Here is a 72,089-nt window from a genome sequence, read left to right as displayed (position 1 = left end):
AATTGCATGTGGTTCCAAACAAGATGTTTATTTCGCGTAAGACTTTTGGAATGGACGATTGTGATGTTCTAATTTGAGTGCGTAGGATAGACTTACAAGTATGATTGATGCTTTCATCTGGGCTCGTCCATTAAACGACCGTCCATTAGCAAACTTCCGTCATCTGCCCAATGCCCCAGTTTCAATCGGCCTGATGTGTTCATTTACAATTCCGCTTATTAGTACCAATGCTGCGAATTCATCTTATGCATCTGTGAGTATTAATTAACATAAACAAGGTAAATGAATTACCTAAATCTGCAGATGTTGGGTATTCCAATTATCTAAATTTTGTTGACGAACGTCTGCTGGGCACGCTATTTCTCATTAAAGCTTTTAAGTAGTATGATAAGTAGATTAATTTTAACGCCATGCTATGTGAAATTGTAATTAGTGGATCAGGATCAATATTATTTGAAAATTAGAAGTTATCTTCGTACACTCTAAGAGATTTCCGGTAAATTTATCGTCATTTTAGGAGTGAGAAAATTAAAAAATGTGGTCGCTAAATCGATTCACCGACAAATGTATTAATAATGTAATTATAACCGACATTAGTATTGTCTTTACAGCTTCAGGCTTTAAAATGTTAGTATCTAATTACTGAATTACGGAAATAAGATAAACAGGCAAAATCTCAACAGTCTTGTGGTAATCGCAGACCCAGTACTACTGTAATACACTGTAGCTTGAAAATATTGCTTCAAAATATACAAGTGTCAATTATTTATATTCTCATTTTAACATTTGTTTGTTTGTTGAGTATGATACGAATCTTTTTCTTCTTTTTCATTTTAAATACCTCATTTAGCATATTTACAGATTTATGACTCTCCAGAACAAACCGAATATTTGGATTGTTTCGCAATTATTTACAGATTTAAAATTGATATTTCAAATTCTTGATTTTAGGAATAATTAAGAACAGTTTCATTTGAAAATGAGCATTTTTGTTCAACTATAGAAAAATAATCAAAACAACATTTATCAAACCAATTCTGCATACTTACCAAGACCATTTCGATAAATTTGTTCGGTTTTCTCTGTTCAATATGACCGAATTTAAACATATTTGATATTATCTTTTCGAAAATCAAGATGTGTGGAATGATTATATATGAGACTTAGGCCAACCCCGACGTGAGTGAGTATACTGATATATGCCCTTTAGTTCATGAAATTGAAAATGCATGTGAAGTAGTCGTTGTTTCGGTATAATAAAGTCATAATTGGGGTATGAATACATTCTTTTTTAACAGTATTTTCTCTTTAGGGAGCTGAAGAACTCTAATTATGCACACATAAACAAATTCTCTGCCACAACGCTTGAATGTAAAAAATGCCAGTCCAAGGCTTCGAAAAAATTGAGATCCATGCATTTGCTAACATGCTATTCCAAGGAGGTATAATTTGATGTGGGTTTTAATGTTCATTTTAAGGTGCAAAATAAAAACTTTGTCATCTGCTTTGGGAATCAAGTATTTGGGGTTTAATTTCGGATTATTAAATGTTTCATTCCATTTGAATATAATTTCAGGTAGTACCTTATTTATCTGATCTACAAAGTTTGGTAATACTGGAAAATTCTGCATCCATCAGTTGCACACAGATTTTTTCCACTGTCTCGAACTGACATGAAATATCCAAAAGAGAAAATGAAAATAAGAAAGTTAATACAAAGTTGAGATACTGTATTGAATGCTAGTACATATAATCATGATTTTGATAATTTCCCAATTAAATATTTCCAGATATTTCCAACTTGCAAAAGCATTGGGTTTGTTTGACGGAATGCTATAAAATGTTAGATCTTATTTGGAAATCAAATGATATTTCCAAATTTAGGCCTTTAACCCTTTGTACATTACATTTCAGATAACTTGAAGATATGGGGAGGAAAATGCGACGATTTTGTAAAAGAAAATGAATAATGCAATACGTTCAGCACGGTCAACACTAACCCAGAAACACTCCCGACTAATCACTCCTTGCATATCAATGGCTGTCGAGAGACTTGTTTGAAGGGGCCGTGTGAAGGGCCCCTTGCGAGCAAAAACTTCTATAACGGGATGTTTTTGTCTACCTCGCATTTCTAATTTTTCACTGTGCAATTTCCGATACCAATTCAGCTAATCTAGCGAAATTAGGCATGGGAACTTAGCAGTTCTATGGGATTCAATAATGGCCATTCGATTTTATTTGGCAAATCTAGCATATTTTTTGCTTTAGGTAGATATATTTTAAAGAATTCGTATATGATCAGATGCGACTGATGGTTGTATCATGAATTACACTATAAAAACATTTCGTCTATGAATGCGATAATTGAGATTTACCCAATAATAAACAAATATTTAAAGTTTCATCCCCTGTATTGAGATTCTTATAGTTAATATCTTCGTATAATATGTCTTCGTGTATTTACGTCCTTTCTAAATATATAATATTTACATAGCCAGTAAAATCTTATTTTCGTAATATCGATGAAAATACTACGTAACATGAAAGCGCTATTCGTTGTTCGGTCATGGGCATTAGAAAAAGGTTTCTAATAACAAAAGGGAATTTATTCAACTATGCCAACAGATGTTGCAATTCAGATGTTATTGAGAAATCATCATAATACTGACTTTGCCACCCATGATTGAATAGTCATCTGCTCAAAAATGCCACTGGCGACACACATCTTAAATGTTGTGCGTGGTTGAAGAGTAACAGGGATCACCGCCTAATTTTACAGCAGCATAGATGAATACATCCATCTCTTTTTATAAATTGACTATTATTCAGAAGTTTCCATTGAAACACTGATTTTATTACAAATTAATTTTGTTCCAAATTATTTAAAATTTAGTGTATCAGTTGTGGCAACTTAACGGACGTTTATATCGTATGAAAAAATAAACTTTTCATATAGAATACTGAATTATATCCAACTAAACCAGGGTGAATATACTTTTTAAGAACACTATTTCTCATTGAAAAATATTTCTGTTAAAGTTTAAACAAATGGTTCGATTATAGAAAGAAATGTTTCCAATCCAGTGTGCAATCTGTAACAGCCATAAATTGATTCTCACTTCTAGATGTTTTACAAAAAGTACATAACGCCAGAAATAATTGCTCTTCTTGTAATACAAACCAACCACATTGCACATACATTTCCTATAATTTCCACATTCTTGTAAAACAAAAATAAATATTTTTTTGATAAAATTGTGGTTGCGTTCTGGAACAAGTATGTATGCCACATAAATTGAGATTACATATATTATATTACTGAATGCAATGGCTTTTCTTCTCGTAATTCAATTTTCTCGCTCGCAACCGACATTTATAGAACGTGAGCACTACGAAAATAGCATCCGTATAGCAAATCTACTTTAAATTTTACCAATTAACGAACAAGTGTTTTGATAAAAAGGATGAAGATGATTTTGAAGTATCAGAAATAATTGTTTCGCAGAAAAATGTCTTTACATTTCTGTAATAATGTATTCGCTCGTTCTACGAACTAAAAATCTAGGGGTACTAACCGCCTGCTTAGATGCACGAAGGTTTTAAAATGTTTATATGCAGCAGTTGCAAAGAACTATTGTTTAAAAAGATTATCATTCTCCGCTCTTCGTTGTTTCCAGGCCCGGAACTAATTACGTAGCTTAGACATCGATGGTGCAATATACACAACATGGAAGTCTGACTAATTTACGGATTTCAAACTCACAAACAACACAAACTGTTAATCAAAACCGTTCTATACAAACACAATAACTACGGCCTATAAAAAACAACTTGTGGCTTAATGAAGAAAGAAATATATTTGTCCGATGAAACGTCTTAAATTCATCAAACAACTCAATTAACTGATCGATTAAACATGAAAAAACCTTGAATGTAAATTGACAAATTCCTACAGAACTTTTCTATTTGTGTACTTAATCAGGTGACTCAGTTGTAACGTGAACCGAACTATTTGAGCCCGTAAAACAGAAGTGTAAAAAAGTTCCGGTAAAAATATTTTATCACGCTCAATTTCAAATAGAATGTTAATGATAGAGCGAACATTCGTCATTTTTTATGCCTAGAACGCTTCATTGTTATTTGCCACATAGGTAATTCAAATATTTAAATATCGGTCGATATTGTATAAAATTCAACCACATGACGGAGAAATACAAACACCTAACTGCTGAATTCGAGGCCGTTTCCTACGCAATTGCGATAAGAAACCAGCAAAATCGTTTCTAATTCAAAGCTTATATCGATACCGATGACTTACTCATGTTCGGTGTAAATTGAAATGACATGTTTCAAAAAGGTTTAACTTGGTTTAAACGACTATTTGCTTTATTACGTCGTCTCACAATACGTTCCATAGACGGATGGTAGCTTTTGTATTTTGACTACATGAAAAATAAAAATTACATTTGTTCCATATTTATTTTAGAATTATTTTCGATTGTTAGTCAGTTACGTACATATTACGCACGTTACGTTCAGCACGCACGATATTTTTCACATTTCCAAAAGTCTGTTGTGGAAACACACATCCGTTCACGCAGTCATTAATAATCAATCAACTGCGAGTTCATGCATTATCCTTATATCGAATGCCCCCTATGAGGCACAATATAAATATCTCGACACTTCTGTATTTGTGGTAAAATCAATGTTAAATTGTACCCTTCTGATTACCCTACGTGGATTCGCAGTTTCGAATGCCACGGGGTGATAATTATGTACGAGAGAATCTTAGCCGCCGCGTGGTGATTTACGTAACAGCTGTTCGGTTACGGCTTCCTCTACCATCAAGTCCATGCATCTGAAAACAAATAACTGGCTAATTAATCCCATACCCGACATGGACTGGTAACCGGACGAAAGCCGTGGTTCGCCATATGATTGATTGAGTCATCTATCATCGACTTTCCTCTCCCCTGGCTAACTGTGTATATCCTATCCGGGATAAACATCTAAATCATATCCTATTACATGTTGTTTACCAGCACTAAGCATCGTTTAACACTAGTACGCATAGCATAAATATACATGAAGTATCTTTGCACTTATTGTGGATCTACTTACTATACGTGATATAGGCGTATATGACTTAAATATATCATTGGTATTACATGTAGAGCTGTATGCCTTCGCACCCAAATTCTGTAATATGAAAACCAATTGAGCGCCGCACTTCAATTACCACTTCGTTGCATTTTGTAAATTTATTTATACAATTCAGTCAATTGCTTTACATCCAATTGGATAAAATTAATTTTCTTTCACATTATGAAATGCGAATCGTGTACGCTATGTCGCCATGTATCGGTTCAACAAGTCATTATCCGACAGGGAACGTAAAATGGGACTTCCTTTAAACTTTCAAATGACACGAAAGTAAATAAAACGGAGGTGCCTGATAACCCCTATTGATTGCATCACTACATTTGAAAGACAAATATTAGATTTTAAAGCAGTGGCACGCCCTATATTGTGATTTTGCATCCATGACAACGAATAAAATACCACTATTTCAACATAGCGGACGTACCAAAATGTTCAATACCGTGTACATTTCCAGGCTAGAACCTATTTCACCCTATATTATGATTTTACATCCGTGACAACAAATAAAATAACACCATTTCAACACACCGGACGAACCAAAATTGCCAATACGGTGTACTTTTCCAGGCAAGAACCGATTTGGGACCCATTTTATAGCCTTTATTGTCGGCTCGTGCTTGACCGTTCATGCATATTGATTTAATCTGTACAAATGCAGAGCAATTGGTTTGTGGCATTAATCATCGCCTTGATATTTGCTCTTTAGTTGCGCTATCATTTGGCATTGTCACGGAATCAAACGATTTTAAACCATGAAAATGTTTTATATATGTGGAAACAGAAGCAGAACACATTCTTTGGTTTTATTACTTGCCGAGCGAAACATGTCTAGACTTTTCAATTTATATTCCTATAGTAACAGAGTTCTACTAGATACCTAAAAGCAAACAAAAATAAACTTATAGCGCAATAAATAATTTGAAGTCTATTGTTCAAATACACATTGAAGTTCCTTCCCTACACTTGAACCCAATTTTAATAAGGTTTAGTTAAACCCCGATCGATGGAGTATTTTTATTGCTCGTCTGGTATAGACTGATATGTGCCGATTTTTATTTTTGATGGCCTGTAATATAAATTTTAATAAAAATAAAATGTAGAGCTATGAAATTAACGTATGAGGGTAATGTTGAGACTTTATTTATCGGAATGCTCTGGGCTATTTCAAACGATTCGCCATGGAAGAGAATGTGGCAGGCTTCATGCATAAATTGAGATTGAAAGTAGAACAGCATCAAACTTGTTCGTGAGCAGTCAAGATCATAAAATTTACAAATGGTTTCCTGGAGTCAAATCTGTGAATATGAGTTCGCCATTTTGTATTATTCTCTGTGAATTAAACACTTCTAAATTTCACGACTTATGTTTCTAGTTTCATGTTTTATGTTTCTAGACTTATTAAGAATGATGATGTGCCCAAATTTAGCGTTATTTCCTACGTGTACTGTCAGTCAAAAAGATCGTAGATGCTACGACAGTCTGTTAGATGAGAGTCAAATTAGAACCTATTGCTTATTCAATCGAATTGGTTACACACTGTATCAGGGGTTGAGCTTTGGATATATACAAGACTTCTGGTGGCTTACGTGTTGGAGTCAAGATATCTTATATATGAACATGGAAAATCCGTCCAAGTACCAAGTATCCTACTACTATTTAACATTGGTATTTTTATGGCAAAATTGTATAGTATAAGCATAAATAATATCCCACCAAGCGTCATAGGCATAAATATTTCGGGCTCGAAGCGAATTAACTCGCTGGTAAATTGTAAATGAGACGGGATTGATAATTAATAAACAACATATATGAGTTGATCATGCAAATCGTTTAGGACATTATGGATAATCAATCTCGACGTTGCAGTATCTATAACGAACACCAAAATTTTGCAATCGACTTCTCTCGATTTCGAAAACATTTTTTCGCCAAACGTCAATGCGCGAAGTATAAAAGATGCCCACATTTTACGATCAGTGAACATTCGCCCACGTTGCCGTCGCGTTGCTTCGCTTTTGGGATACGATGGTAGTAGCGATGGTTACTGTTGGAACAAACAACATCCAATACAACTACACTACATGGCAAGTAGTAGAAGAATATTTACCCAAACAGTTACTCATGGATTATAGAGAAACATTCAAATGTTTTGATCCGAGGAAAACTGGTGTTCTTCGTATTGAGGTGCGTACTTCAATTGCACTTAGTAATTTTCATTCACTAAGTTATGAATGTTTGGCATTTGACCCGTTTATGAAGCTAATATAATTTTTTCATATATTTTATTCACAGGACGTTGTTCTAATACTCAGAGAGATTGGATATAAAGTTACCGTCCGCGATCTTGATCACGTTCTTCGAAACATCATTGGTGCCGACTGCCGAAAAACAGTCAGTGTTGTAGATTTTCAAGAATTCATCGCTCTCATGTCAGTTGTTGTCACGGTGAGTGTTACTACTACAGTTCTGTGTGAAAGGAACTTGGAAATATAATTTTGCTTAACAGATAAAGTAAAGGAAAGGTTTTTTTCGATTTCACATCATGTTTTATAAATATTTATTTACATCACAGAACTGCATTGCCGAAGATGAAATGCATCTCGTATTTCGACAGTTCGATGTGGATGGAGACGGATACATTACGGCCGATGAACTTCGGAACATGCTTTCCCGACTCGGAGATGACATAACAGATGATGAATTATTGGTAGGTATTCAAAAAGTGGAATAATGTTCAAACCTTTGAAATTTAAGTTGCATCACATTAAGAAATGAAATCTCCTAATTAGTGCTTTTTGCTTCTGTGTATGATTTTTACTTTCTCATTAACAAAGTTACTTAAGAATATAAAGTAAGTTATTTTGATTCGTTCAAATGTATCTCATTTCAAATATTTATTCTTTTAACAGAAAATGATTAAAGCAGCTGATATGGATGGAGATGGAAAAGTGAGCTACCAGGAGTTTGTTCGTGTAATGACTAATTCTGGTGGCAGCTCCTCTGATTCTTATAAGTGTAACTCTCCCACGCAAAGCACTGAAAGGTTGTCAGAAAAAGATGAAAACATGGAGAATGTATTCGAGGATTTACCTGATTTACAGAAAGAACCAACTCGTTGTTGTTCCGCACAAAACGACCAACCGACTTCAACTCAATATCAACAATTCGAGTTTCGCCATGTGAAGCACAGAAGATCGTGGTTTTCGAGACTTTCTCTAAGTAAAAAATCCACAAACGATAAAAAGAAACTAGAAGGCCGACTCAGTTGTCCAGCGTTTTTAAACTCCCCTGCTACCGAAATGTTTAGCGGTGAAAGGCGCGTTGAAATGGAGAAAACTCTGAGCTCTTCTCATGGTGGTTCTTCCTTTCGTTTGAGCGGATTTCGGAGAAAAAACAAAAAGTTGTCTCGCTAATATTTATTATTGCTATTTTACAATGGAATCAAATTGCTTTTACACTGTGTTTTATACTTATTTATTCCGCTCAGCGGGAAACAAATGGCTGCTTTTTATATTGTACAAAGTATTTTAGATTCAGTTGAACGTTCTCCAAGAATGAATATTCTACAACAAGCAATGATAAATGTCAAAAATCTAATTCAGAGGCATGGACGATTCATTTTTAATAAATAATATAAAAGCCTATTTTTTCAATATTTATTGTTCGCCATTTCACAATGACCTTATCATATTCCCTCATCTTTCATTATTACGATCTCACGCTTCCTCTTTTTTATACTTTATTTATAATATTGTTTGTTTGTTTTTTAATAAATCTTACAAAATATGCTTTTATCAGAGTTCAACAATTGTTCCTTGCCAATAGTTAACTTTAAGATAACGGATTTTCAACTCGCAAAAACGCTTATTTTAGTTTGTATATCATACTAAAATACTCATCTGGGTCGAATTAATGGATCTGTATTTCGATTTGCTCCGCTTTGTTCTTATTATAATTGACTGTTTGCACGCAATACAGGCAGTTTTAGAAATTTGGACACAATTTTCATATTTACTCTGGTTGAAATGATAGCCGATCTGACAAATTAATCGGTTCAAATACCTGGAAGATGGGGTAATGATGCAAATCGAAAAAACACACTGCGACGAAGGGAAGTCCAGTTAGTAATAAGAATGTCATATGGTCCCAATCGCCATTTGATGAGCGATTACGTCCCTGTCGTCTAATTGCTCCAAGGATTCGAGCAAGAACATTTAAATATACCAAACTTATTAATAGTTCGTTTTCGCTTTAACTGAAGATTTGCGATAAAGATTCTATTGTTACACATGAACACTGTAATGCTTTGAGTATTGGAGCGGGAAAGAGTAAAACCTCGACTAAATGACTTTCTGCGATGAAAATTTTGTTTATTTTTTAATAAAATCATACAAAAATGGTTTTATTTGAGTTCAATCATTTTTTGCTTGTCGAAAGTGAAGTTCAAGATGGCGGATTTTCATTTCCGCCGAGCTCGTAAAAAGTAGTCTTACTATACGTCCCGGTTTACCCGGGACAGTCCCGACTTTGGGGTATGGAAGTCATAATTCTTTTTTATGCAAGATCAATGCAAAATTCATTTTTTGTTGATGGAGGCAGTCACGTCACTAGTTCCGCGAGAGAGAAAGAGAGACTACTATATTGTTATGTCATAATTAGTATATATATATATATATATATATATATGTTTAATAAGTCAATTTAGCATCTAACGTTAGCCGTACTGCCGCTAAATTATTCAAAACGCCGAAAAGAAAAATATTACTAATATTCATATGAGCTGAATGTTACTAAGTCTCAGAATCGAACCAAGGTTTGTCCAATTCGCATTGTCCCATTTTTTGTTTCATATATATGGTAAACCTTAACCTAGTAAAAAGGATTAATTATATCATACTAAAATATTCAGCTCGGTCGAATTAATCGACCAGTGTTTCGTTTTTATTCACTTTGTTCGTAAATATATTTGACTGTCTGTATGCAATACAGGCAGTTTTAGCAATTAGGATACAATTTTTCATATTTACTCCGTTGAAATGACAGCCGATAAGACGACCTAATTATATATCAGTCCAGGTCATTATGGAAATTGATAAATATTAATCGATACAGATGCCTGTAAGGTGGTAGTAATCATAACGAATTGGCATTTGAGGTAAACACACTGCGACGAACAGAAGTCCAGTTAGTAATAAGAATGGCATATGCCATATGGTACCAATCGCCATTTGAAGAGCAATTACTTTCATACAATTACTCTAAGGATTCGATATAACAAAACCAATTTATAGCACGTTTTTTGCTTCATTTAATATTTGCGTTAAAGATTTTATTGTTACAAATGAACACTCCAAAACTGTAATCCTCAAGTTCGGGAAATAGTAGCACAACCTGATTGAATCTCTGCGATAAAAGTTTTGCATTGGCGACAGATTATACTACTTGCTTACACCAAGTGATGCACAAATTGCATAAGTAATAGTACTGTCGGTATGAGTACATGACGCGTTACTCAAAACTACATAAAAAAAACCTGCTTCTCAGGTAACCAAATCAAGGAGTGCTTGTTTCTCCAAAGCGACATCTTGTGTTCATATCTCTTGTTTTTCGGGGTGCCATAACAAATTGTTTCATTGCTTGCTAATTGTTTGTAAGTTTTGCTACATTATTTCAATTAATTGGACATTAGAGTGCAATGATAAACAAATCTTGACAATCGTAATCTTAATGCACTTCTCGTGTACCACGCTAGCTAAGTTCATTTCTGACATGATGTAGCTTTATAACACCTTTTTCTTTACGACTTACGTCACAATCCGTACTTATCGAAGAATAATGAAGTTTATTGTTGGAAGTTTTAGGTGTTTTAAAAAATTTCCTACTATTGCTGAAAAACATTTTTTATTTAATATAGACGCACGCTCACTTTTGTGCTACTATGTATTCTGCCCGTCTCCATTTGAATAGGCCAGGGCATTACAGAGACACCTTAGTCTTTATAATTTTTTTAATTTTAAAACCCTTTTGCTCATACTGTTATTTATTTTGTGGCGGTATACCAGCAGGGCCGTTCACGGGAACGGGATTTCCATGAAAATCTCCTGTCTTTTCCATGGGAAACGTACCATGGTATGAAACAAACATAAACTCCTAGGAGAGGGATGGGACAAAAAACGATGTCCCATGGACAAGACTGGCGATGCCCATATCCCTGTTTTATAGTAAGCAATGGTACAAACAAATTCGACAAATCTTACATTATTGTACATGTGTTATAAAATGTTACATCGTATATTTTTCTATATCAAGTCAAATCTTTCAAGTCTTTCAATTGACCCTTGGTCCATATTCCAATACTTCTTCATTAAGCTTATGTTATAATTACATTTATACGAAGACTACAGAAATTTCTGCCTAATAAATTGTAAGAATTGCCTTGACTGAATAATTGCATTGTGAAAACAAATTCCGATTTGTTTAGATTTAGATGATCCTACTCGTGCCTTTCACTGTACTATTATGTGTATATTAGATTAAATTTACCCCATATTTGCATGTTTACAATGCAGTTCATTTCAAGTTTATTCTTTCAAAAATTGTCTGAATCATTGGTATCTTTGAATACCTGCGTCCTAACCCATTTCGTTTTGAACATTTATATATTGTGCATCGTTTTATTCCGTACAAATTCAATACGTGCCAAATTTTCTTAGCTGAATGACGAATAGCATATTTTGCTAAAACAGTAATTTAAATTACCTAAAAAATAGGTAAAGCATGAACATGTATATAGTGAACAAGCAAGAGAGGTATTGTTGAATTTACCACCGAACTTGTTTATCTCATTGTTCGTAATTAAATTGTATCTGGTGGCATCAGACTCTGATGACCTCAAAACAGGGGTAGGCAACCTTTTGTCGCTCGCGGGCCAAAATTAAGGGTTGCAAGTCATTGGCGGGCCGCACATGTGGATGATACTATTTATAATAAGAATCAAGCAGTGATACATCTCTCGATTAGAATATAGATTTATTTCCTCATTGATTTGCATCTCAAAAAATTTCATTTGAATTTTTTCGACGCCATTGAACCCTTTCCACTCAACATCAACTTTTTTTGCGTTTTGTTGCCATTTGTCTAATTATAATGAAATTATAGGCTAATTGAACGAGTAATTGTGAAATATATACTTGTTAGGTTATAATATAATTTAGTCTACACATGTCTTACAATAAATTCCGATACGTAAAGAATATGATCGACAAAACAGCTGCTTTGTTACTATAATTCAGTGAAGCGTCGCTGGCCGGATCCGGCCCGCGCGCCGTAGGTTGCCGACCCCTGCGTTAAAAGATCGTATTGTTGCCTTGCAGTTATATACCGAAAGCATTTGTTTATTGGACAAGTTAGTGGACACATCGATCGTTCAATAATATGTTGTTGTTCTTGTTAATTGTCTTTTTCCTCGTCATTATTAAATCGCTTTTCTCTTCGAATACTGAACCAATTGCTTGAAAATTTCCAGTGGGTGAAGATTGATTTTTTTTCCAGAAAGCTATTACTTTTATTTCTTCCTAAATTTTTTACTGTAGTAAATTGAATCAGTTGGCATTCCTTTCTACGTTGAAACGGAATCGTCACAGGACCTTGAAAGTCCGTGTACCAGTCTATCTATCTCACAAACGAGGAGCCTCTGACACGACGCATGTGTCACAAATTGCGGCTTTTTCTTGAAGCTCTCGAATGCTACGGTAGTAAAAAAAATTTTCGGTAGATCGGATTATTTTTTTTCCAAAGGAATTCATTGGTGACGTTTTTAGATTGCGTTTTATTTTTAGTTTTTTGCGCGGTGTGGCTTTGCCGATATGGTTGCATAAACTGTTTTGTAAAGTGAGGCTTGCACTGTTATAATTGTTATAATTAATGTCTTTGAATGTGGGGACTTTTCTTGGCATTAGTAAACTGTGCCGTGCTGGGTGAGTCACCGTATCATAGCCATGTAACTGTTACACTGTTCAGCTTCGTTCAGGATATCCTATGATTTTTGGTGAAATGGGTATTAAATATTTCGTTTTGTCTTACGTGTCCGTATATTTGAGCATAGCTCTTTTGTTATTTATTTATATGTATATGCATAAATTTAGTTTTATTGGTTTGAAAATGAAATAAACTGTATCTTATCTATCTTCAGGGTACATCAGCTCCCAAACCTATCCTGTTTGCAATAATGAGGGGAATTCATCTCACCTCATGGAGGTACTTAAAATATGGTTAGTTCACGGCTGCTTCGCTACGATTGAGTGCTACTGCACTGCGTTAGCGTTTTGCTAGTCGTTTTGCTTAGGGAAACGTCTTCGGTCTGTTATTTATGTGTAGTTTTGAGGGATTTTATAAACAGAAATAAGTATAAAGATGTCCTGAGCACTCACATGGTCATGCCGGGATTATTTTAGGATATAATAGAGAACCATGACGTCATGCCTGCTTCCACACCAAGAAGGATAACTTCGAGGAGCATTGGCAGAGGAATTGCAGTGAGAGTGTGGTACTTTTGAAGTTTCTAGCATTACGGTACAACTCTCTGTGGGGCCTACAATAGCGTTAGTACCATAATTTCGAACTAATCCAGTCTGTTTGTAATTATAGCCAGGGCTGGATTAACCACTGAGCAAAATAAGCACGTGCTTGGGGCACCAAGGAAATGGAGGCAGCACTGAAATTCTCAACATTGCTTTAGTTTTTAATGAAATAATTCGAGTCCGAATTCCTCAAGTATCATTTTAAACACTCTATAAATGTCCGTAGGTATGGGAACTGTTTTGAAAAAAGTCACATGAACAAATCATAACTTGGTACACCATTAGTAATGAATACTGGAAATTACACATTATTATTTGGATATTTTCGTTCATACTGTCTTGTGTAGTTTATTGTTTAATAATTTGAAAGACACATATGAGGCTCCAAAGTCTTAAGTGATCGGTATAGGTCAGGAAGTTTGGACTGAGGCAAGGAAGTAGGCTAGATCAAATCTAAAGTTTACACTAAAATTTTAATAGTATGAAATACCATAAACCCAGAGTCGGAATTAGTATGAAATATGAAGAAACCGAGTGGGCAATCTCAAACTAAAACATTAAGGCAAAAACATTCAGATTATCCAAACCAAGAGTGCTGCACAGACTGATTTCTTCGCAAATTTAACAAGATCGAAACAAAAGATCATGGTATGCTTGTACTGGAAGGCGATTTCAACACCGGCACAGAAATAACAGATTTTCCATATTTTAATAATTTGAAGTAGTCAAAAGGCGAGAAAATTTTGAAACAATACATTGAGGACGCTAATCGTATTGACCCATACAATGATAAGTCTCAAAATAAACCCGTATCCACAATTAAACGCCAGAAACAAGCTTGACGCCGTATTGACAGGATCTACGGAAAACTTAGATTTCCGGGTCAAATCGTTCCAAAACGATCTAATTCTGATATCCGATCACACCCTGTTTCTTGCCATTGAGATGAACCACTAACGGAAACTACAGTAGGGAAAAGGCGCATGGTGGAATAATACTGCCTACTATATAGAAGTCCAGTTTTTATACAAATCATTAGAAACCGATACATTATATATACATGTATGCTCACATTATAAACTAACTATTCGAACTACAAAAAGCCAGAGCGCACATAATTTCTTGAGTTTTATTGAATAGTAAGAAACGTTGAGAAATTTTAAAATAAGCAAAGAGAAATGTATAAAAAAAGATTGGAAAAAAGAACGTGCGATAAACTTCAAATTTGATATTTTTGTGAAATTGTTCTCCAATAAAAATTCATTCCGAAGTAGCTGCAGCAAAAGACGTGAAGCGCGTGATGGACGGATTGCGAATGAAAATTGTACAAAACTATTATGTAAAAAGCAATTAATGCAAGGTTTAAATGTGTTTGTTGTACATTGTGATACGAAATGATCTGTTCCGTTTCATCGCGAATCTATTAACATTGGGTGACGACGAAATCGCATTTATACTGATTTAATTTGTTCAGCGTATGTGAAGTTTTACTAAAACATTTTCTTTTCAAGTGCCTGATTTCAGGTATGTGGGAAGGCAGGATTTTCATATTTATCCCAGGACAAAGTAAATTCGATAGGAAGACTTTTAAATATGGCGATCCACGGCCTCTTGTCTGGTTATCTGTTAATGTCGTGTATAATTGAGTACCTGAAATGATTGACTGTATATTGCTAAAGAGCATGGCTCTTTGTATTATGCAAAAATATCGACTTCCAAAAAATATGCTGTATTTGGTAAACAACGTATATGCCGTAAAGACGAAAATTATAGTCAAAAAATCATGATAGCGAAATATGACAACAACCCTCAGTGCAAAAAAACACAATCTCAGACACTTTCGATATTTGACACGTACTCACCAGTCGCAATCGATTTTGTTTTTCATCAAAAAGATGTAAATTCAATCATAAAAGATATGTTTATTTAGCTTATCTTTTAAAGTTGTCAGAAGCATTGGGAAATAGGCGTAGGCCTATACGAAGTGCCTGAAACAGTGCCTGATTTTTCGATTTTGTACTTAGGAGTGCCATATTTTACGTTCAAACAAGTAATTATACCGGTGACTTATTAAATTGGAAAGTCTGATTTACATATTCAAACATAAATATATATTTTTGTTCTGTACGATACCGAAATGCACACATTTATTTAACATGGCAGGGCTGCCCCTGGTGGTGACAAATATTGGGTAAGCTGGAACATTTTTCTTAGAGATACAGTTTTGGTAGATTTGGGGTTAGGTTTCAGTTTTAAGTAAATATAATTCTGTATGATAAACTAAAATCTGGTACATGACTTTGCGAATATACCGGTAATACTGATTACTGAATAGCGCCATAAAACCATGGCAAGGGACGCCGCGGTTCGATCGTGTCTGGAGCTGCCATGAAGTGGTAAGGACTGTGACTCACCACTTGGGCCATTTTGGCAGGATGTATTGTGGTGTATCAATCATTTACACATCATTTTCTAATCGTCATTTTTGTTTTTTATGTAATCATGGTACATTTATGATTCTAATAATAACTTGAAAATTTTATAATCTCAACTAACTGTATAACATGTAGTCTAATTGGATATCCTACTAGCGGTACGGTACAGTACCGGTACCCGGTACTACCTAGGTAAAGCTAGCGGCCACTTCCAGCGGACAGTTACCAATTTTTCCAAATTTGAACCCGCCATTTTCCACGACAGTTGTCGCGAATTCACTCAATTGCGCCTACAATGATGCAAAAAATTAGGCGATTCTCCCTTTTAGAAACTGACGACAGACCTGAAACATAATAAAAAGCAAAAATGATTGAAACAACACATTTTTTCCTCGATAAAATGAATTATTGCTCAGAAACTCATTTATCGACAAAATCTAAAATTTAACTGAGTTGCAGCGTAATTTATGCAAGAAATAATTTTTTCTCATCCAATTCATTAATACAGTGAATTTGATGAAGATATATAAAACATATATTAAATTTTAAAACAATTCCACTATGCGGAAAGTTGGGAATACCCCCCAATTAAAGGAAAATTTTTAAGAAATTGTCAATATAACTCAGTTAAAGCGTAATTTATGCAGGAAATAATATATTCTCATCCAATTCATTAATACAGTGTATTTGGTGGACAAATATAAAATACATATCAAAATTTTAAAAAAATCCACCGTGCGGAAAGTTGAAAAATTCCCCCCAGTTTAAGAAAAAAATATAGAAAATCTCCAATTTAACTCAGTCAAAGCGTAATTTAGGTAAGAAGGAATTTTTTCTCATCCAATTCATTAATGCAATGTGTTTGGTGGACAAATATAAAATAGATATCAAAATTTAAAAAAAATCCACCGTGCGGAAAGTAGGGAAATTCCCCTCAATTCAATGAAAATATTTAAGAAATCGTCTATCCAACTCAGTTAAAGCATAATTTATGCAAGAAAGAATATTTTCTCATCCAATTCAATAATACAATGTATTTGGTGGACAGATATAAAATACATATTGAAATTTAAAAAAAATCCACCGTGCGGAAAGTAGGGAAATTCCCCCCAATTTGATGAAAATATTTGAGAAATCGTCTATTTAACTCAGTTAAAGCGTAATATATCCAAGAAAGAATATTTTCTCATCCAATTCATCAATACGGTGTACTTGGTGGACAAATATAAAATATATATTAAAATTTGAAAAAAAATCCACCGTGCGGAAAGTAGGAAAATTCCCCTCAATTGAAGAAAAAAATATAAGAAATTGTCAATTTGACTCAGTTAAAGCGTAATTTAGGTAAGAAGGAATTTTTTCTCATTCAATTCATTAATGCAGTGGGTTTGGTGGACAAATATAAAATAGATATCGGAATTTAAAAAAAATCCACCGTGCGGAAAACAGGGAAATTCCCCTCAATTTAATGAAAATATTTAGGAAATCGTCTATCCAACTCAGTTAAAGCATAATTTATGCAAGAAAGAATATTTTCTCATCCAATTCATTGATACAATGTATTTGGTGGACAGATATAAAATACATATTAAAATTAAAAAAAAATCCTCCGTGCGGAAAGTAGGGAAATTCCCCCCAATTTAATGGAAATATTTAGGAAATCGTCTATCCAACTCAGTTAAAAAATAATTTATGCAAGAAAGAATATTTTCTCATCCAATTCATTAATACAGTGTATTTGGTGGACGAATATAAAATACATATTAAATTTGAAAAAAATCCACCGTGCGGAAAGTAGGGAAATTCCCCCCAATTTGATGAAAATATTTGAGAAATCGTCTATCTAACTCAGTTAAAAAATAATTTATGCAAAAAATAATTTTTTCTCATCCAATTTATAATACGATGTATTTGATGGACGAATATAAAATATATATTAAAATTTAAAAAAAATCCACCGTGCGGAAAGTAGGGAAATTACCCTCAATTTAATGAAAATATTTAAGAAATCGTCTATCCAACTCAGTTAAAAAATAATTTATCCAAGAAAGAATATTTTCTCATCCAATTCATTAATACGGTGTATTTGGTGGACAAATATAAAATACATATTAAAATTAAAAAAAAATCCACCTTGCGGAAAGTAGGGAAATTCCCCTCAATTGAAGAAAAAAATATAGGAAATTGTCAATTTGAATCAGTTAAAGCGTAATTTAGGTAAGAAGGAATTTTTTCTCATCCAATTCATTAATGCAGTGTGTTTAGATATAAAATACATATTAAAATTTAAAAAAAAATCCACCGTGCGGAAAGTAGGGAAATTCCCCTCAATTGAAGAAAAAAATATAAGAAATCGTCAATTTGACTCAGTTAAAGCGTAATTTAGGTAAGAAGGAGTTTTTTCTCATCCAATTCATTAATGCAGTGTTTTCGGTGGACAAATAAAAAATACATATTAAAATTTAAAAAAAATCCACCATGCGGAAAGTAGGGAAATTCCCCTCAATTTAATGGAAATATTTAAGAAATCGTCTATCCAACTCAGTTAAAAAATAATTTATGCAAGAAAAAATATTTTCTCATCCAATTCATTATTGCAGTGTATTTGGTGAACGAATATAAAATACATATTAAAATTAAAAAAAAATCCTCCGTGCGGAAAGTAGGGAAATTCCCCCCAATTTAATGGAAATATTTAGGAAATCGTCTATCCAACTCAGTTAAAAAATAATTTATGCAAGAAAGAATATTTTCTCATCCAATTCATTAATACAGTGTATTTGGTGGACGAATATAAAATACATATTAAATTTGAAAAAAATCCACCGTGCGGAAAGTAGGGAAATTCCCCCCAATTTGATGAAAATATTTGAGAAATCGTCTATCTAACTCAGTTAATTAAAAAATAATTTATGCAAAAAATAATTTTTTCTCATCCAATTTATAATACGATGTATTTGATGGACGAATATAAAATATATATTAAAATTTAAAAAAAATCCACCGTGCGGAAAGTAGGGAAATTACCCTCAATTTAATGAAAATATTTAAGAAATCGTCTATCCAACTCAGTTAAAAAATAATTTATCCAAGAAAGAATATTTTCTCATCCAATTCATTAATACGGTGTATTTGGTGGACAAATATAAAATACATATTAAAATTAAAAAAAAATCCACCTTGCGGAAAGTAGGGAAATTCCCCTCAATTGAAGAAAAAAATATAGGAAATTGTCAATTTGAATCAGTTAAAGCGTAATTTAGGTAAGAAGGAATTTTTCTCATCCAATTCATTAATGCAGTGTGTTTAGATATAAAATACATATTAAAATTTAAAAAAAAATCCACCTTGCGGAAAGTAGGGAAATTCCCCTCAATTGAAGAAAAAAATATAAGAAATCGTCAATTTGACTCAGTTAAAGCGTAATTTAGGTAAGAAGGAGTTTTTTCTCATCCAATTCATTAATGCAGTGTTTTCGGTGGACAAATAAAAAATACATATTAAAATTTAAAAAAAATCCACCATGCGGAAAGTAGGGAAATTCCCCTCAATTTAATGGAAATATTTAAGAAATCGTCTATCCAACTCAGTTAAAAAATAATTTATGCAAGAAAAAATATTTTCTCATCCAATTCATTATTGCAGTGTATTTGGTGAACGAATATAAAATACATATTGAAATTTAAAAAAAATCCACCGTGCGGAAAGTAGGGAAATTCCCCCCAATTTGATGAAAATATTTGAGAAATCGTCTATTTAACTCAGTTGAAGCGTAATTTATTCAAGAAAGAATATTTTCACATCCAATTCATTAATACGGTGTATTTGGTGGACAAATATAAAATACATATTAAAAGTTAAAAAAAATCCACCTTGCGGAAAGTAGGGAAATTCCCCTCAATTTAATGAAAATATTTAAGAAATCGTCTATCCAACTCAGTTAAAAAATAATTTATGCAAGAAAGAATATTTTCTCATCCAATTCATTAATGCAGTGTGTTTAGATATAAAATAGATATCAAAATTTTAAAAAAATCCACCAAGCGGAAAGTAGGGAAATTCCCCTCAATTCAATGGAAATATTTAAGAAATCGTCTATCCAACTCTATTAAAAAATAATTTATGCAAGAAAGAATATTTTCTCATCCAATTCATTAATGCAGTGTATTTGGTGGACAAATATAAAATACATATTAAAATTTAAAAGAAATCCACCGTGCGGAAAGTAGGGAAATTCCCCTCAATTGAAGAAAAAAATATAAGAAATCGTCAATTTGACTCAGTTAAAGCGTAATTTAGGTAAGAAGGAGTTTTTTCTCATCCAATTCATTAATGCAGTGTTTTCGGTGGACAAATATAAAATACATATTAAAATTTAAAAAAAATCCACCGTGCGGAAAGTAGGGAAATTCCCCTCAATTTAATGAAAATATTTAAGAAATCGTCTATTTAACTCAGTTAAAGCGTAATTTATCCAAGAAAGAATATTTTCTCATCCAGTTCATTAATACAGTGTATTTGATGGTGATATATAAAACGAATATTAAATTTTAAAAATATTCCACCGTGCGGAAAGTTGGGAAATTCCCCTAACTTATGTTAAAATCAACGGAATCGTAAATTTATATAAATTAAAGCGAAATCTTGTCATATTTATTGATCATTCCCATTCTCCTACATAACTAGATATTATTTTTGAAGTTTTATCATGTTCTTATTTCATTTTATTGGTTTACACTTCAACCTTGTAACACCCCCTCTCACTCCATATAGTTCCGGTGAACGTGCAGCCTTAACCCAGTACATCAGCAGCCTAAATCAGAATAGTATTGTCAACCTTAACAGATGAGGTGGCGTCATCAAGATTAGTAACGATTTGACACTTATGGCGCTTCATTTTTTATGTCGAATATGTATGTCGCCGAACCGTTTAATGCTGTTGTTAAAAAATATCTCAGAATTTGAAAGACTGTGAAACTGTATTAAAGAGCTAAAGGAAGTATGGCACACCGTACTAAGATGTTGGAAGAAACGACGATACGATCGATAGCAGCCGCTACGATCACTGTAAACGTATGAAGAAACTTTCAATTCCCAAATGAAGTTTTCACATGAATCAATCAACAAATCGTTTTTTATTCGCCAATCACAAAAAAATGGAAGCAAAAAATATCACGAAAAACTTGTATACGGTAGAAACTCTACGTACGAAAGGCTCTGGATACGAAAAATCCAACAATTCTTTTCCGAAAACTTGCATAGTGATATTTGTTCATTTTAGATTAATTTAATGCAGGGATGTTCAATACAAACCTAATATTTGAATATTGCGACCTTCGAATATCGTTTTTTGGTGTTTTTGAGAATACCGAATATGACGCACATTTCCTAGCGCCGTCAAACTTTCGATTTAAAAAAAATATATTCACAGCCATTCTATTTTTTATCGCAATTGAAATCAGCCGTGCGCGTCGTTGCACTAAATTATGGCCAGCATGAAAGAAATTCAAAAAGCGCAATTACAATTATTACACAATATTCACAATTATTATCGTCTATTCCAATAAATCTGAAAGCAAATTGTGTCCCAATTAATTGTTTTCACCCTCAATTTCGATAGTGACCGAACATAACGGGAATTTTTTTCATTTCTTGCAATTAAGAGTTTATAAAATGACCTTTAAATGTTATTTAATATCTAACGCGGATTTTATCATTATCCCGACGTCGTTGATGACAATATCGTTCACTTTAAGTTGGCGATATCAATAAGCAAAATTAAACTAATAACACCAGACATGAAAGATTAGTGCCGACTCAAATCAAGTAAAAACCGACTTAAAAAATAAAACAAGTTTTCTGGTCTTAATTCTCCATCAGTGGCGGACGGTAATTTGGGAATCAATCATTTGATTATGACGATGGTAAACAAAGGTACATAAGCATACCGTTCTTAGTTTTTATTCGTTATTACTATGTTCTTCCTTCTTTCCGTATGTTCTTTGTTTATTTATTATGCTGTAATCTAATTCTAACATGTAGTTGTTGGATTTTAAGCATTAAAATAATTTATACGAAAATGATGTCCGAGTTTTACGTGGACATAAAACGGATTAGGGCATTTACAGGTAAAACGCCTTATGTAATACGACGGGTCTTCGGAACGAATTAATTTCGTGGGTAGCGCTTCTACTGTATATTCATGGCTCTGTACTCAATGGACAGGTTAACGGGAAATGGCCATTTGATCTACTTGTTAGTGTCAAGTGGCAACCCTTTGAAACTTATTTTTACATCAAATGCGTTTTAATGCCAACCGGCCTCGTATGCTGGACATTTCCAAAGTACGTCCAATATCTCCGCAATATCTCCGTTGTAGCATCCAGCATGAAACCAGCGTGGACACACATCACAGCCAATCTTTAAAAAAAGTCAAAATAACATGAATATAAAATTATATATTGCATATTTATTGAACACCTATTAGGTTACTTACCCATTCTGCTTCTCCCGTCTCCCCACAAAAACTGCAGTACGTCTCCACGCAGTCTGTCAAAAATGTATTTTTTAACTGCGTAATGTTTAGATAATTATCTAAATATCAAATATTCATTTCGTCATACCGGAATTCTGAATCACCCAACTGGCAATTTTCGCCCTTTCATCGATTGGTGAAACAACATGGATGCTTTTAGTTTCCAGCATCATCCAAGCGAACTGCAATCGAATATATGCCAAAGAACCAATAGACAAAATAAGTTGTTTCAAAATAACGCAAAATAGTGTGAAGAAAATCATGAGAATGTTGTTTGGTATATGAAAATAAATTAATCAATTCTTATGGAACAATTTCTTGTGAATAAATTGACAAAGAACATATACTGATGTATGGATAATTAAATTTGTATGACTTCCTATATACCTTTATCACGTAAATTCCACAACGTGATCCATCCCTCTGAATGGGATGTTCAGTAACCGTTGGTGTCCAGTTTTCGCATTCTTTTCGTAAATTCATCCAGTTTCTGTGTGTTGTAACGTGTGTAAATTCAGTTTTACTAATATACTTTTCATGTAACTTCATTTTTAAAAGTCAATACTTTTCATTCAATTTCAATGTCATTCACAATTGTCAATGTCATTCCAATTGTAAATACAGTTTGTTACTGGTACAATGTGATTATGTAGTTCATATATTATTTGTAAGAACAGGACACGTTTTTACGAAAACAGCCGAATACTTTCAACAAGAGAAATAGAATATTAAAAATAAAGGACTGGATAACTGTAAAGAAGATACTTTTAAAAAATCCACTCCAGGATTTGAAAGCGATCTGGCAACAGTGAAGTAAAGGTTTATTGAGTTTCTACTTTAGCTTGTAGTTGAAATAGCTAACAATAAGATGTATTTCAGGAATTGAACTCACTTATAATTTTTACATGCGTGAGTGGTCTCTTCAATTGAACTTCCATACGGATTCAGAAAGTAGAAATTATTTCTCGTTGTGTCAATGAATTGCAAAGATATTTTGTTCGAATCAAAATGAAGAATCAAATACAAAAAGGCAATATGTAATTTTGCCACAACAATTTCTTATTTATTGAATATTATTAAAATTTCAAAACAAAACTTCATCCTCAGCAAAAGAACCCAGTGATTTCCATTTATCCTGCACGCAGAAACAATCACGCTATAGTTTCCTAAATTTAACTGTAAAACAAATGAGATGATATAAGTATGATATTAAAGTGTTGTAGGAAAGATGAATACGGACTTTTTAGATAAAAAAACAATGTCGATTTTTCCAACCCTAATTTTGTTTATACCAATGGTTTTCGATCATAGTTCCGCAAGTATATTCCAGCAGTTTTACATTCAAATCCGAGGTGTTCGGCGTCAAATTGTTTTTTTCATATTTTTGTAACAAAAGTAATCATGAAATCAACTTATACATATCAATTACGCCGGGGTTCTCGAGCCTCGGATATATTTATTGGTTGTTTCCTATCCGCCTGGAAAATTAAAAACATCAAATATTGAAAGATTGACTTACATCAGTCATTAGATGGTGATGCATGCTGGTATGTTGGTGAAAAACACAACCAGCAATATAACTATCCATAACGTAAACATCACGGCGATTCTTTGTCATCAGTTGAAAGGAGTAAATAATAGTCTGAAAGTATGTGCCGATCAAAAAATTTGAGAACAGTTACAAACGAATTATAAAAATTATTTAATTGCTTGTGATTGAATAAATTATACTTTTATATCCCATTTGGAATCATGTATAGGTAGGATTGTTATTGAGTTGTCTGTCGGGAACAGTAGCAGTGAGACGGTCATTTATTCCCTGCGCTCCCAAAAGCGTACAATCTAGATTCTAAATCTGAACCTATCCTGGTACCCCTTTTATATTCAGGTTGTGCGTCATCTTTGTGTCCATATTTCGAGAGTACCGAATTTCTCTACTTTCCGCATGGTGGATTTTTTTTAAATTTTAATATGTATTTTATATTTGTCCACCAAACACACTGCATTAATGAATTGGATGAGAAAAAATTCCTTCTTACCTAAATTACGCTTTAACTGAGTCAAATTGACAATTTCTTATATTTTTTTCTTCAATTGAGGGGAATTTCCCTACTTTCCGCACGGTGGATTTTTTTAAAATTTTAATATGTATTTTATAGTTGTCCACCAAATACACCGTATTAATGAATTGGATGAGAAAATATTCTTTCTTGGATAAATTACGCTTTAACTGAGTTAAATAGACAATTTCTCAAATATTTTCATCAAATTGGGGGGAATTTCCCTACTTTCCGCACGGTGGATTTTGTTTAAATTTTAATATGTATTTTATATTCGTCCACCAAATACACTGTATTAATAAATTGGATGCGAAAAAATTATTTTTTGCATAAATGGGTTATTCCCTGCGCTCCCAAAAGCGTACAATCTAGATTCTAAATCTGAACCTATCCTGGTACACCCTTTATATTCAGGTTGTGCGTCATCTTTGTGTCCATATTTCGAGAGTACCGAATTTCCCTACTTTCCGCATGATGGATTTTTTTTAACTTTTAATATGTATTTTATATTTGTCCACCAAATACACCATATTAATGAATTGGATGAGAAAATATTCTTTCTTGAATAAATTACGCTTTAACTGAGTTAAATAGACGATTTCTCAAATATTTTCATCAAATTGGGGGGAATTTCCCTACTTTCCGCACGGTGGATTTTTTTTAAATTTCAATATGTATTTTATATTTGTCCACCAAATACACTGCATTAATGAATTGGATGAGAAAATATTCTTTCTTGCATAAATTATTTTTTAACTGAGTTGGATAGACGATTTCTTAAATATTTCCATTAAATTGAGGGGAATTTCCCTACTTTCCGCACGGTGGATTTTTTTTAAATTTTAATATGTATTTTTTATTTGTCCACCGAAAACACTGCATTAATGAATTGGATGAGAAAAAACTCCTTCTTACCTAAATTACGCTTTAACTGAGTCAAATTGACGATTTCTTATATTTTTTTCTTCAATTGAGGGGAATTTCCCTACTTTCCGCACGGTGGATTTTTTTTAAATTTTAATATGTATTTTATATTTGTCCACCAAATACACTGCATTAATGAATTGGATGAGAAAATATTCTTTCTTGGATAAATTATTTTTTAACTGAGTTGGATAGACGATTTCTCAAATATTTTCATCAAATTGGGGGGAATTTCCCTACTTTCCGCACGGTGGATTTTTTTTAAATTATAATATGTATTTTATATTCGTCCACCAAATACACTGTATTAATAAATTGGAGGAGAAAAAATTATTTTTTGCATAAATGGGTTATTCCCTGCGCTCCCAAAAGCGTACAATCTAGATTCTAAATCTGAACCTATCCTGGTACACCCTTTATATTCAGGTTGTGCGTCATCTTTGTGTCCATATTTCGAGAGTACCGAATTTCCCTACTTTCCGCATGGTGAATTTTTTTTAACTTTTAATATGTATTTTATATTTGTCCACCAAACACACTGCATTAATGAATTGGATGAGAAAAAATTCCTTCTTACCTAAATTACGCTTTAACTGAGTCAAATTGACGATTTCTTATATATATTTTTTAATTGAGGGGGAATTCCCTACTTTCCGCACGGTGGATTTTTTTAAAATTTTAATATGTATTTTATATTTGTCCACCAAACACACTGCATCAATGAATTGGATGAGAAAAAATTCCTTCTTACCTAAATTACGCTTTAACTGAGTCAAATTGACAATTTCTTATATTTTTTTCTTCGATTGAGGGGAATTTCCCTACTTTCCGCAAGGTGGATTTTTTTTCAAATTTTAATATGTATTTTATATTTGTCCACCAAATACACCGTATTAATGAATTGGATGAGAAAATATTCTTTCATGGATAAATTATTTTTTAACTGAGTTGGATAGACGATTTCCCAAATATTTTCATTAAATTGAGGGGAATTTCCCTACTTTCCGCACGGTGGATTTTTTTTAAATTTTAATATGTATTTTATATTTGTCCTCCAAATACACTGTATTAATGAATTGGATGAGAAAATATTCTTTCTTGCATAAATTATTTTTTAACTGAGTTGGATAGACGATTTCTTAAATATTTTCATTAAATTGAGGGGAATTTCCCTACTTTCCGCACGGTGGATTTTTTTTAAATTTTAATATGTATTTTATATTTGTCCACCAAATACACCATATCAATGAATTGGATGAGAAAATATTCTTTCTTGAATAAATTACGCTTTAACTGAGTTAAATAGACGATTTCTCCAATATTTTCATCAAATTGGGGGGAATTTCCCTACTTTCCGCACGGTGGATTTTTTTTAAATTTCAATATGTATTTTATATTCGTCCACCAAATACACTGTATTGATGAATTGGATGAGAAAATATTCTTTCTTGCATAAATTATTTTTTAACTGAGTTGGATAGACGATTTCTTAAATATTTCCATTAAATTGAGGGGAATTTCCCTACTTTCCGCATAGTGGATTTTTTTAAAATTTTGATATCTATTTTATATTTGTCCACCAAACAGACTGCATTGATGAATTGGATGAGAAAAAATTCCTTCTTACCTAAATTACGCTTTAACTGAGTCAAATTGACAATTTCCTATATTTTTTTCTTCAATTGAGGAGAATTTCCCTACTTTCCGCACGGTGGATTTTTTTTAAATTTTAATATGTATTTTATATTTGTCCACCAAATATATTGTATTAATGAATTGGATGAGAAAATATTCTTTCTTGCATAAATTATGCTTTAACTGAGTTGGATAGACGATTTCTCAAATATTTTCATTAAATTGAGGGGAATTTCCCTACTTTCCGCACGGTGGATTTTTTTTAAATTTCGATATCTATTTTATATTTGTCCACCAACCACATTGCATTAATGAATCGGATGAGAAAAAATTCCTTCTTACCTAAATTACGCTTTAACTGAGTTAAATTGGAGATTTCCTATATTTTTTTCTTAAACTGGGGGGGAATTTTTCTACTTTCCGCACGGTGGATTTTTTTAAAATTTTAATATGTATTTTATATTTGTCCACCGAATACACTGTATTAATGAATTGGATGAGAAAATATTATTTCCTGCATAAATTACGCTTTAACTGAGTTATATTGACAATTTCTCAAAAATTTTCCTTTAATTGGGGGGTATTTCCCAACTTTCCGCATAGTGGAATTGTTTTAAAATTTAATATATGTTTTATATATCTTCATCAAATTCACTGTATTAATGAATTGGATGAGAAAAAATTATTTCTTGCATAAATTACGCTTCAACTCAGTTAAATTTTAAATTTTGTCGATAAATGAGCTTCTGAGCAAATAATTCATTTTATCGAGGAAAAAATGTGTTGTTTCAATCATTTTTGTTTTTTATTATGTTTCAGGTCTGTCGTCCGTTTCTAAAAGGGAGAATCGCCTAATTTTTTGCATCCATGTAGGCGCAATTAAGTGAATTCGCGACAACTGTCGTGGAACATGGCGGGTTCAAATTTGGAAAAATTGGTAACTGTCCGCTGGAAGTGGCCGCTAGCTTTACCCATATATACGCTTTGGCTTTACCTATAGGTCCCGGTACTGATGCTAACTTCATGGAATACCTACAGGAATATGTGACTGTGTGGTGGTAATTATAATTTGATGGTGACAATTAATGTAATGTGATTAATATTGTTTGCTTGTTTTTAGTCAATGTGTACGGTACCGGTATATAATAAAATTGTAAATAACTTGAGGGGTGGAAATAGAATTGTGTTTCTTCGTGATGGTAATTTAGAAGGAGCCTGTTCTAATATACATAGCAAGATATTGTCCAATAAAGTCAAAACTTTCAGTTTTAAATTAACGTGGGATATTCTTTCTATTAAAGTGAAACCTAGAATTAAACATATTTCTGGGAATGACTTACGGTATGTGTATTTTGTTCACAAGAACCTGATTTATTTTGGAAATGCCTTTTTTCACAAAATGTTTATGATTGTTTTTTTTATTGCTTTGAAAATCAATCATTGTGAGTTGAGAAACAACTATATCCTGATATCACTTGTATACTATTGTACTATTAGATTTAAATCATCAATGTTATTCACATTTGTCCAGCCTTGAACGCAATGCTATAATATTACTATTTTGCACTGCTAAACACAAAATATGGTTAGAAAGGAATGCTGTAATTTTTCAGAATGCTAACCCAAATGTGAACAATGTAATCATGAAAATTAAGAGGTCACTCATAGCACTGTAGCAAAAAGAAATAAAGAAAAGTTTAGGCAACATCCTAGTTTTACAAGAGAACTCGGTATAATTTATAATACCTTATGAATTTTTAACACTGTGATAGTATTGAAACTAATAGATATGTAAATTTTTTCTTGATAATTAATGTTAATTAAAAAATAATGCACTGTCAATCACTGTGGGAACTACATGGATACATAAATTCGATATAATGGACAATACAATCAAGGGACTGTAATGAAATAATTTTGCTGGCTACTGTTAATGTATTTTTTCTGTTAATTTTGAATGGTTAGTTATTGTTGTTTATTTTTTATTTTATATATTCTTTGATTATTGAATAATATCCACATTGTGAAACCATATAAAAAAAAAATCATTTAGACATTAATGCTGTAATGTGGTAGTCTACGGCATTGCTGTAACTGTCAATCATATCCCAGGCTGCCAGGGATATCATTACTTTGGGAAGGTTCGTCATCAGATTGCTGGATTACGGTATACTCACACAAGGTTGTAAGTTAAGACTCTCTTGTCTCGAAATAAATCTGTTCTTATTTCTATATTTCAGTATTTGATACATTACAGTATTTCAACTGCTTACTGGCTTATCACTGAAATAATGAGATGGATGAAGGCAAACTTTCTCGCAACTACTCTGAGAAATTATCACTCTTTGTTGATGTGAAGAGATGTGCGGAGAGAATCTTGAGCTACCCCTCGCCTTCACTATGCAGTATATATGGAGGAATTAATACTTTTGTGAAATTTTTGGAAAAGATGTTTCAACATTGTTTACGGAAAACGAAAAGCGAAGATGAGAAAACTTACATGGCCTTTTTGTCTTGTTTGTCATGGCTTAAGCCAGTTTTAGCTTCAGATCTCAAAGCTATCTTGAAGATTTATCAGACCAAGCTTTCTAAAGAAATTGTGTATGACAATTGTCAAAATTTGGGTGTAAAATTTCTTACAAGATGTCTGCTAACAGGAATTTTAAGTGATTGTATGGTGCTGCTACTCAAAGATGGAAATCTTGTTAATCAGTACTATGACTCTGGTGCATTTTTTAATGATACTCTATGCCGAAATGGATTATTATCCTGTGTGAAAGCTGTTGAAGATAGATCTTCTAAAATTTTAGCTGATATTTCCTTAGATTTAATAGACTCGGGTGTGATGCAATATTGTATTGCTAAATTTGATAGAATACACAAATTGGATCACACAGAAGTTAAGCAAACAGCTTCTGCTAGTATCGTCCAAAATACGAAGGATTTTTTAGATCCATTACATCATGAAAACAAAGTATCAAATTCAAGTCAGTCAAGTGCTTATGCAGAGGAAACTGATCATGTAGATGGTAAATCATCATTTGAAGCTGATAATAAAGTTAGGCAAAAAAAGGATTTACCTGATGTTGTAGCCTGTGCTGAAAGGTCTGAAAACAAGAAAAAGAATGCAAAAATTAACGATTATGATAGAACACAATTTGTAAAAATACCCGAATTTGGAAAATATGCAAGAAACCAGGGAGTTTTAAAAGTACCTTCAACAAAGTCGAAAACAACATCAGATCCACAATGTCCATCTTCATCAAATCAGTCCAAACACAAGCGGTCTGCGTCTGAAATAACATTGAATGAGGCAAAGAAAATTGACCAGCCTATAAATGCAGATGTCTGGTCTGTACCACCTGATGCAACTTCGTTGATGCATTATATACACAGTGAAGACCTTTCTACATGTGAAGACTTGAAAAAGGAAAATGCACATTTTCATCTTTCGGAAATGTTAATGACTGTTATGGAAGAGCAAAAATGTAGTTCTGGAGAAGGCTTTCGCAGTTTGCGAAAAAGCATGAGCATGCAGATACCAAAGAGCAGACAATCAAGGCTATGTGATAAACTTAAGAACTCATTAGACCCGGTTGCCTCCATTGGACATTCTTCTCCTGTAGTTTCCCCTGAGTTTTCCGAAACTTATGCTGTGAGTGAAACTGATGAATGTGTTCTTATTGCTGATAAGCCTGCAAATATGGAAATAAAAGATGGTTTACCGTCATCTGAGCTGGGCAGTAGCTTGGAAAGCCAGTTATTTTCACCCACTGAAAATAGTTCGGCGGAATCCATTGCAATAGGTTTATTGCAAGCTTTCACAGCAGATTCCAACAACTCAGATGACATGCAATGGCTTGTCTCTGAATCTGATGTTCCCCAGAAACTTCTACCCCTTCCTGATTCCACAATGATCGATCCAGAAATCAAAGAAGGATCAAAACGACAACAAGAAATTAGTTTGATGCCAAAAAATCGAATACGTGGCAGTGAAAAATGGGCTCCACCTAGATTTCAACTTATTTTCAATGTGCATAGGAATAGGGACAGATCACAAGGTATAGCAAATCAGAAATACATGTGTGCAGGATGTGGAACAAATGTTGAAAAAGCTTTCATAAGAAGATTCCGATATTGCGAATATACTGGTAAATATTTTTGTTCTTGTTGCCATGATGATACGCTTCATGTCATTCCAGCTCATGTTTTCAACAATTTCAACTTCAAGAAATATAAAGTTTCAAATTTTGCTGATGACCTTCTGCGAAAAATTCATTGTGAACCGCTTTTTAATATAAATGACTTGAATCAAACGCTCCACTCAAAATCCAAAGCCCTGCGACATTGTCTTAATTTGCGAAACCAGATCGCACAGCTGGTAAAATATCTCGATACATGTCGTTATTTTTATGGTTGTGCGGCACGCGTTAATCTGAGGTCTACAGAGGAGCACCATTCTTCTGAATTGGAAGCATCTATCTGTAAGATGATGAAAGAAATTCCTCCACACATTCTGAACGGGGATTCACACATCTATTCTATGAAAGATCTCATAGCAGTTAAAAGTGGTGAATTGGAAAGGACATTGAAGTTTTTCACCAATGCATGCTCATTGCATGTCATTTCATGTGATTGCTGTAGTGCAAAAGGATTTGTTTGTGAAATATGTGGGAATGCAGAAAATATTATATTCCCTCACCAAACAAAACACAGCATTCAGTGTGACACTTGCATGTCTTGCTTTCATAAAAAATGCTTTTCAATTGCCAAGGGATGTCCGAAATGTTTGCGACGAGCCAAATGGAAAAAATTGCAAGACACTGAATTAACCCAAGCATCAAGCTCTTCAGAATAAATTTTATCGCATTTTAATGAGGCAAATGCTATATTTACTATTGATCCATCCCAGGACTTTAATGGCAAATATCATATTTCATTGTGTACAAACTAATTCTTCATTATCTGTTTTTCAACAACTAAGATGTCAAAATAGTGCAATAGACTTAATATTATTATCATCATTATTTCATTAGTGCAATTCAAGGCATTTTGCCAACAAAACTGTTTTCTGTACTGTTGCTATTACATATATAACATATATTACACCATATTTACACATACTAATTTGCCAAGTATGGGCCGCAGATCAAGAATGATCACCCTAAATAACATAGTAAATAGTCAAACCTTTATTGATGGGTTTAATTTGATTTTCACAAGCATGTTAGTCTGTGTCATTTATTGACTTGTGTTGACACATATAATTTTTTATTTATGATTCTATACTTGTCTTTCTTCAACTTATTAGTACCTATGTGTTTGTTGCAGAGCACAGAAAGAAATTGAATTTTGTTATAGAAATAGGTTTATCCTAAAGATTAGTTTTAGAATTGGTTGAAATTTTATATATATTCATTCCCTAACTAAAGCTATATGTAAAATTACGTAAGTGATAGGCTTTTCTCGCAGTATATATACCCAGGGGCGTGTCTAGAGGGGGGCCCGAGGCAGCCGTCCCTCAACAACATAACATGTTGTAGGGGGCAGTAGATATAAGTCCGTTGCTTAGTTTGATGATTTAATTAATAATACAATTATTTCACTCTTACTTGACCCTTTTAATTTATTCATTCTCATGAAAAGTTAAGCTTTGGTTACTGAAAATTCAATGGACATATTCTCAAGGACATTGTGTTAAATAAGCTCCTGAGCATGGTGGACGAACTGAAACACTATGTTTCTGTGATTTAATCATGTATTCAATTATAATTTAGAGATAATTAGTGTTGTATCACATTTTAGAATTTGGAAACCTAACTTATTTTAATATAGGCGATGTCTGGTGTTGGCATTTATGAAGTTTTGCTCAGAAGTGTAGGTTTCTCAATACGATTTCTAGTATTTAGGTTGCAACTTCACATTTTCCAATATTTCTGATTTATCACTGTTGCATATATGTTTTATCATTTTAAATACACGTATATGTTCAAATCGCTAGCTTGTTTCAAATTGTAATTCTTTTTTTTTTAAATAGCAAGAAATGATTCTACAATGAAATACAGACATGCTATGGCACGGAATTTTCAGTGAGTCACACATATTTCCATCATGATAAAAATGATTTTGGACATGGATATCACCAATACCTGCAATGAAAAACTTGGTGTTGCAATTTATCTGCAAGCCTTACAATACTGGTTTATTATTTTGTAGATTTGCGCTTTGTAGATGCAGTACTTGTATCAGTATCAGGACTGGAGTAATTTGAGGAAATTCATATGTAAACACAAGCTTAGGGAACAGTTCTATTGTATCGTTTGCCATAGAACTGCTACCAGTGTTCCCACGCCAGTATGTATGACTGTGTTATTTCACTTATTATATTGAATCAAGGCCGGCCTTATAACAGTTTTTTTTATCTCCAACATAGTAGTACAATTTTTTACAATAATTTGTACCTGGGGGAAAATACATAAAGGAGAAGGCAGAGATTGCTAAACAAGGAGATACTCGGCATGATATTTATGCTAGCAGCATAGTGTAAACAAATAACATTCTAATTGCATCTGATTTACAATAAATGGGAATGCTTGCGGAGGAAAAAATTAACCACGAATCAATTGAAATAATTCCGATAAAAATAAGTATTATATACTCCTACCTTTCTTTAAATTTTATTTCAATCAAAATTAAATATTTTCTAAAAGTCGGTAGCTGATTTTTTATCCATTCTTGCCAAGGCGTGCCATCACTTAGTCAGTTCAGGGCAAGATTTCGAATCGCCGCCATCCTTTTTTTCCGCCAATGGTCGAGATGAATTTCTCAATTTTTTCATTAAAGCCATATTTTTTCAACGCAATTCTGACATATATATATGACTTTTTTCTGTATTGAGTCATTGTTGAAAAAGTTTTTTTATTGTGTGTGAGCGCTCCGCGATCAGTTTAACCGATGTATGTGAATGACTTTTTTCTGTAATGAGTTATTGATGAAAACGTGTTTTTTTATTGTGTGTGAACGCTCCGCAAGTCTGACTGACGTATGCGTCTGGTGGACCTGATACAATAAAAATGTTACATACAATTTTATATCTCCCAAGTATTCGAGATTCGATTCGAAAAAAATATTCGACTCGATTCTGAAATCATCAAGTATTCGAAAATGCCCAGCCCTACTTATTTTTCGTAAAATACGGTACTTTCCTTATATTGTATCAATGAGACTTCTACTGTTGCATTACCGCGTTTTTACATCGGGTTTGTAACCTCAGAGAAATACACGAACTTGCTTACTGGTTTTCATTGAGTGGAAACTTCCAAATATTTGCTCATTAATCCAATGTGCCCTGCATTTTTACGTCATCCAGCTAAATGGTTCGTTGCATATGAAGAAAGCACATCGTTCGCTGCAAAAATCTCTTGTTTCAGCTGGGTCGAGTGCGAAATTGGCCGTATTGAGGCTTTTAATTTTTCGATTCGTGTTCGGTTTTGGGTTTCAAAGTATGGTACGTTGAAAGCATACTAACTATAAGCATATGCATATTGGGAATACATATCTATTAGGCAGAAAACACCACGTGGGGTGCGGTTATTGCTGTATTTATTCATTGATATAACATGGGACTTACATATTTATCCAGGGGGAGAGGAAAGCCGAAAGCCTAATAAATGGCGAACCACGGCCTCTCCAAATAGCTCTGTGATCCATATGAACCCCCAGGCTGCCTGGACTTTGTGAGCTATTCGTATACTTATTAAAAATACTGATTTTAACTATAAATTACTCCTGGATATCTTGCCATTGAAATTTAAAATTTGCCATTTTCATGTCTTGTGAATTTACACAAAAAAAGTTCGTTTTTTATTTTATTATTTAGAGTACATTTTGTTATCAATTATGAATATTGCATGTATATTATTTAATTTTAACGATCCTTCATATAGACATATATAGAAATACTGTTGATTTGGATGCAATTATACTTTTGTAATCAATAGTGAGATATAGAATTTGAACAAGGGTCGCAGCCAGGATTTTTCCAACGGGGTGGGGGGCATACGGTGAAATTAAAACAGTGCGCCAAAAGTTCAATTCACGACGGCGTGAGGCGTGTAATAAATTAAAAACAATGCGTCGTTCACAGCGAAATTCCACAGTCACGTGTACCTCGCCTCTGTTTTCTTTACGGTGTTTGGTGAATAAATACAAAAACACGCTCGCGTGTAGCGTCGAATCATAAAATGTGGAAATTTTACTTGGAATTTAATGCTAACAAAGTTGATTTTTTATTGTCATTTATTGATATTTATATGCGCCGTGATTAGTGGTGGGCAAACCGTATTTTTTTATATAAAATTATTCGAATATTTTAACGAACATCGGCGAAGATGTTAAAGACAACTATTAAAGAATGTATTCACAACAAAAATTAATTTTGTTCTGATTTTTATCTTCTATGTTGGATTTGTATCACAGTTACGGTCCCAATTGAGCAAACAATATTATCATTACTGACCAGTGGTGGGATTTAGCCCGTTCTATAGAACCCTCTCACGGAATTTAATGAGATCAGCGAATCGGTCAGCATTACTAAAAAACATGTAACAGAACCGGCCGACAACTATGACTTTTGTGATGAAAACAGCTGACAAAAAATTTGAATCCCACCACTCGTTACGAGTTACTACCCATGTAAAGGGGGATGTGGGGCTTTGTATTCATTGATATAGGATGGGGTTAACATATTTACTCATGTGGAGAGGAAAGTCGATAATCCGATTCCCTGCTATTCTTCTAATTTTTGACTTCGTTTTTATTGTCAAGATATCCCAGACTGCCAGAGTGATTTGAAATCGGAGAGCCCTGGCTCCGTATGGAGCGCCTTATGAAAACTATGATTGCGAGAAGCTGTGGTTCGCCATATATTTAGGACTTCTTATCCCTTTCCTTTCCATGGATAAATATGTACCTAAATCCCATGCTATAATCAGAAATAACCGCACTTGACTTCATATTCTGTGCTATAGCCTATAGCTAATAGATATGCATTCCCAATAAGCATATGCTTATAGTTAGTATGCTTTCAACGTACCATACTTCGAAAACCGAACACGAATCGAAAAATTAAAAGCCTCAATACGGCCAATTTCGCAACCGGCGCAGCCGAAGCAAGGGATTTTTGCAGCGATATGCTCAGGGCTGCCAATTCTGCCTGACTAAAAACATCTAGATTGACCTCTAAAAACATCTAGACACATCCAGATTGAAAAATAAAACATCTAGATATGAGGTCCTTGAATTTGATGAAAAGTAACCATAATACAGTAATATTAGATGTTGAAGAAGCTAACATCATAACCTAGAATTCAATTCCCACCTGCAGAACTTACAACAGACCTTGTTCTTTTCATCTGAAGGGGCAAACCATTCCTTAAGCCAATCTTTTCCAAATTTTTGCTGGTAGTGTATACTCTTTAGCATTTTGGAAGGTTGGTGTTTAAAGAGAGACACATTCAATAGCACTTATAGACTCAAATACCTAAATAATTTTAAAACCCCTTGGCAACAATATCATCGGACCAACGTCGTCCTTTCAATTTACCATTATTTAAAATGTCACATGTTTAATTCGTTATTCAAATATTTTAAGTACATATGGATGTATGGTACCGGTAGACGAATACGATATGAATGAGCTTTATCAATCTTACATCAATACTTCTAAATAATGAAATAATATTCATTCACCTTAGATAAAATATAAATCACTATTTGTTTATTAGGCTATCAGTAAACAATGATTTACCCACTGTATGAAAAGAAAGTATATGGTGAATAAGGTGACCGTACATTTGAACCCATGTACATTTGAACCCATGCGTATATCCACGAGTTCAATCTATATGAGGGTGCTAAAACCCATGGGTTAGGGTTAGTATGGGTTTAACTATCCATGAAACAAACAAAAAATTCCATAGGTGCAATAGCATGCAATTGTCATGGGTTAAAACGTACGTGGGTCCAAATGTAATAGAACCGGTGAATAACGAATACCAATAAATATATATACATAAAGAAATGCACAATGCTACTGATAATCCACTATGCCCTCCCAAGTTTTTGGATAGCGTTTCAGTTTAGACAAAGCCTGATATATAAATGAGCATTGTGATAAAGGAATGTTTGACACAATTTTGCAAAACCGATAATTGCAAATTATTTCAAATTTGAGTCATTTGTCGGTTTTCCTTGTGTCTTAATGACCGACGTGGTAGATCTTGGTTTGGCAAGGTATTAGGCCCGTGTGAAGTTATTCGTGGCCCTTCGTGTAGACCAGGGTTGTTATAAGGTTGAAGCCTGGATAATGCTCTAGGTCAGCGTTTCCCAAACTTTTTCGGTCACGGAACACTTACACTTTTTATCTCACCTCGCGGAACACTAAAAATGAAAGGGTAAAATTGATAAAAAAAAAAACGGTGTAATGTAGCGGTTCCCAATGGGTTCGTCGTGGCGAGTTGCCAAATGCGCCCCAAAAACCAACAGAATTATGTTGAACATACCTAAGATATGATTGAATATTTTACATATTTCATTTATTATAAATGTTTTATTGTTTCTCAATTTGAATGCTGTGTATATGAATCAACAAATTCATTTTACCTTTCTATATCGTTTACTTTCCATTACGTGTGTTTGCCTCTATAATGTTACGTCTAATGGAGGTAGAAGTACTTTCTGCAACTTCGCGAGCTGCAGTTTATTTATCTGCTAAATCGAGTTTAGCGAACATGAGTAATTTTTTCAGCATTTCAAAGTAAAATCAGACAGAGATGACGGAAGGAGAGTTGAATATTTGCCTTTATTCTTAAGACCTACCTGTTTGCCTATAGCAGGGATGGCGAACCTTTTTCGACGAATGGGTCAAAAATTATATTTTAATCACGGAACAGAAGAGTGTGGGTCACAAATATTTAATCAATGTTAGTATCTATAAGAAACTTGCTGCTGCATCCCATATTTCAAATCTTATAAGCTTCGGTTGGTGTTGTGTAGTTTTGGGCTTTATTTATGCAGCACTCCTACCAGAGACTACTGGACTGTTTATGACACTCGATTTTATGAAATTCGTGTACAAAAACACGCATATTATGAATTACCCAAAAATGTTTAGAATGATGCGGCAAATTATTTTGCGCGCAAAAGAGTTTGGAGGGAATTCCACTCTAATAGAGGTAAATTTTTCGATTGGCTTTTAACCACATTAAGGTATACTTTCACACTGCCCCATTGTTATTTCAGATTTCTAGGTCCTCATTCTGAGTCTAACAGATTTTGTTTTCTTCACGACATTGTAGGCGAGAAACTAATGTATGCAAAGTAGTATCTAGTTTTCGTATACTCTGAACTAAACAGTCTGCAGTGCCTTTTTGGTTCATGTGAATGAACGCTGTAACAAGACGTTGCGAGAAATGAACAGATCAAATTGATTGTTTTGTCATAAACCATATCACAGCCAATAGCTGCTTAAAGGTATACAGGGTTGAACACGTGCGTCCAAGATTGGGAGTTCCGAAAATTACCATACCGATCCGGAAATTTGAATTTGAGCGTTCGCAGGTCTGGCTGCCCAACTGACGTTACATTATGTAGTTACCTTATGTACTGTGAAAATTGTTTGAAGCCGGTTTTATCAATTTTTATCACTCACAAGTTAGTATGTTTTTATTTCCTTCGTGCCCTGACGGGTCACCGAAAAAACGCGGTGGGTCACTTTGTGACCCGCGGGTCAGTGGTTCGCCATCCCTGGCCTATAGCAAAACCAAAAGAATTGCTGCAAACTTGATAATGAACTTAACAGTCAAAAAGCTAGGCCGACGGTTAACGAATATGCCCATACCCTACCTTAGTTAGTCCGCTTTAGGCCAACGGTGACACGATATTGAACGGTCAGTTGGGCGACAACTTCACGATCCCTAGATCGCCATGGCAACCCATTTAGACGTATTTTTGATTTATTTTTCACGGAACACTCGGAAGAGGCTCGCGGAACACTAGTGTTCCGCGGAACGCCGTTTGGGAAACGCTGCTCTAGGTAGTTTCTTATAGTTTGAAGATGTTGGTGTCGTCGGGGACATCAGAGTTGTTGGTTTCAGCGGGTGGTTGAGTTCGCTCTCTGGTGTTGATTCTTCTGGAGTACGGATTTTTGTGTCATCGTCAGGTGGTATTATTGGTGACCGATCAACGCTTCTGGACGTGCGGTCATGTTGGATTTGTGGCATGTATGGGAATGCCATATTTCGAAAAGGGTCGATAATTTGGCTCCTAGGATATACATATCGCCTAAGAAATTTTCTGTTTCTCATGGTAATTCGACCAGATCCGTCAACTTTAACCATGTATTAGTCAAACTGTTTCACCTCTATGACAATTCCGGTCTTACCCCATTTATTCGGATGTGTGCCATTTTGATTTTGGATTCGGACATGATCTCCAAGGCAGGGAGTTGTCGAGTGTGTTCAGTCCAGCGTTCCGCAGCCTTCTTGTTTCTCGCCATGTCTGTCGAGGTACGTATTTGCCGGGTGGAATAGGAATAAAGTCCCGAATTGGCCTACCAAATACCTGCATGGCCGGAGACATTTTAGTGTCTAGATCCGGGGTGTTGCAATATTGTAGCATCGCCCGCTGGAATGTATCGGTGTTTAATTCTCCATTTGTGCCAGTGTTTTCAGAGATGAGCCTCTTAACCGTTTTCACACCAATTTCTGCTCTGCAATTGCTATAGGAAAAAGCAACCGATGATAATCGATGGTTGACACCCCAATCTGTCAGGAACCTGCGAGTTTCGGCAGCAGTGAATTCCGGCCCACCGTCTTATGATAGTTCATCGCTTAAACCGAAAGTTACGAAGACCTTACGCAAGCTGTTTGTTAAGCCTTTGGACCCATCGCCAGCTCTTTCCACAATTGGCCAATTGGAATATCTATCGACTATAACAAGGTAGTTAAACCCTTTATAGTGAAAATAGTCTGCACATATACATTGGAAGGAATATACTGGTTGAATTGTGGGCGTAGGTGGGTTGCTTGGCTGAGATGGTGCCATACGATTACAGTGCATGCATCTTGCCCTCGCAGCTATGATATCAGGTGTGATGCCTGGCCAGAAGACGGATGTCTCTGCTCGTGATGTCATAGATGTTACCCCTTGATGGGCGGAATGCAGAGATTTTAGGATGCGTTCCTTGAGGTACGGTGGAACCACAATGCGGTTCTTGTAGAGTATTACCCCGTCGTATGTGTGCAGGTCGTTACAAAATCTATGATATTCGCGTAGTTCCACGGTAGTTCATACCGGAATTCTGGAATGCCATCTTCGATCATCGTCATGAGTTTTGACATGCCTGGGTCGCTATTAGTGGCTACTTTTACATCGTCCCATGTGACTGATTGTAGGCTGTTGAGAGCATGGGTTGTAGTGGCATTTTCGCAGGATGTGAGAAACTTCTCTGCTTCATTAGATATGCGAATGTAAGCAATGAAAGAGCCAGGTAGAAAGGGTATCGAATTATGATCGTTAGACTGCTCGATTGCGTTATCCAATGCAGATATGTCATCAATCAATGTCATCTTTGTAGCTTTACCAACTGGATGTCTTGACATGCTGTCAGCCGCTAGGTTTTTCAGGCCTGGCACATGTATCATCGACTTTTTTTTCAAGTTCATTAAACGAGGGTTCGAAATGTTCTCCAGTGATCTGTCTCCAAATATTTTCAGGAGTGGTTTGTGATCAACAGCAACTGTTAGGTTCTCGCACCCAAGAACAAAATAGCGCGCTTTCTCAAGGGCATCAACAACAGCTAGGGCCTCGCCTTCTACTGGCGCATAGCGTAATTCTGCTGGTGATGTGAACCTACTACCGACGAGTGTTATTTTCTATCCTGATTTGCAGCAGAATGGGTTTTGTGAGGGACATGAACAGTGTTTTTGAAGTAGCCAGAATCCTATCCCGGTTTTGCTCCAGTCAGTGGTTAGGCATGTGGGTCTATCTTTGTCATAGATTTCGACTCCTTCTTCAATTTCACTGATGATTGTTTCTTTCGATTCCTCGAAGAGCTGGTTGAGTTCTTCTGTCCAGACAAATTTGGTCGATGGCTGAAGCAATTGGCGGAATGGTAACATCTTTTTAACTGATGCAAAAACATATGATACTTGGTTTACCATGCCAAACCATGACCGGGCATCGGTTAAGCTCGTTGGCACTGGGAAGTTTGATATTGCGTCAAGGTATCTTTTGCATGTCTTACATTGGTGGGGGTGATCTCGAAGCCAGTGAACTCCACTGTGTCCTGTGCAAAAACAAATTTAGCCGGGTTCAAGGTGATTCCTTTACGACCACATAAGTCGAGCCACTCAACAGCTTGGAAAAATGCTTTTTCAATGTTGTCCGACCATAACAATGTGTCATCGATACACTTCGTTTTGTCAGGAATATCCGAGGCGATTTCGCCAAAACGTCTGCTGTAGCCATCGCCAGATGCAATATATCCCTGTGAGGTTGTTTTGTAACGGTATCTGCCCCAAGGGGTGATGAAACTTGTTAGATGGCGGTCATCTTTGTGTAGGGGTAGGCTATGGTAGCCGTTCCAAGCATCGAAAACTGTCTTCTTCGTGTTACGAGGTACCTGGCGAGCTTGGTAGAAAGGTGATAAAGTGTGATGTGTTTCGCGAGTAGCAAACTTATTCAGGGGCTGTAGGTCAACAGTTCGTTGAGGCTTGCCATTTTTCTTTGCGCATATAACCATTTTGTGGCACTATGTGACTGGTTCACCGATAGGGACTGGTTCGATGACTCCTAGTTGAGTATCCCCGTCTAGGCCGGCTTTTACCTCTTCTTTCCAGTGGAGGGGTACTGGTACTGGTGTGTGATGAGCGACTGGCTTTGCTCCAGGGTCTATCATAAGTTTTATTGGTGGCCCTCCCATCATAGGGAGCGGTTGGTGCTCGCAGATGTTGAAAGTGCTAGATTTGTAGTATTCGATTTTCCTCATTCGGCGAGTATGGTAATGACGTTGGTATTGGTGGGGGAACTTTGCGACGGGGACAGGTGCATCTTGGTATGTCACCATTCTCAGTCCATGTTGTAGTTTCGTCCGTCATGTTAATTGACGTCATTTCCCCATTAACTTCGCCAATCTTTGGGAAACTTTCAGAAATTAAACCAAGTTCCATGCATGCTTGCTTGATCAAGAACAGCTTGTCTGAGCTGTCGGTTATGTAAACGATTTGACGGGTATGAACTATTTTCCCGTTATCAGTTGTTCCTGAAAATCTAGCAACTAGGGCGCCAAGGATATATATTCCTTTGTTATTGGCCGCAGTCATTCTCATCTTCACAGGTAGTAGATCAGAAGCTTTTATGCCAAGTTTATCGAGGATGGTGACACCGCATAAACAACTCTGGCATCCTGTGTCTGCCATTGCAGGGTGAGTTATTTGTTGGGGTTTGAAATTCTTATTAAACCCTAATGTAGCAAAATCGGATGGCAGTATGTCAATCATAATATCGAAAACTGGCTGTGGATCTGACTTGCGTTTTTCCCATCGTTGGCACATATTGTTATATAGGTGGTGGTCCAGAGCAATACCGTTGGATGAATTCTTGTAAACTGAGCATAATGAATCGGACATAGAGTTCTCCATGTCTTTAGGTTTGTGTGATGGTTTGACCATTTTAGACAATGTTTTTCCTCTACAAACTGATTCAAAATGATGTAGTTTCAAGCAGTGGTCGCACGTCTGATTGAAAGCGGGACAGGAGCGTTTCCTGATTCTCAGTGGGAACTTCTGCCATGTTCTGTTTCTCCGCAGTAAGTACAGGTGGCTTGCATCTTATCGGATGTAGGCTTGACTTGAATGCGCTCCTTCCTTGACTTTCGATATGAGCTGATGGCGTCTGTGTACTGGGAATCGAGCAGTCTGAAGGCAGATCATTTGTCCGATTATTTGGCTTTGACAAATTTGAAGATTTCTTCTAGGCCCTAGGGTCATGTTTTGGTTCGGGTCCCCAAGAACATCTAGTTAAATGTCGGAGTCACTTATTCCTCTAGAGAGGACGTCGCGCAGAATTTCTTCTGTGTAGTTCACATCTTGACTGCATGAGGGACATTGGACAATGAATTTACACACCGTCGCTTTGCCACGAATGCGGGCGCCGAAGTTTCTTACAGGTTCGTCTCTGTCTTGTTTCATGTTGGCGAGTTTGACTCTGGCGATCATGGTATTTTCCTCACGCACAGCCAGTGTTTTGATAGCGTTTAGAATGTCTTGTTCTGATTTTCATGTGAGATTAGGTGAAGTGCGAGTTAGATCTTTGCGCAGTGGATCGTCACAGCATTCCAATAGTTGGAAAATTATGTCTTGGCCTGATATTTTTGTGGCAGCTTTGTAGTCTGTCCATCTTGATTCAAAGTATGTCCATTCTTCAGTTGAGCCAGCAGATGTGATGGTTGGACGTTTCACTTTCTCAACTTGGGTTGTGGGTTGTTGAGTTTTTTGTGTGTTGTGTGTGGTAGCGTGTAAATTCAGCAATGCAGCAACAATAGAGGCCTCAACATCCTCTGTTTCAAAGTCACATTTGTTGATTGGGCACCAGGTATCCCACGTAGGGTAAATCATAGATAAGTATACATCACTATTTGTTTATTAGGCTATCAGTAAACAATGATTTACCAACTGTATGAAAAGAAATTATATGTTGAATAACGAATACCAATAAATATATATACATCAAGAAATGCACAATGCTACTGATAATCCACTACACCTATCACAGTATTATACACATCTCTTTATTTATTTCCCACTGAATAATATTCAGAACCTTGAAAAAAATATATCTAGATTTTATAGCTAACATCTAGGCTCCAAATTTTACATCTAGATCTTGATGAAAACATCTAGATCTAGATATAAAACATATAGAGTGGCAGCCCTGGATATGCTTTCTCCATATGCAACGAACCATTTAGCTGGACGACGCATAAAATGCAGGGCGCAATGAATTAATGAGCAAATATTTGGAAGTTTCCACTCATTGTATATATGCTCATTGGTCTGGCTAATCTTATTACGATATTAAATAAAGTTCCCAACTGAGAACAGAGATTAACAAGCCTATTTGAATGAAAACATGGGGAGCAATGCAGTTTCAAAGTCTTTCAAGCACAAATTTTTTTTAGGAATAGCATTCCAATAGGTCGCTCGCAATAGGTTGTTTTCTGCACTTCTCTCCTGTTTTCCCATCTCTAAAAGTAATTTCAATATTTTCTGACTCAACTCTGAGGTCAATAAATTTTTGACACCAAATTGACCTAGTCTATAAAATTCAATTAACTGCATTTCCAATTCATCCATGTTCATTCATAAAAATTGCTGTAGGTTTAGTTCCGTCATTTTTATATTGTCTGGAAACCTCATTATTTTTGCTGTCTCGTACATTTTTCTAAATTTCGAATCTTGTGAGGAACTGCTCATCAACTGACTCGAGAATGTTAATAAATAACATCCGAAGGCGTTGCAGATCTGATCTGTCATCAGTTTCAAGTTCGATAATATACCTCTTGAGGTCCTCATCTTCAATATATTTCTTAAAGACTTCAAGTTTTATTTCCAAAGCCTTCACGTATCTAAACGTAACATCAAGTGCTTTACCACTACCCGTAATTCAACATTCAGATGGTCACAAAAATCTGCAGAAAACATCAATTTTGAAAATCGATTGCAGTCATACAAATTTTGGTAAGAATTATGGTGGTCATTTCAGAAATTTTCCATTTCATAACGCATCGTTTTAAATCAAAACCTGCTGATTTTTCTACTGCCTTAATTTATACCAATAAGCAACTTTAACTAAAATTCAATTTACATTATGAATCGAGCAGAAATGAAGAAAAAATGGGGCACACACGAACCATATTATACGTAAAAATGTGTAGCCAAAATACTACGCTTGCCTCAACAAAATTAGTTGCAGGCTAGAGCTCACTTAGTAGTTACGTCATATTATGTTTCTTTATATCCATATGTCATAAAATGACAAAAAGAGTTTTAATGAATAACGGATTGTTAACTAACGGAAATTAAGAAACGAGCATCGACTTCTATTATAATTTATTCTGACCATTAATTGCTTTTCCTGGCAGTAGGCTACTTCCTTTTCTACTGTACATTTACCTGATTTTTCCAATATATTTTTCTCCCGTATTTTTTTTAATTCAAAATAATATCACTACCGTTGTATATTTAGCACGAAAAAAAAGAAAATAGCCCAAAACTATGCCTCATGGAGGTGGAAATATCGTAACCACAATTATATGGTCTGTTTCACAAAAAAGATATTGCGAGAAAAGCTGTAGGATGTGTTATTCGATTATTGCATATTCTGTCAAACGGGCTTTGAATTGACAGTACTCCCTGCACCACTAGATACAAAATTATAAAACTTTGTGGCATAAGCAATGGCGCAGCCAGGGCAATTTTTGGGATCGAACTCCCCTCGTCCTTTTGAAATTTTCGGGGTGACCGAAAAAGTTGCCAAAAATAGTTGCGATTTTCGCATGGCTAATTTTGGTAAAATCGCCAATTGTTTTTGTCAGCGCGACGACAGTTAATAATTAGGCTGTGCACATCGCTCTTATGTCGGTAAACTATGTTTCCGAAAAGTCTCTTTATCTCACAAGTATTGGGCTGCGATAATTTTTATTTTCATACCTGAAACTGTACGGTCCAGTTTGAAAAATTCGTTATTCCTCGTGGCGAGGCGCTAAAGATATAATCAAAGAAGTGAACTCAGGTTTTCGACTTAAAATAAGGAGTAAATACTAAGACCGATATGTATTTTTTTATATACTTGAACTGCTATTCTCAAATTTGCCTTACGTTTCCCAACGTGTCTCACACTTGTCTTACTCGGCTCACACTATCCCTGCATGTAACAAACTTGTCTTACTCGGCTCACACTATCCCTGCATCTACCAAACTTGTCTTACTCGACTACCACTTTTTCTGTTTGTCCCACACTTGTCTCGCTAGTCTCACACTTGCCATTCTTGTACTGCTCGTCTAACAATTTTTCAGCTTGTTTCAGACTATCCTACTTGTCTCACATTTGTCCTGCATGTACCACACTTGTTTTGCTCGACTCACACATTTCCTGTTTGTCCTACACTTGTATCACACTTTTCATGCTCGTCTCAAACATGTATTGCTTGTTTCAGATGTGCCCTGTTGTCTCACCTTTGTCCTGTTTGTTTACCAATTTTATTGCTTTTCCCACATTTTTCTTGCTTGTCTTACACTTTTTATGCGTGTTTCCAACTTGTCCTGTTTGTGTTAAACTGTTTCTGCCTTTCACACATTTGTACTGCATATCTCAGACTTGTCTTGCTTATCTCACAATAATTGTTCTGCTTGAATCCCGTTTTTTTTTCTGTTTGTTCCACATTTGTCCTGTTTGTTTCTTATTTGTAAGGGTTGTTCCATACTCTTCCTTCCCAACCCACCCTTGTCAGACTTGTTCCCACCTGTCCTTCTTGGCTTACAATTTTCTTCCTCGACTACAACTTCCGCACCGTCTATCACACTTGTCTTGTTTGACTCACATTTTCCCTGTTTGTCCCACACTTTTCCGGTTCGTCTAACACTTTCATGCATGCCACTCTTTGTCCCAAACTTTTTCTATTTGTTCCACACTCACCCCGCTTGCCTCAAAATTATCTCACTCGTCCCAACTGTCTCATATGTCAGTTTTCTCTGCTTGTTTAACATTTTTCTGGCTTGTCCCAACTTTGTCCTGCTTATCTTACATTTTTATGCTTGGGTTCAGCTTATCATGTTTGTGTTAAACTGTTCCTGTCTTTCACACATTTGTATTGCATATCTCAGACTTGTCCTGCTTATCTCACACTTGCCCTCCTAATTTGTCCTGTCTACTTGTACTTCTATTCTCGAATTTGCCTTACTTTCACCACACTTACCCCGTTTGTATTATAATTTTCCATCCCGTCTCCGATTACCCCAACGTGTTTCACACTTGTCTTACTTGTCACACACTATTCCTGAATGTACCAAACTTGAATGCCACTTTTCCTGTTTGTCCCACACTTGTCCCGTTTGTCTCACACTGGCAATGCTTGTCCCAATCTTGTACTGCTTGTCTAACACTTTTCCAGCTTGTCTCACACTATCCTACTTGTCTCAAATTTGCCCTGCGTATACCACACTTGTCCTACTTGTCTCACACTTGTCATGCTCGTCTCAAGCTTGTACTGCTTGCGTCAAAATTTTTCTGTTTGTCCCACCTTTTCCTGCTTGTTTCCAACTTTTCTTGTTTGTGTTAAACTGTTCATGCCTTTCACATATTTGTACCTGATATTTCGGAATTGTCCTGCTTATTTCAAACTTGCCCTGCTTACATAATTTCCCTGTTTGTCTCGAAGTTGTCTTGCTTTTCCCTCACTTGTGCTGCTTGTAAAAGACTCGTCCTGCTTGTCTCGCAGCTGTCTTGCTTTTCTCACATTTGCCCCGCGTGTCAAATTTATTCAATTAGTCTCAAACTTTTCCGGCTTTTTCCACGCTTGAGCTGCTTGTATAAGAATTGACCTGCTTGTCTCACACTTGTCCCGCTTGGATCTTACTTGTCATGCTCGTCTCACACTTGCCGTGCTTGGATCACACCTGCCCAATTGTGTCCAGTCCCACTTCTCTTCTTGAACAAAGTTTTTATTCTTGTCCAACACTCATCTTCTTCATCTCGCAATGGTTCTGCTTAATTCCAACTTGTCTTACTTTTGAAACACTTGTCCGACATTTTTTTTTTATCTATGCATGTCTATCGTAACTCACACGTGTCTTGTTTGTACTACACTTGTCTCACGCTTTTTGTCCTGCTTGTCTATCACTTTTCCTGCGCGTCCCGCCTGTGTCCTGGTTGTGTTAAACTGTTCCTGCCTTTCACACATATGTATTGCATATCTCAGACTTGTCCTGCTTAACTAACACTTGCCCTTCCTGCATAATTTGTTCTGTTATCTCAAACTTGTCCTGCTTTTCTTCACTTGGGCTGCTTGTAAAAATACTTGTTCTGTTTTTCTCACATTTGCCCCGCTTGCCAAATTTAACCTACTTGGTTCTTCTTGATTCCAACTTGTCTCACTATCAGTTTTTTGTGCTTTTTATTCCATGCATGTACATCATAAATCACACTTGTCTCGTTTGCCTCACACTTGTCCTGCTCATTTCACAATGGTTCTTCTTAATTCCAACTTGTCTCACTATCAGTTGGCCCGCATTTCTTGTTTTTATCCCATGCATGTTCATCATGAATCCCACTTGTCTCGTTTGCCTCACGCTTGTCCTGCTTATCTCCTACTGGTTGTGATTGTTCCACGCTTGTTTTGCTTGTCTCATACTTGTTTGGCTCGTCGCAGCCATTTACTGATTGTTTAACACTATTTCTACTTGCCATAAAACTACCCTGCTTGGCTCTCAATTGTGCTTCTTTTTCCACACTTGTGTTGTTTTTCTCACAAATGCATGCATGTAACAAACTTGTCTTACTTGACTAACACTTTTTCTGTTTGTTCAACACTTGTCTAACACTTTTCCAGCTTGTCTCACACTATCCTACTGTCTCCATTTGTGCTGTATATACCTCACTTGTTTTGATTGACTCACACTTTCCCTGTTTGTCCTGTCTTGTCTCACACTTGTACTGCTTGCTTCAGAATTTTCCTATTTGTCCCACTTTTTTCTTCATCTCCCAATGGTTCTGCTTAATTCCAACTTGTCTTACTTTTGGAACACTTGTCCGACATTTGTTCTTTTTATACTATGCATGCCCATCATAACTCACACGTGTCTTGTTTGTCCTACACTTGTCTCACACTTGCGTTGATTGCATGAGATTTTTCCTGATTGTCCCATCTTTGTCCTGCTTGTGTTAAACTGTTACTGCCTTTCACACATATGTATTGCATATCTCAGACTTGTCCTGCTTATCTCACACTTGCTCTCTCACTTCCTGCATAATTTGTCATGTTTGTCTAAAACTTGGCCTGCTTTTCCTTCACTTGTGCTGCTTGTAAAAACACTTGTTCTGTTTTTCTCACAGCTGTCCTGCATTTCTCACATTTGCCCCGATTGCCAAATTTCATCTACTTGTCTCTCGATTGTCCTTCTTGTCTCATACTGGTCTCACATTTGTCCAACTTTCCTCACACTAGTAATGCCTGACCCACATTTGTCCTACTTGTCTCACACTTTTTCGGTTTGGCTGGAAATTGTGGTGTTTGATTCAGACTTGTCCTCTTTTTCATATACTTTACTACTATTCTCATATTTGCCTTACTTTTTGCACACTTACCCCGTTTGTATCACAATTTTCATTCTTGTCTCCAACTTTCCTAAAGTGTCCCAGGTGGTCCCAAACTTTTCCTGTTTGGCTCAAACTTGTGTTTAACTCAAATTTCCTGTTTTTCATATACTTTACTGCTATTCTCATATTTGCCACACTTTTTGCACAATCACCCCGTTTGTATCACAATTTTCCTTCTTGTCTCCGACTTTCCCAACGTGTCTTACACTTGTTTTATTTGTCTCACACTTTCCCTGCATGTATCAAATTTGTCTTTCTTGACTACCACTTTTTCTGGTTGTCCCACACTTGTCATGCTTGGCCCATCTTGTACTGCTTGTCTCACATTTGTCCCGCATATACCACACATGTTTTGCTAGACTTGCATTTTCCTGTTTGTCTTACACTTATCATGCTTGTCTCATATTTGTACTGCTTGCTTCGGATTTTTTCCAGACACACCTTTGTCCTGCTTTTCTAACACTTTCCTCCTTGTCCCACATTTGTCCCGATTGACTACTACTTTTCTCAGTTTTTTTTGCATATCGCAGACTTGACCTGTTTATTTTACACTCGCCATGCTTGCAAAATTTGTCCTGTTTGTCTCATATTTGTCCGGCGTTTCTCACACGCGCCTTGCTTGCCAAATTTCTCTGGTTTGTCTCAAATTTGTCTTGCTTTTCCTACACTTGAAGGATCTTGTTCTGCGTGCCTCACACTTGTCCCGCTTATCTTAATCTTGACTCATATCTGTCATGCTTTTCTCACATTTTCTTGTTCGTCTCACACATGTCATCCATCTCCCACACTTGCCCTTCTTGTCACATGTTTGTCATGCACGTCTCACACTTATCTTGTCCCACATTTTCTTTGCTTGTCTCCAACTCACACTGTTTGTTTAATTAACACTTGTATTGCTTGCCCCGCGCTCGTCCAGATTGCCTCCCTTTTTACTTGTCCCGCTGGTCCCTCACCTGTCCTACTTGTCTCGCACTTTTCTTGTATTTCCCAAATATGTTCTGCTTGACGGTGACGCATAGGCTACTTGTCCTGCTTGTATCACACTCCACATGTGTGTTCCACACTCTTCGTGCTTGTCTCACTCTCTTACTGGTTGTCTCACAATTGTCCTGCCTGCTCCACACTTCTAATGTGTGTTCCACACTTGCCCTACTTGTCTCACACTCTTTCTGGTTTTCTGACACTTGTACAGCTTGTCACACACTTTTCCTGATTGTCACAAACATGTCCATTTTTTCTCAAACTTGTCTTTTTTCCCCCACTTTTGTGCTGCTTTTCTCAGATTTGTTCAACTATCGTCTTTTTGTCTCGCACTTGTTCTTCCTTGATACCTCTTGTCCTGAATGGGCCACAATCATCCTGCTCGTCTCACACTTGTCATGCATGTCCCACACGTGTCTACTTTCTCCCAAGCTTGCGATGTTTGTCTCAAACTTTCACTGTTTGTTCGAGACTTGTCTTGCTTGTCCCACATTAGTCCAGATTGTCTCGCACTTTTCTTGCTGGTCCCTCACTTGTCTTTCTTGTCCCACAATCGTTCTGCATACGTTATTACATATTATTAGCTATGACTAACCCGATTTTGAGTCCTTTATGGGGTCGGGGCCATTATTAAATCCACAGACTAAACTATTTAAAAATATTAAACCCAGCGTTGACCAACCGGACTGTAATTCCGCTCCTGGTAGGATTTTTTTTCTAGGATTCAGTAGTTCAAAAATATTACTCAGTATTTTGTGTTGGCTTAATAATGCTGTCTAGTTTTATATCATAATAAATGCACTCATATATGATACCTCTAGTAAATTCAATAATATAAAATTCTATGAAAAACATTTTAAATAATTTATTTTATGAATAACATCATACAACGGGATTTAATTATCCCCATATATGGGACCAAATGTCTTGATACGATCAAGCTTATAAAAAACAAATTCCCCAACCAACAAGAGATTCTCCAAAATAGAAAACATTGTACAGTATTAATTTTTACGAAGTAGTACGTTGATGAAACGACATAATTGTATGTCAGGCATAGAATACCGCAAAACAGTCGTTTCCAACCAGGCTTCCGCTAGTACAGTCCGGGTATTCCACAAATTTACATTTAAACTAAAGAGTCCATATCGCTCAAAATGGAATACACGTGTATTATGTTACCAACAAAAAAATGTGTTTCTCTATAGCGTTCCGTAATAATATCTTCTGGTATTTCGCCTTAAATTGTTGTTTCACATGTTTTGATTGGCATATTTTATGATAACAGATATAATCTATCTAAAAAATATATATATATATGTAATCAATGGTCGGTTCCCCGACCGTTGACCCAAGAAAAATCCCTTCACAAACAATAACATTGCAAAAAATAGCATGAGGTTTAAGGAGTGCAAAATGTGAAACTTACAGTTTATATTCTGTTATTCGCATTGACAATCATTTTTCGCGAATTTTACAGATTTGGCTGTATCAAAATACCGTAAACCGTGAACTTAATGATAATTTTTTTTTTTCAAAAACCTTAAATTGTTTGTGAGCAAAGTGTGTTTTATGCAAGTAGAAGTTCACGGGAAATTTGTTCACATGAAATAATTTTATACATTTTCGCGTAAAGTTTGTGAAATGATCATAAAAACATGAAATTTTGTTAGTCAATCAAGCCGCCATCTCTCTGAGCATCTTGTATAGGCTACCCCTCCTAAAAATGTCATAACTTTTTGTTCGAAAAACGAAAAAACTTTGAAAAGCGATTGCTAGCTCCATTAAAATACTTTCTGTTAAGTAATAACAGATTCTTTGTATATTTCTAAGCTTTCAAATTCTTACACCCATAAAACTAGTAGAATTAAAAATATGCGAAAACGAATGACGCGCATACGGTGATTACGAACACACGGACAAGCATGTATTATGAGTACAACGCAAAAGTGTCTTATTGCTTTTACAACATACGTCCATGGTAAGACGTATACGTAAGGATATTAACTGTTACTAACCAATCATATTAAAACCATATTTATAAGCACATGAGTGCACTCCCTGCTATATTAATATATATATATATATAGTCCAAAGATAGAGGGAGGTGTTTGGAAATGGTAGGGTGTGTATGGGAAATACCGGTAGCGTATATCTCTGTCTTCGATGAGCATTTTTCCGGAATGTCGATTCAGAGCATGTTGTCATGTCGTCGCATTTAGCTATATTCCGCCGGTAGGTTTCGTTGGAAGCTCTTGAAAATATAGAAATCCAGCTTGAGCAACACCAACTATTTGCACTGACACTCTGCATATCCGTATTTACATACATACATATTTAATTTTACTTTGATAAATTATCTCAAATAGCACCTCATGAAACACATTGGATCTATTATCATTTTATAAATTTGAAATTGCCACTCAAAATGGCAAAAAATATATTCAATTTAGATCGATATACATACCGTAAAATCACACATCATCCATTTTGTACAATACAGTTTTGGCAATTGACCCTAAAATATATTTGGATTGAATAGTTTTCTTGCGATGTCTCGAAAATGTCGTGTCCCACTTGTTCCACATGATTTGCATTGATCGCATTTATATTTCGATTGAATTTTGAAAGGTGTTTATTTAGCATGCTATGTCCTGTTTAAAAAACAAAATCTGCCTAAAAATATTTATTGTTTGTATACTTACTTCTTTTATTTCTTTCAAGTAATTTGAATCCAATATTACAAATGATTTTTTTGCCAAATAGATTTTGTTCATAAAACAAACGATCATATATGGCGTTCAATTCAACTATAGTAATTGCGCACGCTAACGAACGACTTGAACAGCTATTTTTGGTGATTCAATCTTTGTACCACCACTGTACCTATACGTTAGCTCTAGATTTGATTACAAACTCGTGACAACCATAAAAAGGAGGAAAGTTCAACAAAAATTCAATAAAAAATGGGAATAGAAATACTTCTTTACATATAGTGAGAATGGATGCTGCATTTGTGTTATCTGTAATAAGATTATATCGAAAAAAGGGGTGGAAAACTAGAACGTCCTTTTTCAACTAACCACAAAAAAAGACGAAAAATATCTTTGTGGCACGGATGCGCGAAAGAAAAAGTTTGAACATTTACAAAAACATTTCTTGGGAAATAACAAAACACGCAAAAACTTTTTCAGAGATGGAATTTATCAAACAATGTAGGCTCAAAACCGCTGAGCAACTGTTACCAGACAAACCCCATATTAATACGTTGGCATTCTATTTTGGTCCACCTACTGTGATAGCTGCTCTGTTCTTATCTCGTATCTGACTTAATATCTTTTTTGGCAAGAGTATGATATTAGTAGTTAAAATACTTTTAATTTCGCATTCCAAATAGTTAATATCTGAGCTCCAATTATGAATAGATTGTCAAAGTTTTGGAAAGTCGTAGCATGTGGTCGGCAAAGTTTTTTAAGCGAGGCCCATATAGTAAAATGAAAAAGGTTTCAAGGCCCAACAACAAAGCCAGGAATATAACCAAGCCACAAAATATTATTGAAAGTATCAGTAAACCTATCCACTACAAGGCTTCTAAATTGCGCATCTGATATTTCTTGATTCAGTTGCTATTTCTTGATGAGAACATTAACAGAGAGCTCATCCACTCTCCTCGATATCGGTTTGCAGATGATAGAAAACCACTAAACGTTTGCTTAAATTTACTATTCTTAGAACCCTTTTTATACAGGTGAATATTCTATCTGGTCTTCAGTGCACTTTATTGAAAGTAGCAATGAATTTTTAATAATTATTTAATATATTATTATCAATCATCCACTTTAACCTCATTCGAGAACGAATATTGAGTGAGCAAACCCTATCTAACCCAGATAGTACATCAGAAAACTGATACTGGTGCTATATCACATGAAGTGAAAGACACTTTTGTCTATTCTATGCCCTCTCTTTAATTAGGACGTCAATATTATCAGGTATTTATATAATTATTTTCCATTTATCTCTCAGTTTGGCACCGTATGTGTTGTGTTGGTGAATTGCCACTATATGTTGATCGAGAGCTATGATGTCATTGTCAAGCAATTTGCGTCGCGTACACTTTTGAAGGACATTCGAATAGTGAAGCTGGTCGCGCTAACTTGTCTTCCGCTGGATCTACCCTAATGGACTTTTGAGTTAATTTGTATAATTTTCGTGATTGCTTTATATATGCATTATTAATAAACACTACAGTATATTATATCTAAGGACTTTCCCCCTGAGCAGCAGTGCAATTCCTAGAATACGAGGGCTTCGGAAATACTTGTTGCTCAGGGGAACAAATGAATCCTGATGAACCACTCCAACCTCTCAAGCAAACCAATAAACAAGTTCAGGGATATTTATTGACCTATATTACGGCCCAATAACGATTCGAACATCTATCCAAGTCTGGCAGACTAGTCGGTGAACATTGATTATATTGTGCATACTGTAATAAATTCTTTAACACGATTTTTATATCAAGTGCTTTACCATGAATTACCTTGTGTATTATTATCAATATATATTTATACAATATTAAATATTTATTTTTATTTTTCAGTCGAATTTCATGAAGACAACACGTCATTTTTACTGTCTCAGTACAAGTTATATCTTTTAACTTCTCCGAAGTCATGACGGGAAAGTAATGTAGCTACTTTGTTCATTCGAACCCCCCAAGTAACCCAATTAGAGTGAAAATAGTGAAAACCAAATAAATCAATCCTACAATTGCAATTACGTATTTTGTGAAATCCTATTTTGAAAGATAATATGTTTTTGGTACCAGCCATTTCAAAATTCAAATTTTATTTCCAGTTAAATTCCACCCCTTTAAATAAATATTTTTTGTCCAAGACGTGTTACCCACTTAAAAAGAATTTTAATTTCCACGACTTTGGTTGAAACGTGATCAAAATACTTTTCTACCGTTACAACTAGAGATTACACGTAATAAGTTTTTGAGAAACCATTTTTAATGATGTTCAATTATCGCAAAACCGAAACTGCCAGAAAATGCCTGTGACTTGAAAATCTTTTATTTGCTATTTTTTTCTTATATTCACAGGCTTTGAAAAAGCTATATATATATTTTGGTGTTTTCCCAACTTAGTATAGAATAGATCTAAGAGTGTATAGATTGTATTTTGTATATATTATCGGAAACTGCAATAAAGCTCATAGGTTGGACTATTCTGTACTGCCTGTGGCAATCTTCAAGTCAAAACTTGGGTTCGCGAATTTGGGACAAAATTCTTGGCAATCAATTCTGGGTAACTCTGTACGAGTAATCTCAATCAATCGACAAGTCATATGTAGACAGATATAATCTCCACAATACAAACAACTCGGAGAACGGACAAAATTTCGCAAATTTCCATGGTTGTAACATTATTACCGGATTTTCACATGTAACATCTATTTGAACGCGTGACATCGGCAAATGCAATATGAACATAAGAAGACAAGAAAGCGATACACAAATATATGGACACGAAATCCAAAACGCGATCGGTCACAGTGGCCTACCGGTATCAGCTGTCCGATTTCATAAAAACGTGTTCCCATAATTTAAAATTATACAGCGCATTTTAAATGAAAGATCAGATCTCGCAGAAAATTTGGGAACAATAAAAGTAATAGCTTTCTAGCGTAAAGTAAAAATCTTTGACAACTGAAAATTGCAAAGCAATTGGTACATTAATTGAAGAGAGAAGCGATATTTTTTCATAACGATAGAAAGAAAATTCTAATAATAAGAACAACAAAAATAGCATAATGACAAAACGATCCATAGGTCCATTTTGTGCCCAATATTTTTTTAGGTTAATTAATATTTGTTATCTTGACCTCTTGACCACAGCTTTTCCGTTTCTTTAAAGCCTATTGCCAGTATCGGTACGTTCGTTCCATAAAACGTGTTGATTGCCTACTTGTCTGGGCTTCATTTGCATATGCATTTCTGTTTAACATAACATAATTGTTTCAATCTTTATGAAACTACGCAACGAGGATCTAGAATTACATATAAAACACAAGTTGATTACCCTACTGGTCATTATGCAGTGATTCGATTTTTGTTGAAGAAGTTTTTGAATATAAGTAGAAAACTAAATAGTGAGCGTCAAAATAAGGAAACATATATAGAATCAAATTCACCAAAAACATTTCCGTATTCCGTACCTCAAGTATTAGAAGCGCGGCTTTCATAAGGACCAACGGTAAAATCGAGGTGGTTCAAGGGCTGATCATACGTTCAGGCAGAAACTCAAGTGAAGCAATTAGGCACAGTAGCATATATATTGGAGATTCGCGGGATTACTGAATAATTTTAGGGCGCGAATTGAAAATAAGCAATCACGAGATTCATATGTTATTGCCCTTTTTTCTGCAGTAGTTTCGATTTAAAAAAAAAGAATCAAGCGAATAAATAAAACTGGGTTTTATATCCGCTGTAAAAGTTGATGGGTTATGTTGAATTCCACAGAGCAGCACATATCGACGCAAAGGCGTTTCGAGATTATGGGTATTATATTGTAAATGAATGAGAACTTTGACCCTAACGGGTGGTAGCACCCATCGTTATAGCTATTATACTCAATATTATAAAATTAGTCTATATCATCTTTTGGACCTAATTGAAGCATTTTGAAATATAAATTTTTGGTCCCTTTCTTGCTTCAAATATAGACACCCTGACTACTTTTTTATTCAATGGAAAAAGAATTGTGACCTATTAAAAGTGACCTTTAACATGAGCATGAAGGTTTGAAGTTGTTCAGGCTTCTTTCATGGAAATTTTCATCTTTTTTATATTTATGATTTTAATAAAGAAGGTATTTTGCAATACCACAATTTATATCTCCAGTGGAATGCATTGATAAGTAAACTAGGATTTTAAAACTGTGACATAGTGGCACGCCCAGGAATCTCAATACTGCTCGACAGATAACATGAAAATTTAAGATACTCTGGTTTAAATGATTTATCATATGTGTTTATTTATCCAAACAAAATGTATAAGACATAACAGACACGTTGTATAGAAGATTAAAATTGAGTATTTCTTGACCAACTACGAAATATTTTTTCATCGTGCACGTGGAAAAATTCATTACAAAGATGTCAAAATGTAACAAGACGTAATAGCAAATATGACCCAAAAGTAAGTAAAATACAAAACAAGAAGAAAAAAAAATAAAAATCAACCATTATTTTGTATTTAATGCGCGTTGAAAATTTATTCTTGTTCATTTTTAACAATTTATTACATACGTTATTCAATTTTATGAATTACAGAGATATGAAGTTAGGATTCCAAGTTTAATAATATAGTTTTAGTTTGATTTGATTTTCATTTTAAAACACGTTTCAGATACTTTTATTATATAGAACCGAAAAATACATAAAACATTTCAAAGATTTATAGAAATAATAATTACCAAGATTCACATGTGAGTAAATTTTTGTATTGTTATGTTGATCATTTAAAATCACTACTATATTTTCAGTTGATTCGAATTTTGTATATTCAAGGTAAATATTATATATATTTTGCCATTAGAAAACGACATAACACGCCGTTACTTCACTTGTTTACTTATTCTCTACTCCCCATCATTCTGGAATATATATGCTTCTCTTGCAGTTGTAAAATAAACTGATATAGTATGTCGTCATGGACAGTGAACTTTGCTTCATGTGAAGATCATTTCTTGTTTCTACATCTTCAGTTTTCAAGCATGAAAAATAACCGCGTAGAGTAATTACTTTGTTATAAAGTTGTTGTGAGCATATTGCTGCTGTAACCTCGGTCAGGCATCCTCATGGGAGAACTTATGTCTGTTAGGGTGTTAGCTTCGGAAATCGAGTGATCTTGTGCGCCACCATACAGATGCGTTAAACTTACGTTGACTGCCACGCGGGAGGATTGTTCTGGTGAAGACGAGGCATTAGAGCCGGAGGACGGGGAAAATCTGGCGGCGTCGGAAGGAGATTGTTGGGTTTTTTGCGCGGTAGATGGGTATGCGGTGCCATACGCGTCACCCTTTTCCACTTTGTATGCCACGTCCAATACTTCTGTTTTATCTGTCGACAAATTCTTTTTATTATTGTTATTGTTGTTTCCATTTAATACGAATTCCTCAGTGGAGGTTTTAACGGGAACCGGTAATCCTGATGCTTTCATTAATTTTTCTGCTTCTTTGTCTCTCTTCTTTTGCTTCATTCTGCGGTTTTGAAACCATATTTTTACCTGCAGACATAGAATGGTTTTGTTTTACTCAATTAATATATGCATGTCATTAATTAAAAATATTTTTCACGTTTTATATATTTGTCAATTTTCATACTACAAGATAAATTTACTCTCATTTACCTGTGTTTCGTTGAGCATGAGAGCAGCAGCTATCTCTACTCTTCTAGCTCTTGTAAGATATTTATTGAAATGAAATTCTTTTTCGAGTTCAGTGAGCTGCTTTGTGGTAAAATTTGTCCGTCCGTTGCCAACTTGCCCCGCATATCCATAAGCATCAATCTTTCCATGGTTGTAATATGCTGAACAGAATAATACATATTTTGTAAATAAATCCAGGTAAAAATCACAGTAAAGGATAAAGTGTAGTATATATCGTTTCATCATTCATTGTAGTAAAGTTATTACATAGCTATGTAATACATAAATTAGACTGTTTATTTTTGTTATAGAAAAAATCCCAGAATGAACACGGTTTCTTATACATCTATATGTAAAAGTATATCGCCAAACGTCGTCTCATCATGACCCCGAAGTCAATCGATGCTCATATATCGTATGTGATTAATAATAATGACGCGATGACACCAATGCAGTTATTATCATTATTATTTGTTGTTAAAAGTAATTAACAGTTGAATAAGGACGGGGGTTGGTGGACAAAATTGCGAACTGGGCAAACAGATTTGTTTTATTAGTCAATCAAATTAATAAAAGAAGTCGATATTAAAATATTTAGGTCCATAAATTTATATCATATTTGTCCCGTAATTTACCACAATGTATTTTAATTAGTTATATACTAATGCTTTTTTGATACTGAATACTGACAAGTTATACTATATAACTAATAAAGCTAATATAGGTTGTATATCGTGAAAGGCATAGAAAATTCAATCGTAAAAACAAAATCGAGAAAATCAAATTTTTCAGGAATTATCGACTTTAACTAATAATTAATAGTTATTTAAAGACCCTTCCTTATAGGCAAATTCAGTGCAAAAAAATGAATCGATCCAATAAATATTGTATGCGACACAACATTACAAATTATAATTATATTTTTATTGCTGTCAGTTTTTTGTTGCAAAGTGTCTAATCTTGCTTTTATCAAATTTTTCTAAAAAATTCTAATAAAAGAGTAATTATGCAGTGGAAGTTTTAATGCCCATGTTGATTGAAGGCCCATCGTAGTAGATGGTAATCTGTGATAGATTGATAATACAGACTGCCTTTTAATTTGGTAAGCTGCAAACATAATCCGCGAAAATTGAGATCAACGTCCAGCAAGCGAATCGGTCAAAAAACGTACAATTACTACGACCAACTGTGACTTGTCTTATGTCAATTTACTCCGTCCCCACAAAATCATTTTTCGATTTCTTAGAAAGTTTACGAACATTGAGACATTATCCACTTGTGTCCAAATGGATTTCAAAATAAAAACACAAACACCATTTTGGGGCTTAACGTATCGTTATTTTAACGTTTCTTAGGATTTTACAGAAAATTATCAGATGACATTCCTGTGAACCAACAGGTAAGGCATTTCACTTCAAGATGTCCATTGTTTTGAAAGTTTCAGACGGCTGCTTCGCACATTTTAACAAAGTGAGCTGTTTACACTCGATAGTCACCGGGAAATACCTCAAGGTATTAAAACCAAAAGAGTCAACAAAAGCACATTCGCTGTTCATTCATCTACGTGCAGATGCATTTAGTGACAGTATTACATAATAAGACAATTTTTATTTGCAATTAATATAACTTTTTTTCATTGAAGCAAGCAAGTCAAGTGGTTTGCGGTCATTATATTGATGATATAATTTTGGGTTCATGCTCTACCTAATTTTCGACAATTGGATTAAAATGGCGTTTACGGTATACAATTATAAATTGTTTTATGTCTGTCTAGTCTATAAGCATTTGTTGACCATAATTCAATATGCTCACATCTCGCTATTTTTGTAGCAAATGCAATATTATGTGTTGCAAAAACAAAACTATATATATCAGCTATTGAGCTCCCAGGGTATATATTTTTCCCTTTCTCCAAATATTGGCGCCTGTTAAAATACGTGTGCCGCCAAGACAAAAACTTTGCCTATGTTTTGTATTGAGCTGACGAACGGTTAGCGCATAAGATTGCTACTTTAAATTAAAAACGATATTTTCATTTGTGAATTATACACAAATCGAAACCTATTTTACGGATTTTTGACAAAGTAGCCAAGCGACAACCAATTTAAATATCCCAATAAAAATTCACGCTTCATGGTATTTGCCACTCAACAGGTTTTCGTATCGAGCAACAAGACAAACTGTAAATAGTTCACGACCCCTTTTAGATGGACGTTTCGAGGTGTCTTAGGCATGAGGGTCGAAATTAAACTAGTCAGAAAAAGTGAAAAGATTTTTATCTATTTGTTGCAACTCTGCTAACTCTGGGAGCATACTTGGGCGCATATAGAACGTTGGAGATTATAAATTGAGGGGTACAATATGGCGCTTCAAAGCACGAAAAAGAAAAAAATATTTTGATTTTCATTCTGCGATTAAACAATATAACGTCCATTGATATTTGTGACCGCGATTTCATCTACACATTTGTTTTGAATTTTGATAATACTCATAATATTTAAACTATATAATTAATTCTGAAAATGTAAATATTGGTCAATACTATTGGTTTCGCATTACGAAAAATTTACGACTTGCTCAAATAAATATTTTGGGCGCCTTCCTAATTCTTATAATACAGGTAATAAAAAATAAATTCACCTGATATTATATATGCGCTTGAAATCATCAAGCGGAATGGGGATGCAGAATATTGCAAATAAATATGGTAATTTTTAACCTAAATCTGTCTTGGACAATTCATCATTTTTATAGGGCTAACAAATTTTGTTTTGTTGAGCATATAAAGAGCATTTGGAAGAAATGTAAATTTATTACATTTCTCACCTCTTTTTAAAAAAAGTTTTCCAAAACAAATTCACAATGACAAAACAGAACTAAAAAAACTAGTCTAAAAAGGATTGTAAAAACGTTAGGTTACGTTACGTAACGTTAGTTAGACCTGGTTTTAAAAATACGTAAGTGAGAGTAAAGAAAAGTTCGGGGGTCATTTACTGACAAGCGTCCTTTCTAGACCTATTTGAATGCATTCTCAATTAACGTTTACATTTTTGCTCATTTTTAACAGTCATTTGTGAAACATGAATGAATAGAGGATCGATACAATATAGATTTGTACTTATGTACTTTTGTAACGCATGAAATATTTTTGATGTTTTTACCAGTAATGATATATTGAAAAATGTCACCGTGACGTCGATTCAACGTAGTGTATGGCGTCAGCGGACGCGAGAATGGAGCGTGAAATTCTCAGTCCACCCTGTAATAGAGATAGTCTGAAGTCTGCTCTTACCGATTTGCCGATTTATTTATTTAACGCTTAAGGGGAGAAAATTATTGTAGGCGGTGACGAAACGGCACTACTAACCGCACTCAAACAAAACATTTTGACTTTTTGACCCCTGCCGAATGTGCCATCAACATTTTTCGCTTCGGATTATAGTTCGGATGCGGTCGTTATCGACAACCTAATTGCTCTCAGGTGCTACTTTTTTCGCATCCTAATATACTCCCTTTGTTTCTCTCCATCGTCGTAGTTTAGGAAGAGAGCGGCCATTTTCTTTCTTACCGCGGAGTAAGTTCACGCAATGAACGAGATAGGAATATATCATTTACAATTCACATATACATTCATTTTCGTTGAAATCGATACTTTATTTATTCGATCTCAATTCTCAAATAGGTGCTTAGCTAGTGTTATGCGGGACTTATGTACGGTTTAAGTAGTTTATAATGCTACATAAGTCAGTATTGTGGTAATAATAATTACTGAAGAATATTAGCATTACTACAGTAAATTCAAAGGAAACTTCCTCCCCGAAAACGACCAAATTCTCCCCTGGGCGGAATTCCCTTCCCGTTGTGAAACGTTGTCATAACGGATGGCAAAATGAATTAGGGTCTTATGACTAATACTAGTTTACTTTCTAATATATGCAGTCCTAGTTGCACATAGTAGAATATCGTTTTACCTGTTATGGTTAAATACTATGAAAAATATCATGTTTCTTTCTTAGCAAAACTCATGTTCATCCAAACTGTCTTTTGAGTAAACGAACGTGTATTTAACAAAAATATAGTTGGATTTCAGATTGGTTCTGTGTTAACTCATCACCCATTGGTGAATGGGTGAAGTTGTAAATGCAAATTTCGTTTGAATTTCGTGTGCGCTTACCCCTGTATTTGATGCAATATCATCATATAAATAGGTTGTAAAAAGATAATTAAGACTGGCGTTTTAACAATCCCGACTTCATAGATAAAGTTATTATTTTGCTATTTATCATACTCGACGCCTCCCACGATTTTGTCGCCGCGGTACGTCATGGAATGCCTACAAAATTTCTCCAATAGAAAAAATGCCTTTTTTTCAAACAAAGACAATATTTTGGGTCTTATCGTGTTGTTTTTGTAACCCGTTGGTATTGAAATCGCTTCATCATTTTCCGATATTTTACTTTCTCTTTCCTAGGAAAATTTTGAGCACTCGAACAAGTATGAAAAATTCAAATTTAGGTTCTCGAAAACCAAGATTTTCCACAGGCCATGTTTATTTCAGTTTAAAATACTATTACTCAAAATAACATCGACACAAAAAGACCGATAGGGTTCATCATCGCATAACGCTCCGACAAGCAGTCAAAAATTTTACGAAACCGCAAAATTGGAATAATTAATCATAAAACCAACCACGCACTGCTTTACTATTAGTAATTGACGAGACTCCGCACTGTAAGTAACTAACTATTGTTGAAAATAAAGTAACAATTTTGACGATGAAGCAAAAGTATATGACTGTAAACCACAAAATGAAATGAGCATTTGCCTACGAGTCGAAAGTATATCAGACATGAATGGTCGATAAAAATGTGGCGACCGAATGGGTAGGGAAAGATTATTACAGGCGCCACAATCGCTAGAAAATAAGAATTTACCCTGAAAACGTAAATTCAAATGTTTAAATGCTAAAAACAACAATTACGTCCGCAATGTTGTTTTACGCCAATTACTTCGCATGGGTATCAACGAGTTTACCCATACAAGGGAAGGCAAACTACAAAAAGTTCTCTTATGAGACAAACATAATAAAACATAAATATATTTGTTGCAATTAGAGAATTAAGCAGATTAAATAATTAGCTAGAACACAAATTATGGTTAATAAGTATAATACTCTGTATACAATACGAAAGACGTCGTCGGGGTAACCTAAAACAAAATTGTTATATTTTATCTGTTTTGATATTCTTGTTATTATGAATAACTAACTTTTGATTGATGGGTATATGATCTGTTCAAATTTGAAAAGTTTGGAAAATACGGCAACGCGGTATTTTCATGGTAGCAGTAGCAACACTGACGTCATTCCATCTCGTAGTATAACGTCAAGTAGATTTACATCCTAACACCACGGGGGAAGTTCGAATTTGTGTGGAAATAAATATCGCAAGACGTATTATCGTTACCAATACCCAAATGTCATTTCGGTGAAATATAAAAAAAAAACATACAATAAAAAAATTATTCCATTAATTCGTTCAGCTACAATCTTTATTAATGAACAAAATCATGCTAATTTTGAGCTCGTTCATAAGTCCCTCAGATGAAGTTACAACCTCCAACTTGAGCAAAATATCATTTCATCTTTTTTGAAAATTGAACTTTCATAAGTTGGCAATAATTTTATTGATGAGCATTATTTTTTGAAAATACTTCATCGACACCGGATACGAAACCTCAAAAACCAAAAATGAAATATCCAGGTGCGCAAACATGTATGACTGATGACTGGTTTACACGTGGAAACAACACAAGTCTTCCTTCTCAGCTTAGAGTCATTGATCAAGGTCATCTTCCGACTCAATATCTTGAAAGATTGAATCATACCCTAAAATCTATGAATCCTCGTAGCGCCAAAAATTTTAAGTTTGCAATTTTATAGGTATTGTTGTTATTAGAGTTATGGTATATAAAACATTCATTAGCGGCTATTTTATTTCAGTGTACACAGAAGTTAAAACAAAACTTGAATGAATTAACAACAAAAAAGTTTCCCGAACGTGCGATGAATCAAAAATTTCGAAATATTTGGAAACTATGATTTTTTTTTAAATTTACGTTATGTTTATTTGACTTTTCTGTTGCTTTTCCAACTTCTATTGACTTGTTTCAAATGTGGCTAGCTGGTCGAATTTAATTGTTTATTTGTTGTGGCGTTTCAATTCGCTTTTGATAAAAGGTCAGTATCTTATCTGATATGTGACATATCAGGCACGGTGTCACAATCAGCTAATTAACAACAGGCGCGTGTATAATTTTATTTTAAATTTACCATGTTAATCTTAGAGTTTAGAGTGTTGTTATTTAGTGTTATATGTTATATTCAGACTACCTCTATAAAATGAGATATACATGCACGATCTTGTAATATGAAATCTGATGGCTTGAATAAAATTATGTTTGAAGTCTCGATTATGTTGTCATAGGTACACAAACGAACCGACAAAAAACGCAAATATACAAATGAATAAATTGAGATGATAGAATAAAAAGGGTCATAAACTGATGTTAAAAGCCAAGTTGGGCAGTGTCACTAAAACCCCTAATTGTATATCATATTTTTTATGATGAATTGTCATTAAATCTTTTATCATGTAACATTACCTCTTTTTTGCACCTGGGACGAAGATCAAAACCCGGTAACCTGAATCTCTTGTTTATCTAACTCTAATTTATTTGTTCGGAAACTTTTAAAATTCAAACTGTAATCTCAGTATAAAGTAATTTAAACAACTATTTGTGGACATTAGATAAGTTTAAACCAATGTTTAGTTTTCCTTCTTAATTAAACATAGCAGAAGTAACAGCAAGTCTCACACGTTTGTTTCAACGAACCTCAGCATCTTACTGCATTTAATGTTCAAAGTAAAAATAGAAAAAATGACTCTCAAATCTAGCGTCAAATCTAGTCTCATTCTTAATATCTTTCTTTTTAATTTGTTCTGGATATTTACATAATATCTAAATATATATTTGTTTCAATATATTGTCTAATATAGTATTATAATCAAAAATTGTATCTCCATTTCCCACACACAAATAAAACCTTTCGTATCCAAATATTCTATCGTTCAGATATATGCAACAATATTTTGCGCTGCTACTTTTCAATATTTTTTTCAGAAAAAGCGATTTATTAGTGCAATTTGATTATTTCAACCAAATTTCTAATAAAGAATTTGAACGTTATATACGGTTTACACATCTCGGCGATTCTGGAGTTTCTATTAAAAATTGACCATGAATATTCATCCGGTGGCTCGCAATGATTTTACTTAAACAAAATGGCGGCGTTCAATCTCATTGATGGTACAAATATGCATTAAAATTAAATAACAACACTCTCAAATATTAACACAATAAATCTTACTTGTTTTTGGTGGATTTCTTTTTATTTTCATCCAGTCATACGTGTTTCCTTGGTCCGTATTCGGATTAGAGTCCGCTTCAAACTTCTCCCTAATTTCGTTGATATTCTGCGGTGATCGACGATGAGGGTTTCCGCAGTTCAAGTAGCCAAGTCCCGCGGAGTCCAAACCTGATACATGTCCGTTCATTGGCATTTGGCATGATGAATACTGAGGATGCATGGAATATGGGGCTGCGTGGAAGTTTCCCGAATACATAACTGAATTGCATTGGGAGTAAGGGTTTTGTATGGCGGATGATTGATTCGGAGAAGTGGGGTAAGCTGATCTCGAATTCAAAGAATATATTGAAGAAGACGCGGGATTTGTTGTTAGCTGAGTTGTGTATGAATAACCAGCTGGATACGGCATTCCTAGAGAAGGTGGATAAACTGCATTGTTTGTAACTTGGGGGTAACTTGTTGCCGACATTGTGATTTGTTGGGATGGAGAGTGGCTATAACCTTCGCTTATTGGAGGTGACGTTGAATTGGGTGAAGGAGTTGCAGCATGGGATGCTATCACATCTCTGCTCGAATATTGTGATTGAATCTCGTAAGGATGACTTATTCGTGCGTTGTAAGGTTGTTGCATACCGCTGTCCAATTGTTGGCAGAGAGAAACCTCCCCTTCCGTTTTTGCGCTCACCGAGTTTTGCATGGAGCATGAATACATTGGTGAAGCAGGCCTGACACTAACATCATCGTTTGATCCAGGACGTTTGCCTGAGTTGAACGCAGGCATAGAGTCTTGAGTGCCATAAAGCATATTATCAATAGGGGGGCGACTAGTGTACGGATCGCTTGTACAGACTGGATATTCCATAAAGGAACTCATACCACGAGTTTATTCAGAGCAATATAAATCAATAAAACTTTAACTCTATCAACGAGAAAGAAATGATTTAACGTCATATTTTACAGAATATGTACAGTTTGTACATCTAATACAAGCCTAGTTCAGCCTCAGTAAATATTTATATACTACAATAATATATCCTTCGCGCCTAAAAATAATTACTTAAAAGATTCTGTTATAAATTATTCCATTTTATAAAATCGTATGAATTTGACTATCCTATCGGCAAATATTGGACAAAACTAAATAAATAAATTAAATCGGCATTTGTATTTAAATGAATTTGCTCTTTCTGAGACGGTTTTCCAACAATACAATATGTTGAATACGCCCTAGCCTTGCTACATCTAGCCAGTGGATTTCATTCGCTATTAGATTTTAGTGAGTTTATTTAGTTTGTCAATAAAAAAGCAATTTTACGATCGAATAAAAATAGTAGGCACGGGTGTAAACATCGAAATGAGTTGTTTGCAAAATCGTTGACCGTATTTTACGGCGGTCAAATTTAATTCGTGTAATCAAACATGATTTTACGGGTTCGACAATGTGACGCTGCCCGATGCTAATTACATTATAATTTAATTGGGTCTGTCGATCGTTAAACCCAGTCGCACGTAACGTACCACGACCTCTTTTAGTCGTTCGAAAATCACACAAAATTTATAAAAGTTTGAGCAACAAACATTTAGATCCTGTCAGAAATGAAAAATTAGATGTGAAAATGTTAGTATCAGTAGTGTGTCACACTTAGTAAACGATACTAGTTCGTAATTTATTTTTTAAACAAAACACATGCAATGAATGTCTATCGCTTCAATATGTTGTACAACTCTAACCGAATTTGTACACTTTTCTATGCTGAACCATATTGAATACATCTGGTGTCACTTTTTCGTAAACAACACAACAAAACTAAAGATATGCTCCCAAATATAATTTGCAATAGCGACCGTGTATGCATTGAAAATATACACTTAATAAAATTTACCAACTTCGACGCCTTAATAATTGATATTAGGGTAATTCCGACCCTCGTTAATTCACCAACCAACCGAAGTTTTCACGAAATATCTACGAATAGACCGAATCGCAATTTATATCCATGGCTTTTACACTATATTTCAATTTCGGTAAATCCGCACAACATTACCAGATAATCGGGATCACTTTAGCGATTCATTGTTTGAACGGTTGCAAAACAGGAGGAAGCTCTTTTATTTTCCACTAACCGTCTTACAAGAGATGCCATTGATTAACGCCCTTTCCCATAAAATAAACTTTATTTGATGTGCAATTCCATTTATCCATGCTATTTTACAAACCACTCGTGATCTATTCTCCTAAATATAATATACAACCAAACTTACGAACTTGCTTAATTTTCATTTCACAGTGAAATTCTGTCTGTTTTTCTATGTCTAAATTCTCTGATGGCATTTACACAATCTCGCAGAAAAATTGTATAATTTTAAGTCTAAAATGTGTTTTTCGAGATGCTGCTGCTCTGCTAGACGTATTGGCAAGTCACATAACTATATGTCACACCATTTGTTTTTAGCGAACCTGCTGTCGTTTGCTTCATTTTTTCTCTCCCTGTTCGCCGTTCTCTTTCATAGCCATCCCTCTTTGTTTCTTTATTATAATTCAAAGGCATACATTGGGATCTTGCCGACATCAGATTTATTTGTATGGGGAACATCGATACGCTGCTTGAGTTGAGAGAGTGTTGTCTCACTTTTAGCTCTTTTTCTCTCTTTAACTAAATCGAGAGCGGCCCTGCGCGGACAGTAGCACTTACGGCGATACCATTGTCCAATTGAGATCCTCCCACAACGGGTCAAAAGTTTATGCGGGTCCTTGTATTGCGACGATCAAGAGAATTTTCAATTTCAAATGTATTGTTCCGCGAAGCAAAGAATGTCGCCTTCCATAACCGAACCCAAAAATGAGCAAACAAAAAATTCTTTTGTGAAAATCTTAACTTGTTTTACGAGCATTGTATGTTTCAGTTACAAGTCGAATACATAATTTAAAGAAAAATCTTAAAAATATATTAACATTTTTGTATCGTGTGTAATCTAACGTACACGCTGAAATCGTCAGGTTCTGGTGAAATATTCCAGTAATAAATAGCAAGAGGTTATTAAACAAGTCCAAATAGCGTATACGGCGCGTGAAGTATAATTTATCTTAACTTTTGATTACCATTACGAGATAAGGTATATTTTTTGAAAAAAATGCGACTAGAATAAATATGTTTGATATAATATAATTTAGTGCAAAGAGCATATCTGAGTAATCATGTTTTGGTTTCAAACCGCAAAATTTTAGGATGTGACACATGTTGCCTGAAACCCATTTGGGAGTGAGTGTGCGTCATTAAAAAAAAACATCATTGGGTCAACGTACCCCGAAATATGCGCAATTGTATTTAGGGTTGGTTCATGACTACGGGTCGTGACTCAAGAGGTCTTCTCCTTTTGCCAAATATGGATTTAATACGTAGAAATGATAGAAACTTTTCAAAAATTTTCTGATGACGACCAAAAAGATGGCATTTAGTGAAATACACTTATTCTTTTATTGACACCCGGTCGTAACCCATGAGGTGCCAGGTTAAAAAACTCTCATATTATTATTAGGTGTCGTATCTCAAATGTAAGAGGAAGTTCCTCTGCATGAAAAATCTTTTTGTTGATTTCAACCCTAAAATACAGGTCGAATTTATCTCAATGGCCTAACGTGAATAAAGATGTGTTAAGTTTGGCCAATTATATATCAGATAAGTTAATTACCCATAGTCTCGGTATTGTTCTACTGTCAAATTATTATGATCAATTTTAATAAACGATGTTAACATGTAAATAAAATAACGTTTGTAAGCGAGGTTAGATTATATTTAATAAGTATATTATTGGCATGTTTATATTTAAACAAACTTAGTTGGGAAGCATTTCTGAAATGTGAAGTCTTTTGCAACATCCTAAAAAAAAATGAATTTATTTCCAAATTTTATGATAACCTGAGATTACTTATTAAGAGAGTAAATGTCAAAATATTGGTATAAAGAAAAGATTGAAAATTACGTCGATAACATTTTATTATTAAGAAATTTAATTTGAAAATTTCACTATTCTAGTTTTAGAAGTATTTTGCAAGGTATTATTCCGTAAAAGGACAAACTCCCAAAATATAAGTATTTTGGGTTAGTTTTAAACCTACCCTATATCGACGCTGGTGTTCCAACGCTCAGAGGGCAGAACTATCTGAGATCAGAAAATTATGACGGATGGCCAACTTGCCGGAGAAAGACAGAAGGCTTAAATGGCGAGCCTCCAGTAAACAGCCATATGTCATTTTTCGTTCCAAACGAAATCCTTCGATGGGGTTTCATTTGAGTTATACGTTCGACCAACTATGTATGTTCGCTAAACTTTTCTTCATGAGCGCACATTATCATACAACATATATGGCCAATCCGGTTTTGAGAAATATACCCTTATACGATAAACTAATGTATCAAATTTGATGACCGCGTGCGCGGTCTCCGCAATGCATAATGCAATGTTGCCTAAATAAGGCATGAGTAATGATCTCAAACTCTTCGGTGACAAAAAGAACCTAGATCCGAAGCAGAAAGTTACCATAGTAACGTAAAAAAGAGAAATATTTACTATTTTTCCTACCAAAAATAATTTTGAGGATCCGTAATCAAAGATTTTAAATTATCGCTACAGTGTCCTTTTGATGACCGAAATAGGATACCCTAACTCGTAGAATTATATATAGGGTTTATCATCAAGTCATATTAGATTGAGTTCTCTCATCTGAAAAAAGTGTTATCGTAAAGTTGGATTACCTTTGGTTAAAACTCTCACAAATTTATGCTTGTATTGTTGCGTTTGTAAATCCTAATGTTTTCGTTTCGGCAGACAAGAGACTACAATACTGCGCCACGCGGTCGAGAAACACGAGAAAATTAATTGTAGTATTTATTTACGTAGGTGTATCATCAATTTGCTATTTTCTCGTTTGAAAATACGTAATAATATTTACTGCATCAGGTACTCATTGCTATTTGCATCAAGAGTTAATATTGTGGCCCAAAAAACAGACAAACAAATCATGAGCTATCTTTGTGTCCAACGTAACATAATTAACAACATCGACTTAAGAATCATATGTACGCACTTACTTCAATTTTTGCTAATTTGTGCATACTACCTTCCCACCTGCCAGGTATGGACATGACAGCAAGTTATTTAATTTCCCGTATATTTATACCATGTTGATTTATTCGTACTTCGAGCTTTTCATTTGGTTTTGAAACTATTTATTTACCGCAAAAGTAACTTAACACCGCGGTGGTGTAAATCCATTCGGAAACGGTGGCAATTTTTCATAATAATATGGCAACCTAAATGAGGATAAATGATGCTAATCTCTTAAACTCATAGTCTTAAAAACGTTATTCGATCATTCTACGGCGTGCGAAAATTAATTCAGAAAATGGCATTTTATTCTATGAAGCAGATGTTGTTCATTTAAAAGTGTATCTTTATTTGTTTTTGTTCTAATC

General features: G+C 34.8%; 4 protein-coding genes across 5 annotated transcripts; 2 read left to right on the top strand and 2 right to left on the bottom strand.

Annotated features, from left to right (window-relative positions):
* Positions 1 to 7,135: 7,135 nt before the first annotated feature.
* On the top strand, positions 7,136 to 8,960 carry LOC120342666 (uncharacterized). The gene is made up of 4 exons (XM_039411595.2): positions 7,136 to 7,350; positions 7,459 to 7,611; positions 7,739 to 7,873; positions 8,076 to 8,960. Exons 1-4 carry the CDS (start codon positions 7,192 to 7,194, stop codon positions 8,577 to 8,579), a joined length of 951 nt encoding a protein of 316 aa, XP_039267529.2. The 5' UTR covers positions 7,136 to 7,191; the 3' UTR covers positions 8,580 to 8,960.
* A 13,350-nt stretch (positions 8,961 to 22,310) lies between these two features.
* LOC144420842 (uncharacterized) lies at positions 22,311 to 23,046 on the bottom strand. Its single transcript, XM_078110535.1, has 3 exons — positions 22,804 to 23,046; positions 22,677 to 22,729; positions 22,311 to 22,600 (listed from the first exon to the last, which is right to left on the bottom strand). The coding sequence occupies exons 1-3, from the start codon at positions 22,976 to 22,978 to the stop codon at positions 22,487 to 22,489; spliced, it is 342 nt and encodes a 113-aa protein (XP_077966661.1). The 5' UTR covers positions 22,979 to 23,046; the 3' UTR covers positions 22,311 to 22,486.
* A 5,383-nt stretch (positions 23,047 to 28,429) lies between these two features.
* Positions 28,430 to 33,417, top strand: LOC120342370 (run domain Beclin-1-interacting and cysteine-rich domain-containing protein-like). 2 transcript variants are annotated; one of them, XM_039411177.2, is made up of 2 exons: positions 28,430 to 29,294; positions 29,575 to 33,417. In XM_039411177.2, exon 2 carries the CDS (start codon positions 29,631 to 29,633, stop codon positions 32,190 to 32,192), a length of 2,562 nt encoding a protein of 853 aa, XP_039267111.2. In that variant the 5' UTR covers positions 28,430 to 29,294; positions 29,575 to 29,630; the 3' UTR covers positions 32,193 to 33,417. The 2 variants fall into 2 exon arrangements, with proteins under 2 accessions (XP_039267111.2, XP_039267112.2); XM_039411178.2 differs by lacking the exon at positions 28,430 to 29,294 and adding an exon at positions 29,482 to 29,501.
* Positions 33,418 to 57,766: 24,349 nt separating this feature from the next.
* LOC120342436 (uncharacterized) lies at positions 57,767 to 68,995 on the bottom strand. The gene is made up of 3 exons (XM_039411268.2): positions 66,616 to 68,995; positions 59,169 to 59,347; positions 57,767 to 59,045 (listed from the first exon to the last, which is right to left on the bottom strand). The coding sequence occupies exons 1-3, from the start codon at positions 67,487 to 67,489 to the stop codon at positions 58,566 to 58,568; spliced, it is 1,533 nt and encodes a 510-aa protein (XP_039267202.2). The 5' UTR covers positions 67,490 to 68,995; the 3' UTR covers positions 57,767 to 58,565.
* Between the last annotated feature and the right edge of the window lie 3,094 nt (positions 68,996 to 72,089).

This window comes from Styela clava, chromosome 3 (assembly GCF_964204865.1).
Source record: "Styela clava chromosome 3, kaStyClav1.hap1.2, whole genome shotgun sequence".
Taxonomy (NCBI): Eukaryota; Metazoa; Chordata; class Ascidiacea; order Stolidobranchia; family Styelidae; genus Styela; species Styela clava.
Note: the sequence above shows the minus strand (reverse complement) of the source record. Positions and strands in the feature narration are given on the sequence as shown.

Excerpts from the sequence above, each read along its gene's own strand:
- LOC120342666 (XM_039411595.2), top strand. The coding sequence starts at position 7,192 with ATGGTAGTAGCGATGGTTACTGTTGGAACAAACAACATCCAATACAAC. Across the intron at positions 7,351-7,458 it reads CTGGTGTTCTTCGTATTGAG|GACGTTGTTCTAATACTCAG; the intron begins GTGCGTACTTCA and ends TTTTATTCACAG. Across the intron at positions 7,612-7,738 it reads TCATGTCAGTTGTTGTCACG|AACTGCATTGCCGAAGATGA; the intron begins GTGAGTGTTACT and ends TTTACATCACAG.
- LOC144420842 (XM_078110535.1), bottom strand. The coding sequence starts at position 22,978 with ATGATTTTCTTCACACTATTTTGCGTTATTTTGAAACAACTTATTTTG. Across the intron at positions 22,730-22,803 it reads TTGGGTGATTCAGAATTCCG|ACTGCGTGGAGACGTACTGC; the intron begins GTATGACGAAAT and ends CATTTTTGACAG. Across the intron at positions 22,601-22,676 it reads AGACGGGAGAAGCAGAATGG|ATTGGCTGTGATGTGTGTCC; the intron begins GTAAGTAACCTA and ends CTTTTTTTAAAG.
- LOC120342370 (XM_039411177.2), top strand. The coding sequence starts at position 29,631 with ATGGATGAAGGCAAACTTTCTCGCAACTACTCTGAGAAATTATCACTC.
- LOC120342436 (XM_039411268.2), bottom strand. The coding sequence starts at position 67,489 with ATGAGTTCCTTTATGGAATATCCAGTCTGTACAAGCGATCCGTACACT. Across the intron at positions 59,348-66,615 it reads AAGAAATCCACCAAAAACAA|CATATTACAACCATGGAAAG; the intron begins GTAAGATTTATT and ends TATTCTGTTCAG. Across the intron at positions 59,046-59,168 it reads TCATGCTCAACGAAACACAG|GTAAAAATATGGTTTCAAAA; the intron begins GTAAATGAGAGT and ends CTATGTCTGCAG.